General features: G+C 36.2%; 6 protein-coding genes, 1 long non-coding RNA gene and 1 other non-coding gene across 12 annotated transcripts; 4 read left to right on the top strand and 4 right to left on the bottom strand.

Annotated features, from left to right (window-relative positions):
- The first annotated feature begins 3,675 nt into the window (after positions 1-3,675).
- LOC120258053 lies at positions 3,676-5,279 on the top strand. The gene is made up of 3 exons (XR_005535945.1): positions 3,676-3,752; positions 4,508-4,560; positions 5,035-5,279. It is a non-coding gene; the product is annotated as an uncharacterized LOC120258053 (long non-coding RNA).
- Positions 5,280-5,716: 437 nt separating this feature from the next.
- LOC120258503 (O-fucosyltransferase 15-like) lies at positions 5,717-15,193 on the bottom strand. Of its 4 annotated transcripts, XM_039265937.1 has the most exons (10): positions 14,595-15,193; positions 13,064-13,153; positions 12,868-12,967; positions 12,701-12,762; positions 10,974-11,062; positions 9,461-9,581; positions 9,202-9,345; positions 7,946-8,283; positions 7,527-7,767; positions 5,717-6,280 (listed from the first exon to the last, which is right to left on the bottom strand). In XM_039265937.1, the coding sequence occupies exons 1-10, from the start codon at positions 15,093-15,095 to the stop codon at positions 5,972-5,974; spliced, it is 1,995 nt and encodes a 664-aa protein (XP_039121871.1). In that variant the 5' UTR covers positions 15,096-15,193; the 3' UTR covers positions 5,717-5,971. The 4 variants fall into 4 exon arrangements, with proteins under 4 accessions (XP_039121871.1, XP_039121872.1, XP_039121873.1 ...); XM_039265938.1 differs by lacking the exon at positions 10,974-11,062 and having other exon boundaries at positions 9,461-9,577; XM_039265939.1 differs by lacking the exon at positions 10,974-11,062 and having other exon boundaries at positions 9,461-9,559.
- An 827-nt stretch (positions 15,194-16,020) lies between these two features.
- Positions 16,021-19,658, bottom strand: LOC120257983. The gene is made up of 4 exons (XM_039265306.1): positions 19,450-19,658; positions 19,277-19,380; positions 17,029-17,126; positions 16,021-16,451 (listed from the first exon to the last, which is right to left on the bottom strand). Exons 1-4 carry the CDS (start codon positions 19,622-19,624, stop codon positions 16,313-16,315), a joined length of 516 nt encoding a protein of 171 aa, XP_039121240.1. The 5' UTR covers positions 19,625-19,658; the 3' UTR covers positions 16,021-16,312.
- Positions 19,659-22,131: 2,473 nt separating this feature from the next.
- Positions 22,132-23,962, top strand: LOC120259171. The gene is made up of 3 exons (XM_039266719.1): positions 22,132-22,274; positions 23,614-23,743; positions 23,823-23,962. The coding sequence occupies exons 1-3, from the start codon at positions 22,164-22,166 to the stop codon at positions 23,840-23,842; spliced, it is 261 nt and encodes an 86-aa protein (XP_039122653.1). The 5' UTR covers positions 22,132-22,163; the 3' UTR covers positions 23,843-23,962.
- LOC120259170 (probable inactive UDP-arabinopyranose mutase 2) lies at positions 23,892-25,179 on the top strand. Its single transcript, XM_039266718.1, has one exon. The coding sequence runs from the start codon at positions 23,921-23,923 to the stop codon at positions 24,980-24,982; it is 1,062 nt and encodes a 353-aa protein (XP_039122652.1). The 5' UTR covers positions 23,892-23,920; the 3' UTR covers positions 24,983-25,179.
- Positions 25,180-25,716: 537 nt separating this feature from the next.
- LOC120258957 (pentatricopeptide repeat-containing protein At5g66500, mitochondrial-like) lies at positions 25,717-42,034 on the top strand. Its single transcript, XM_039266446.1, has 2 exons — positions 25,717-27,422; positions 41,894-42,034. Exons 1-2 carry the CDS (start codon positions 25,887-25,889, stop codon positions 41,909-41,911), a joined length of 1,554 nt encoding a protein of 517 aa, XP_039122380.1. The 5' UTR covers positions 25,717-25,886; the 3' UTR covers positions 41,912-42,034.
- On the bottom strand, positions 28,063-60,982 carry LOC120258956 (phosphatidylinositol 4-kinase alpha 1). 2 transcript variants are annotated; one of them, XM_039266445.1, is made up of 26 exons: positions 59,935-60,981; positions 59,498-59,839; positions 56,649-56,810; positions 54,876-55,046; positions 54,565-54,723; positions 54,348-54,475; positions 53,700-54,006; positions 52,922-53,090; positions 52,516-52,724; positions 51,193-51,351; positions 50,926-51,108; positions 50,056-50,577; positions 49,560-49,919; positions 48,483-48,697; positions 47,024-47,207; positions 46,796-46,932; positions 46,530-46,683; positions 44,290-44,556; positions 44,006-44,083; positions 43,774-43,815; positions 43,301-43,473; positions 43,037-43,232; positions 31,062-31,202; positions 30,253-30,461; positions 29,987-30,148; positions 28,063-28,491 (listed from the first exon to the last, which is right to left on the bottom strand). In XM_039266445.1, the coding sequence occupies exons 1-26, from the start codon at positions 60,832-60,834 to the stop codon at positions 28,233-28,235; spliced, it is 5,988 nt and encodes a 1,995-aa protein (XP_039122379.1). In that variant the 5' UTR covers positions 60,835-60,981; the 3' UTR covers positions 28,063-28,232. The 2 variants fall into 2 exon arrangements, with proteins under 2 accessions (XP_039122379.1, XP_039122378.1); XM_039266444.1 differs by having other exon boundaries at positions 50,926-51,351; positions 59,935-60,982.
- On the bottom strand, positions 33,848-33,957 carry LOC120259602. Its single transcript, XR_005536160.1, has one exon. It is a non-coding gene; the product is annotated as a small nucleolar RNA R71 (small nucleolar RNA).
- Positions 60,983-62,499: the final 1,517 nt, after the last annotated feature.

Raw genomic sequence — 62,499 nt, 5'->3', positions numbered from 1 at the left:
CCTTGTTTCTCAAAACCTCACTTCAATTTTAAATCACACGCTTGGCATTGGAATGATCCTAGGTTTTAATTCTAGACTTGCTAATAACTTCAATTACTTGATATATGCGGACAATTTAATCCTCATCATTAAGGCTTCTAGATCGACCTGTTGCTAGGAATATTAAATTATGTCTATTGGTGTACTCCACGTTGACATGTCAGAATCCTAACTCCTCTAAATCCATTGTCTACTTTCCCAATTGGCTCAATAGGAGGCTTGCATGTCAGAATCCTAACTCCTCTAAATCCATTGTCTACTTTCCCAATTGGCTCAATAGGAGGCTTGTTAGGGGGATTAGCAATGTCTTGAGCTTCAATGTTGGTTCTTTCCCATTTACTTATTTAGGCATTACTATATATCTCTCTTCACAAGTTGTCCATTCAAAATTTTCTATCTATGGTTTCCAAAGTTCAAAACATCATTTTTGTTCGGAAACACTTCCATATCTCACATGTTGGTAGGGTGGTTCTCATAAACAGTGTGCTTATGTCTATTTCTTTTTATATACCTTAGTTGTTTATGCGATCCCTGTATATCTTTAAATCAAATAGCTAAATCAGCCAGAATTTTTTTTTTTGGTTTAAGAACAACAATCGAAATGGCTTTCCTAGCCTCTTATTTCTTGGAACAGAGTTACTTTTGAAAAATATGTAGTGAGTATTGACTATAAGAAACTTGAGATCGATCCCTTTGCAGAAATATTGATTATGTCAAATATATATATATATATATATTTGGCTGAATTGATCAGTGAACCCTGCTAGTATTTCCTCAGTCTTCAATGATCCATGAGTTTTTGATGTGCCTATCAATTACAAACCTAATTTTTCTCAACATGTATCTTATCCATGATAATTTACAATTTGTTGACTTGATTAATGATAATTTCAGTTGGGATTTCAATGCTATTAATTAAATATCTTTTGAGTAACCAAGTTAATCCTGGATCTCATTCAGAACCTAGCTAGCTAGGACATATCAACCCGGCCAGAAGTAGATAATTAATTTTTGGGTTTGGTTGCCTAGATCTAATAATAATACTTTAATCTATATATGATGTTTACTCCACATGCATGGTAGAGTTAAAACACACACTTACCGCCAACGACCAGATGGTCTATTGATATACGGGTGGTCGATAGAGTTTTTCATTGAGTGGTGAGAGTTCGATTCTCGGCTGAGAGCACTGGGAGATGTGAGCGGTGGTTGTGTGCGAGTGGTCCCAACACCCATATGTGCGTGGGCCCGCCTCCACTTACTCTATCGAGATTTGTACACACCCGTGATGATTTAGCAGAACCTTCGAACTGTCTGTTCTTGTATAAAAACACACACACGTACTTTTCTTTATCATTCCAAATAGAATGTATGGTTCCAAATCCTTGCTGTAAGTGATTTATGGGGCTGTCAATGGGAGGACATCAATCATTTCTTTAACATATATATGTTCCAAGGCTCAAATAATTTGGAAAACCAATTATTGAAGAGATTAAGCATGTGCATTTTAATTAATTAATTTAGGCCAAAGCATTTTGGATGGAATGTGGCTGGAGAAAGACAAGCACTACTAAATATATATTTGGATGGCTTCAATCATTTATCTGGCCATGGCTTAATTGGAACATATATATATATATATATATATATGAAAAGCTAGATGTCTCTATATATATTTTCCAAGGTCTTTAATTAGATGGATCCAGTTTGGATAGCCACCACCTCAATAGATTATGTAAAAGATTTTTCCAAGGATCCTAACCTTTGAAGGTAGAGTTTTTTCCTTAATTATTTCAATTCAGATTCATCTAAAATATTATTATATATATATCTATATATATATATATATATGCTTTCTGATGCATCAATTGACAGTAACTAGGGTGGTGTTGGTTTTGTCATAGTTCATTCTTATAAATTAAGAAACCAGTTGAACTGTAATTGAATAACTTATGTTTTGTTTTCTCACACTTTTTCAATTAATAAATAATAAACAAATTGGATTGAAGCAGCCTTTATAATTTTTCTAATTAAGAAATAGAATAAAAAAACTAAATATTGAACAATTCTTATTTAGTTTTTAAAATTTATTCGAATAACTTACAAACTAAATACCAATATTGTTTATTATTTTTCCTGGTAAGATTTTACATAAAATTTTTTAAAATAATATTATCTTTGTGACACAAGCTCTTTTTATTATGGATTATCCTATGCACAAAATTTTAATTATTACATGAGTAGCATTAGAAAACTACTGCCTCCGTTGTTATTAAACAATTCATATTTGTTTTTGTAAGCTCATTTAAATAATAAACAAATTAAATTAAAACATTATTAATTCAAAAATAGAATTTAAACACCATTATTATTTTTCATGAAAATTGAAAAATACAGTTTAGATCAATAAATAAGTAGTATTGAAAAACCGGCCGCTGAGCTTTCATTGAATAATTTATGCTTTAATGATTTAAGAATTATTTGCATAATAAACTCATTTAGTTTAAATATAAAAATGGATAGAATTCGGTTAGAAGGTTAGAAAGATATAAATGAAAATAGTTTCCTATTATTATTATTATTGTTATTATTATATAATAATGTCTATAAATCACCACACACATTGTTTTTTAACTATGTATTGAGAGAAAGTCGAATTCTTAACTTTCTGCATAAGAATTAAATATCTTATTGTACAGTTATTGCTATAAATATCTTAATATTTGGTTATTGTTATAAATGTTTACTATTTGGTTATTAGTATAGTAACTTGTTAAATTGTTATTAAGTATAAATTTATGGTAAGTGTTTGGTTTTTTTGTATTTATTATAAATTTTTTTATTCAATTCAATAACAAAATTTTTTTTTCCTCAAGAATTTTTATGCTAAAACACTTACTACAAAATTAATAATTAACAAACTAATTTGAATTAATAGATAAAAACATAATTATTAAATGATTTAAAAAATTAAATCATGGGAAATAAAGTTGATGCTGATGATCATGGATTAAATAAATAAATAAATTGTTTTGAAATTTCAATTTCAAATTATGAGATTAAGCAGGGCTCTCGTTGTAAAAACATCGAGAATAAATAATGCCCTCTACCTAATTTCCTAAATCTCAGAGGGGTTTTCTGAAAAGATCCCGTTTTTAGGGTTTTATTAGGGTTTCCCCAAATGGAGATTTGGGAAGAGAGCTCTCGATCATCCCTTTCGCTGCAGCTCCAATGGTGACGAGGTGGTCCGAGAAGAGCCCCGGCCTGAAGATCTTGTGGATTTGGACGCTGGGAACGGCCGCAGGTACTCTCTTTCCTTCCAGTTCCGTCTGTATCTCATGCCCTAATCTTCTCTCTTTGCTGTAGTTCTTATTACTAATGTCGTGACCACTAGAATGAGAGATATGGAGAAGCTACTCAATGAAGAAGACGCTACTATGCGATCTCAATCAATTGCTGTTACTGCGGTTGAAGATGGTTCTAATGGCGCCATTGATGAGATCAAATGATGTCAATTTGTTTTCTGGTATGAATATCCTTCCATTTAATCTGCCAAATAAAAGGAAAAAAAAAATTCTTTGTGTTGCACTTTGGAAGAAATCTTGTAAAGTTTGAATTTTTATTCTTTTTTTGTAGGTTTGTTTCTTTGAGTATTTCTTGCCTGGTGGGGGTTGTGTTTTAGGTTACTTTTTGAAGGCTTAGGGCTTTGAAAGGTTTGGTTATCACTCTTGATGGCATGCTAGAATCATATAGCTCATGTTTCTCAGTAAATGGAGTATTTCCACTTGTTTGGAGTTGTCTTCATTTCATGGCGATCAGAGAGTTTTGATTATTGCGAGTGTAATTTTCTTAGCATTTATGAATTAACTTTATTTTAGGTTTCAATTCTGGGAGTTTGAGCTTAAAACACTTTGAATTGTGATGTGGATAAGGTTGAATATTTATTAGTATTGCTTCAAAAGAAAAATTGGTTTTTAAGGATTTGTTAAAAATTGTTATAGTGCATTTGAGAAGTAAATGCCATTCTGTAAATCCTTTATATGTTTTGTGCTTGTTAAAGAAGTAGAAAGTCTGATGCTTGAGTGATCTCCTGAGCTTCTAAGAAATTGGTTTTGAGATATGACACTTGTTTTGTTTTGAGAATTTTAAAGAGTGAATTTTATAGTTTATAGGTATTACACAATTAATGGATTGTATATTTGCTAGTGTTTTAAGATTCATGATAATTGGGAAAACAACAAGCACTAAAATCTCACAAATTGTTGTGTGCAAAGAGCTATGTATGTGAATAATTTGTGATGTGAAAAGGACAGATGTGTTTAAAGAAGGGTTAAGTCCAACATTGTTCCATGACTTATGCCTTTTGTTCATTTGGTCCAAGAACTATGTGTAGCGTTTAGATATAATCTCTGACATTGAACCAATAAAAAGTTGCTCATTTTGATCTGGATTTTACATTCTTTTCTAGGTTTAGGGACGAAATTGATCGGCTTTTGAGTTCAACAACCAAAATGACCAAAGGTGCTTAATTTAGGGACGAACATCGCACTTGATCCTTTAAATCATGACTAGAAAAGAAAGTTGATTTAGTTGCATGTTTTAATATCTGTCTTAGAAAAGAATGGAAATATACTATGGTTATAAATTTTATTTGAGAGATGTCCCTTGAATTACCTGGCAGAATTGTGGTAAATTTCTCAAATAAAATTAGAAGTTTGGCTAGATCGTCATGGGAAATGTGTAGCTCATTATTGTACTTTCCTTATATTGATAGATGCTGAGTCAATCACTTTAGATTCTTTTTTAATGAAAAGATGAGCAGAGTAATAGATGTTATTCTCTTCGAAGTATCATTTCAGTTTTATTGGGGGATGATATGAGAGAAATTCTATAATCACAACCTAATTATGCTAGATAAAAAGTATCAGTTAAACTCTTCTTATTTTTTCTTTAAATATGATGGTTTTGATGAAGCTGAACATTTATGCCTTGCAGGTGTTTGCTTATCCTTTGACCTCCTTGCAGAGTACTGAGAGGCATGTTAATCCTTGCATGATTAAATGAACTTAGAAATTCAATAACTCAAAACCATGTACTCATACAATTACAAAACTATTTACAATTATAAATTGTCAAGAGCTCGGTGCTCTGTAAATTTTTGTTCCAAATGCTTGTACTCTTTTTTGGTTTTCAGCAAGGGTAACATTCAAGAAAAAGGCTGCTCCCAATTATTTCCTTTATTTATTTATTATTATTTTTTAATTTTGCTTGGAATGGTTGTGGTAAATGTAAGATGAACTCTAAACTCTTCATGCTGTGCTTCCCAGATGTATTAAATTTTAGCTCTTTGGTTTGTTCAACTTGGGTTGAATGATCAGCATTTCACACCCAAATTGAGGAGCTCATATTGCCTAGTTGGAGAATCTGGGTATTTTCTGGTTCTAGTCTATCACAGTCTAACATGTGTCCTCAGAAAAGAATTAATGACACATGAGACTATATAAATTTTAAATTGAGCTTAGGAGTACAATTTTTGGCTTAAACCACCAAGCATTCCCAAATGAATAGATTTTGGATTCCAAAACTGGTGAACTTTGGGATGAACTTGATGTTCAATTATAAACAACCATTTTGGTTAAAATTAAATAGTAAAAGCCTTTTTTTTTTCTTTTTTGTGCCTCTCAACAATAACACCATTTCCATTATGAAAAAGATCAACAATTTAATGGAATACACAAGTGTATCATTTACATAGTGAATCAACATAGGTTAAACGCTCTCCTGACAACTAGAAATCCTTCCCCTGCCCATGCAATACCTAAAATTCAGGTTAATCTGCAAATTACAATCATTTGGTCAACGCTCTGTAACTTACTGCAATGGAGAAAAATCGGTTTAGTATCAGCCCCGGAAAGAAAATGTTTAGACAGTTTTACTCAGTCCTGCACATGCACGCTGGAGTTCTCGGGTGTCGATAAACACTCCTCGCAACTGGCCTTTCGTCAACCTGCTTAGTCTGCCTCACAGTCTTCCGCACTCTCTGCTCAAATGTCTTCCACTCAATAGTATTATTCTTCAAGAAAATATTAGCCAGCCGGCGTTTGTTAGGTCGTATGGTGGGTAATTTTCCACCACCATAGTACATTCGATAACCTGATACAAGAGATGAAAACTGGCTCCCTGAGTCTGTCATAGCAAATGCGTCTGCAGCCGCGCATACAATGAAGTCAAGGGCAGCTAACTGCGAATCAAAATTCAGATTGATCACTTCATGTGTCTGGTGGAAGTAACCGAATTGCCTAATAAACCTTTGAATGAAATCCCAATTCTCGTATAATTCGGCATGCTTTCCAATTACAAAGTAAGATTATTTGAGAGCATAATTTATCTTTAGAATTTGATATCATATTCAAAATTCACTTTCAAGATGCCTTGATGGTGAAATGGTAGACACACAAGACTTACAATCTCACACTAATATTGAGAATAATAACAGACAGGACACTAAACCTAGCTTCAATTAGCAATTTCTATAAATTGAACTGAAATGGGATGGATGTTGCTGATCATTATGCGATGGTAGGTTCATAGTGACAGTATAAGTTAAAAAATCCATGGCTGAAAAAGTAATATGTTGGTCAGGGGTTCTTGCTTATCCTGCCTTGTATCATTATTCCAATGGAAAGTAAATAGCCAAGAGAATTTATAATAGAGGTTCTCAAGGACAAAAGCAGTTTGCGCCAGCCTAGGCACCACAATCATAGTCACAAGATGTGGGTGGTGCTTAAATGCCTAGCGTTCTAACATTGTGTATGTATATTCTCATGTATCTTACATGCAATACGGAGGCAAAACCTTGAACTCAATATTATGCTTGAAGAAAACAAAGAGACAAGAATCAATCAAGTATAGATAGTATAAGCAGTAGCTTGAAACCTTGGATGTTAGGAACCAGACAAAGTGATGATATCACAAAGGCTACAACATTCTAACGTATCAACCGTAGGACCTCTCTGTCCTTAGAACGTGTCAATCACAAGGTTTAGGTTAAACAAGGAACACTCTAACAATTGTGTTTGCTACTATGAGTTTTAATCCACAAGAATGTCTTCCTAACAAATCTAGTAGTGTTTTTATCTAATAAAAACATATCTTTTGCATTATTATTATCATACCACTTTATTTTTCTTATATTTCTTTGTCGTACCATATTTATCCTTAGAGGAAGACAGTACAACCGCCATTTGTTATTAAACACAGCACTATGTCATCACAATCGAATCATAATGTATTCAGAAACAAAACACAATTTATGGGTTGCTTGATGTATATAGGAAGATTTTTAAGGGGAACATATATACAGAGAACTTTAACTTATGTTCCTTTGATGACCAAGAAAGGATTGCTTCAATATATCTCCTAAATAGCTTTCAACAGAACAAAAATTATAACAATATGTTATGTGCAGCAAGAAATAATATGACTACCTGGGATGAGAAGTTAAGAAATGGTGAAATTTCAGATGACGAAAGAAGGCTTTCCTTGGTCACCAAATGAGGATATAGGCTAGTCAATGCGGCCATTCTGGACTTCCCTCCATAAATATTTGCACCTGCAAGATATACCCTTGTTTTACGCTTGAAACCAAGGGCTACAAGCATGAGAACTGATTCTTCAGGTGTTAGAGGACACTGTCCTTCAGATCGTAAGAATGCAGCCGATGGTACCCTGGTACATGAATCAAGAAGTTCAGAAGCATATAGGGAGGATACTAGTTGGAAATAAATACACAAAACGATATGTAAATCAGCGGAATGGTATAAAGTTGTTAATAAGATAAAAAGGTTAGCAATAGTTTTTTAAGATGCAAAGAGCAATAACCAAATACAACCAACAAAAAGCATACTTTGTGGTGTTTCTGATAAGTGTTAATGCAGGAAAATGAATTGCTCGGTATGCTTCTAGCTCCTCTTCCTCATCTTTTCCACCACCAAAATAGCACATTGAATATGCAGCCATATCAATTTCAAACCTGAGATGCACAGCTAAGTATCTTGAGGCAGTTTTAGAAGAGGACTTCTTCTCATTTATGCTTGTTTTTGCTGCAAACTGACCAAACAGATTTTGTTCAATTGGTTTCCAGTGTGATCTATGATTACGCATCCTCTGGACAAGCAAAGCACCAGTTTCTTGTATTTTTTGTACAAATTGTAGGGCATGGAAGTTGCATCTGCATCGAAGCCTCTGTTAAAAAGATATCACTGTAAACAGCAGCACCAGTTGGACGTAACACAATACTATGTTACTAAACAGTCAACAGTCATAAAATTAAATTTTGCAAGTCCATCATCCTATTAAAAAGGCCTTTTGGCTTAGAAATTAGAGATGATGGAATTCTCTCTCTCAATGATTGGAAAAAATGAGTAATGAATTTTAGCTACATAAAAAACTCAAGCCATCAGAAAGCCATTAGTCTAGAAGTTCAATTGACTACACTGTGGCATGACCGTAAAATTTCACAATATTGAGAAGAATACTAAATAACTAGTACATATTACATGTAGCATGTAACCACACACCCAACATTTTATCATTGATTTTCTTTATTATAATCCACATACTTCAGAAACTCATAAACCTTGGAAAGTTTTTTTTTTTAATTTTTGGCTTGTCAATTTCACTCATAAAAATCCCAATATTCACACTATCTTTCCCGAATCCAGACCTGCCCACATTGCTAAGTTATGTGCACCTGCAAAGTTGCAACTACATTTTCAATTCTCAAGAACTTTAGGTAAGATACTCGGTGGAAATCAAGAAGCCAAATCATTGTCATGAATAACTGATGTCTGCAAAACCGTAACTAACATAAAGGATTTGTTGGAAGACGTATGAAGGTAAACAACTTAAGCAATATAATTATTCTTGACAAATGAAATATTTCAACCATTGAAATTGAAAATAATAAAGCTGGCACACTTCAAAAATATCAAAATAATCACATTAATTAAAATTTGATTTAATGCTCCCGTTTCATGTTAATCTAACTAATGTATAGGTAAAGAACATATATTCTTCACTTGTTATTGTACTGTGGAAGTGTGATTTTAAGAGCTGGTGCAGTTCGACATATATCAGCCACATTATATGAATTAAAGTTACCTGCAGTTCAAATGGTATTGGGTCAAATGCTAATCGATTTCCAAATCCAATAATGTGGACAACAGAATTTTTAAGAAGAATCGGAAGAATCTTTTTCAAGTAAATACTTGGCTTTGCCTCTTTCATCACTTCTGCATCAGTCACCTATCAAACATGTCAAAAAAACTCAGTTAATGCTATGAAACCTAGATGCAAATATGTTTAATTTTCAGACTTCCCATAATATTCCATAAAGTATATATGGAAATTCAGCACTTACAACACTACCAATTGCTTCCAAGTCTAATGACTGCAGTTCCATTGGCAGTTCCTTCACAATTCGAATATCATCTTTCAGATAATTTATAAAATGCTCCTCCTGATATATATTGCCGAACTGACTAAGATATAAAATATTATGTCATTTCTGCGTCAAACTATAACAATATTGTAGTTCTGAATTTTCTGATAGCTGAGCCAAGCATATCACCAGCATGTATCAAACTCTATTAACAGTAAAAATACCACAAAAATACTGAAGCACAGCAGCTAAAAAAGGAGAATAATAAGATTCTCAGAAAAATATTCAGTGTCTATCTGCTTGTCAATATTGGAATCTGCAAGAATCTCTGCCTATTGCAACAATCAACTTGACATTGGGATAATCAGTTTGTGATACAAGAAGTATACATATCTATCCTATTCCAAAGTACAAGTATGTAAACTTATTTAAAAAAAAAAAAAAACTGAAGTGATCTATCACTCAAATAAAATACTATGTGCAGAGCACACTGGAGCACAACAAAGGGAGAGAAGAAGGATGTTTAACAGCACCGCGGACAATGCTCGAGCCTAAAGATGTTTGGGAAGGGGATAAAAGTTTAAACCAGGTCGCTTGGCTTTCATTTCAAAATCATAAATTTTGTTATGCAGTTGCAAAACTTTGCCTACATTCATTCCCATGCAAAAATTATTCAATCTTACATGAAACCATTATTTAATGCAGTCCCTCATTATACCGCTAAAAATGAGTAATTTTGATCCAGATAATTCGTTAAGGATCGCATACCCCTGCATCACTGTATTTCAATTTTATAATTGATGAACATAGTTAAGTAAGGTGGAGAAGTTAAGTATGGCGGGCATTAATAATCTGTTAGCCAAATATTCTATAGGAAGATGCCAAGAGGAATTGCATGAAATTTGCACATCATATTGCAACCGTATTACAGGAGATCTACGTGCTTGATTGCAGCCTAATAACAGGGGATTGGCATCCAAGTCAATTGCCATAAAAGAAGTGCAGCCCTGTGTGTTTATCCAGAAGTTATGTGAGCAATCTTATTGTTAGTGCAGTTTCAAACTTTTCTTAGTAATAAAGTAGTTATCTCGTGGCTTTGTCAAGCAATATCATACAGACCCAATTCTAACAGCCAGAAAACCAGTAGTAAAAGTATGATAATAAAGAACAACAATATAATCCTGCCACAAAAAGATGAGCGTGCGGCATCCATAAGTGTAAAAATGAGCATATCCACACGCAAAGGGTATTGTGTTCATAGACGAGTATTTACGGATGAATTTAGATATGGGTGCAAATTGAAGTTTCCTATCAGTCACAAAATAGAGTTGTTATTATTATCCATTTTGTTGGTTTCAAAATAAATTATTGTCAAATTCTGATCTAGTTAAAGACTTAGAAATCAACATTGCCACAAAAAAATTATTTGTTTGCGATACAGATCATTTGCATTTAAAGGACTGAACAAAATGAAATAATGAAAGAAAATTACCTTCTATCTCTCCAAACGCTATTGTACAAAAATTTTGGAACAATAAGAGTTGCATTGAGTAATCGAGAAATAGCAACAGCATTGCAGATCTGGCAAAAGCAGTGAACATTTCAAATACCAAAGACAGTAAATTAACGATAGAAGGACGTCCTTTAAAAAAGAAAACCGCAATGACCTGTTCAGACCAATTCTAGCATTATTTCAAAATTGTGGGTCATATTGTATCTTCTCAAAAACCCAGATGCCTAAATTACTCCAACAAGTAAAAGTAGGTCTAATCAAATTGCTTGTTTAGTATTTTTACGATCTTTAATAAAAAGTAGCTTGATATCCATGATAAGCACCAAAGAGGAGTCCAGCCAAAGTTGAAGACCACCAGGCACCCATGGTATAAAAGTTTCCTACTATAACTTCAATTTTTATCTTGTAACTTTGTTGTGTTGGTTTAGCAGCAGAAGAATAAATTCCACTCATAACCCAAAAAAAATGGAAACATCCCCTATAGAGCAGTTTATACTTCTACTTAGAGATAACTATTACAACTTGTTAGCTCTATATTAACAATGAGAAATCACTTTCTCGAAGATATACATAATGTATCTTATTTGATGGATGAAGTATGCAAACAATTCATGAGATTAAGAAAGGATGTATGGCGGAGATGAGAAAAATGTCTTCTAGTCAACTGAAGGAGAGAATGTATTAGCTAAAGGAGGGAGGAGAAAAATAAGAGATGGGTGTTTTACACGCAAAACCTGAGTAGCACCCCCTAGTAGGTTGAGTTAATCCAATTGCGCCAATATAGACAACAAGAGACTAACAAAAATCAATCTTGGCTTATCCTAAATAGTGTTGTAATACATCAATAGTTATTAAGCCTAGAGAATCGAATCCATGGCAAGATGACCAATGCATACACTTATAAACTTGCCATGTAGCTCATGTCCAATTGCATCATGAGTGGAATTTGGGTTCAGCACATGAAGTAGGTATCTATGAAGGATTCTTTGAGTGCTAATGAAGGGGGTAACTAAAGGATTGTCTAAGCACAGAAATAGAAATCATAAGTTTTGGCAAATTTTCACCATTTTTCCTGTTGCAGGTAAGTGAAATTTTGTCATGCTACAAAGAAGTTGATTCTCATGGTAGTTACCGTAGTTTATCATCCTTTACAGAGTGTGCCTCATGTTCATGCTCTCTTGGGCTAGTTTAACCGTGGAACTTGAGTAAAAACCTATTATGGTCTTCAAGTTTTACTCCCTATGTTTCAAAAAGTATTTGAAGCAAAGAAATTTGAGAATTTTAAATTGGAGTAGCCATTGTTATACGTGCCATTTTCGCATAGTTGTGTAAAATATTAATATCTATATTCCAAAGTTGAAAACAACTGTCTCAATGGTTGTAAATTTTTCTAGTGCTTTTGATTGATCGTTGATGTCTACAAAATTAAAACCACTAAAATTTTCACAACGAAGTCAATATCACCATTATGGTAGATTCATAATTCAAATTCCTTAGAGCAAATCAATGCATTCAAAAGTAAATCAATGCATTCGGAAATAACTAAGAATAATTGTTGTCTAACAATTTACAGTCTCCAAGGGCAGAAACTGAAATTTAATAATTTGTGAATTATGAAGGCACTGACAATAATAGAGCATAATAACCAAAAGTGATCCGGATCATATCAAAGAAAATAATGATGTTTCTTAGGGAGGAAAACTTACAGCCACACGTTGTTGGTTTATACCTCCATTTGCACTAATAAGAAGGTATCCATTGCTACCCTCTGCATCAAAAGAAAAAAATAGAAGAAAAAATGCTCAGGAGAAAGCTCTTATGGCTCAAGATAAATTATGCATAGAAAGAGCATGTAGAAGGATAAGGATGTTACCAGAAGTTCTCCAGTTACGCTGATTAGCACAAGGAGTCCATAAAGAGGATGAAATAAGGGTCTCCTTCCATAAATCTGGAGGCTCCGGTCTTTTCTCTCTCTGATATGAAAATGCACCATAATGATGTTATAGTTAATTTCCAATCACCATCTATACCACATTTCCAAGATATTGGACTACGAGATTCAATAATACCTCTGCCAAGGCATGAGCTGCCACAGCCAGCAGCCTGGTAAACATGACTTTCCCAGGTTTTTTGGCGTTATCATTATTACTCCAATTATTCTGCAAGTGATATAAAAAATGGAACTATGCAATAACGCCATAAAAGTATATAAAGTAACACTAATTAAGTTTGGCATACACAAGCAAGGTTACAAAAATTCTCCCCACAACCATTCGAATTGAAACCCAGAACACTTGAAATATAGAACAATTTTTAAATATTTGGCAAGTGTTGCAGAGTAAACATGCAAAAAGGAGCCCAATCAAGGAGAAAAATTTTAGGATAACCAAGATTGGATTGGTAAGAGGGGAATTTAGAAAAAACTTGCATATGAAAAGCTTAAGCAAGAAAAAATTGTCTGACCTGATAGTTGGGGCACAGATTCTGGTTGTGTCAAGTGTGTTTAGAGAAAGAGAAACAAGAAAATCTCTTTGAATAATTGATTAAACTCACAGACTAGTTTCAGAGATGATAAATATGTAGCATTACTTGGTGAATAACCAATTAAAATCATAACGCAAAGGTCAGGAATAAGCCATCATTTCTATGAAAACACCAGTTAACATGACTTAGCTGAGCATGCGCTCCTGTAAGATCATGGCTTGAAATGCCAATGTAAAATGTGGTTAAGATTACTTGCATAAGCTATAATGTGAATATTTATCATATGTGCATCCTCAGTCCTACTCATACAAATTGGATAGTTTATTCACAGAAAAAGATAAACATCAAAACCACTTAAATTCAATCAGATTATGCACATGAAATGCATTTTTTCAGTTGAGCTCTAGAAAGGTGGGAGACACAGTTATGCCAATCTGTTCACATATGACAGAACTAATTGGATGCATGGTTAAACATGCAATTGGATCATTGTCATAGAGACCGTGATGTTCGCCAAGAAGGGGAGAAAGGGGAATGCTGGGAAATGGCACACAGATGAATTTTTAGTATTACTAAGCTAAAGTCTCCAGACAATTAAACTTAGAAAATGATGTGGAGGTGGTTGAAGCAATCATAAGCTATTTTGAAAACCATATATATTGGTGGCCTGCTGAACTTCGAAAATGAGTAGGCAGAGATATCAATCTCATTACTTCTCAACAGACTGACAAACTTTCACTATTTTTCAAATGAAAGTTGTTTTTAAGGAAAACTAAGATTTTGTAAACTGCTAAGAAGTTCCATAAATCTCAATTTTATCTATCAAACAACAAATAAGTTGAAGCAACTCTACTACTACCAGATGTGTAGATCTTCCAACTATCTCAGAAACCCAAGAAGTCTACATTATCATGAAATTCAAAAAATTCTTCAAAATTCAAATATAACGTAACTATATTGCCATCAGAATTCAAATGTAACAAATATAGTAACCAACAAACTAAACGATGAAAACATAATTGAATCACAACTCCACACAAAGAAATCATGGAAATGTTCCATTAAAGCTAGAGAAACGAAGCTAGTAAAGCAAAAATTTCCATTTAGAGTTCATACCACGATACGAGAACTACTACTATTCGAGAATCCCAAGAGATCCTCGCTGACATCCGAGCTCTCCTGAAGCCGAGAAAACATCCGCCAGTTCATGAGAAAGAAGAAACCCACAACCGCTATCCAAGCCGCAACTCCTCTCGCTCTCCTCCGTTGCCACCCCTTCCTCCTGTTGAGCCATAGCCTCTGCTTCTCCCGTGGTTCCTTCATCTGGCTCCACCATCGGAGAACCAAACTCCTCCAGCTACTCTCCGATCCCAAGTGAGGATGAGAGAACCTGCTGCTACCTAACAAAGGGAAAGGAGAGGAGTCTCCAGATCCAAAGGATCTCGGGGAGCCATGAAGCTGGTGGCGGGGAGTAGTGGAGTGGGATCTCGGGAGAAAGCTGCTCGCCCCGGCCGATGGCGCTGATGACGATGGTGATAATTCTTCTTCTTGGATCTCTTCTTGTGGAGTTGGTAAAGGGTGGAGGTGGAGTTCCAACGGAGTGATGCCGGACGCCATGGATAGATGAGTCACTGAGTTCGAAGCTCGAAGCTCGAAGCTCGAAGCTCGATCTTTCTTTCTTTCTTTGGAACGAGAAACCCGGAGACGAGAAGGGGTTGGCCTGTAAGAAAAGCAAAGAAAATGAATAATTATATATATATATATATATAATGAGAAAGATAATTTATTTCTGTTTTATAAATACGGTTGATCACAGCAACGTTGGATGATGATCCAACGATTATTTATTTATATATATATACTATACATTCTATACTATTTATAAATATTATGTGACACTGTATAACATATTTTAATATTATTCAAATTCATAAAGATATAGTCGTTTATCGATTATTGTAGACATTTCTAAATTACTCATCCTTTATATATATTTATATTCGGGTTCATTACCACCATCACAAATGATGTGAGTCAAATTTCGGGTGAAGTCGTATTTTTAAGAGTATGAGTAGTGATTATGTGCTAATAATCCTAATAGTTACGTATGCATGGAATACTCTTTTTCTTCGGAACTTAGCTGCTTATCTTGATAATATATATAGAGAAAAAATTTATATTTTCATGATTTTAAATTTTTAATATAATTTTTTTTACCTTTATTTTCCGCCCCTTTAGAGTGATTAATCTGAATTGTATATTTTTTTAAAAAAAATTTAAATTAGAATTTTTTTTAGATTTTTTAAAGCAACTTATATGTGCAATAGTGAGAAAATTGGAATAAAAAATCACAAATAATAAAATAACAAAAATAGGAAAACTGTAAATTCACCCTTGTGAAAATACCACATGGACCAAAATAGTTTTATCCCATCAAACTTGGTGACATTAAACTTGGTGAGAGATGCTTATACATCAAGTAATAAATATTACAATTATTATCACTAAACCGAAATAACCAATTCACCAAATTTATAAATTATATCAACAAAACCCAAAGCTTTTATTAGCAATCATGCAGTTTCAGTTGCCTTTCTGAACATATATGCTGATAAGTAAAGCCTCATCAGTGAATGAAAAAAAAAAAAGTAAAAACTTTATCCCAGAGACGGCCTCTCAGAATCGAATCGCATCGATGTTAGGCCTGTTCAAGTCTCCATTTCGAGAAATTTGAAGGTTCAAGAACTGCCGCGAAAACACAAATCTTCAGTATGCCGAATAATGTCGGAGAAATAATGTGGAAAAACATCCTCCATCTCAAAGAGGCTTTATAGTCATTGTGTTAAAAGTGATGAACCACTTGGATTCTTTGATTCGATCATCTCCACTTCGATGCCTGATTTTTTAGCTGATATATTATCTTCTGAGCTAATCTTCTTGATCTTCGCTTTTTGTAGCGCACGTATCTCGTACCTAACAAGGAAATTGAGAATCAAACCTGATGTAAAATTCATGAATAGTAAGAGAAGAACAACTGAAAGCATGATTTCCATTCATTAGGTTGATGAGTAATGTGTTTGTCTATCAATGAGTAGTGCAATGATCTAAATTTAGAGTCAAAGATTTTTTTTTTTTTCTTGCAAAAAGTATGATCCATCCATTTCTACTGAAATCCACCTATTCAGTTCTTCGCTCCAAATTAAAAGTTAGGAAGCATCTACCTTTTAATGATGAAGAGATCTACTGTAAGTTAACAATTTGATTTCCAACACTCAATCTAATAAACTTACCTTAAGAATAATTTAGATATTTTTTTCTTTACAAAAATAGTAATAAACAACATGAAACATGCTAGGGGTAAGTTGCACCCTCCATACTTTGCTTGTAATTGTTCCTCACCATGGAAATGACACAAATAAACACAAATTCTCTTAAACTCATGAAATCAAAAACCACGATGCATGCTCTAAACATACCTAAATACTTGATTATTGCAATATTCTGTTGTGAAATCATTGTTAAAAATATAGTGAAATTGTAAGGAACTTACGGAGTCACGTAAGTCTTAACTAGAAGAAAATATATTCTCCAAAATTGTTGCTCCTTTAAAAGGCGAGGGCACAAAGTATATCGAAGTTGTGAGATTTCCTGGAAGAAGGAAGCAAACATCCTGTAAAATTCAATGTCAATTATTGCTAAAAGAAGCGAGTTGAAGAGCACTAGAAAACCTTAAATCAGTAAATATAATTATTATTGTTCATCAGAAAATAGATGGCATTTCCTTTAGAAAGCAAAGTCATCGCTTCCAGAAGGTACATGCACACAAATAAAAACCGGTTTGTGATTAGAAAATAATAATCATGAAGGCCTTAAAGATATGGGATCCAAACTGGTGAGAATTAATGCAAACCTAATGGGAGTTTGCTGAATGTGTAGCCATTGCTGCATGAGATTGTTGACCATAGATATGAACCATGTTCATCAAGCTGACCATGGGAAAAGAAAAATGGGTCGTGTGAAAGAATACATCTGTCATCCAAAGGATTTCACAAATGTCTGATGTTCTACAATGTTGTCAAAGGGGAACAAGGCAACTTTGAAGTGTTAAGGACTTTTACCAAGATGTCTTTCTTAAAGTGTTCATGGAAATAAAAATGAGATTTTGAATGGTTGGAGAGAGAATTAAAGGTGGCAAATAAGAAGTATTCTGTTATTGTTGTATAAAAATAGACAAGCATGTGAAAAGACTAGTATGAAAGCAATTGTGGAAGCAGAATAGGAGCATTCCAGAAAAATTATGACATCAAAGATGGGTAAAGAAACAGTCACACAAAATAAGCATACATGTAAGTGTGCAATGTAAAGTAAAAATGGTCTACTGAAGTTACAGCATAGTATGAGAAGTGGAAACTTACACATACTAAACAAGCACGTACAAGAAAGGATGAACAGCAGCAAAGTTATAATTCTAAAGTAAGTGTGCTATGTAAAGTAAAAATGACTTACCCTATAAGAAAGCAAAGAGGATACATGCAGTAAAAATAAAAAATATATATACATCAATTCAAATTTCAAACTCCTAAGTGAAATATCAATGTATTAGCAAATTCATTTTGCATTCACCAATCCAAAGGACAAATGACAATATATTCAAGTGACAGTAGGCCCAAATCTGGGGTATTCCATAGTTATAATAAATCCATACACAATCTGTATAAGAGGCAATTGCTTCTTAATCGTAAAATAATTGCGCACCCAGCGTTCTCTACAATAACGTACCAATCCTGTGGTTCCTAATCTAAATTTCCTACGTCTTGATTTAATTACAAACTAGCAAAGGATTGTCTTAATTTAGCTGCAGATGAATTTGTGAAGGATTTCATAACTCCAAACCACTAATGGGAAGGTTGTCAAGGTGCACTTGCAAGAAATACAGCTACCTTTCTACTTAAAGTTGTATTCCTGAATCAATTTGAGTGGGTTGGAACATCCACTAGGTTCTTGCTTCTTAATTCGATCAATTCCTAAAATAATGTTCTTTTCAATCTTTTTCAAAGAAATAAAGATCAAGTCCTTGCCTACATAAACATGCAATGCTTCAGCTAACTGTGGTTATTTGCAAAAGTGAAGAAAAAAGAGGGCTTTATGGAAACTAATACACACACAAACAGCATGATCTCTAGCATGCATGTAGAAGGCCTATCGCTAATAGGAAAGGGCTCTTCCAAAGCCAAGGTTAAACCTTTGGTAAAAAAAACCATTACAGTGCCCCAACAATCCCAAAAAATTATCAGAGATACAAAGCTGGCAAATTTAAGACTAAAAGCATTTGAAAAAAGAAGTAGAAAGCAAAAAATATTAGGTGATAAGTATAAAACATGGGGAAGAGAAAAAGGTTATTCACAGTGAATCAAGATAAGCAATGGTTGATAACTCTAATTCTTTACTCCCACCAGAAAAAAAAAAGTAGAGGAAAAAAAACAAAGATTAGGCAATGGGACATAGTCCACCAGCTCAAAAATTTATTGGTAAAACAAAGCTAGCAAATTTAACGCTTGAAACATTGACAAACAGAAGCAGTCATCCATTATGTACTTATGAATTTGCTTTCATCCTCTAAATCATTTACATCCCCACTAGCCATCAGGTGATCCACAAAACATATAAAGCATAAAAAAAAAAGAGGTTTTTCACAGTGAATCAAGATGAGCAATGAGAGATAGTGGTTGCTCTTCACTTAAATAGAATAAAAATCAAGATAAAACAAACATTAAGAGAAATAACTGACCCAGAACTACCTTGACTTTGGAAAGGACAAGGCTTGCATGCCTCTCCTGCCACTCAGTGAGATCCTTTCTCACAGTAGACGTCACCGTAGCCGAGATCGGCTCTTCCGAACGATCTACAAACGAAATCCATAAACCCAAGAACAAAAACATGAATCAAATGAGAAAAATCAATTGAAAACAACCTTGGAGGGGAAAATCCTTGAAAGTGCTGACATTGAAGCCACTGACGAACTCACAGAGCTGCTCAGTGACACCAAATTCCTCCATGATCCACTCGTCATCGGAGCTTCCTTTCTTCTCCTCCGATGAGGCGCTTCCTCGTCTCCGGAAAGACCATCGCCAAGAGAGAGCACTCATCTCTTCGATGAGAGCACCATCACTGCGTTTTCTCTTCTCCTTCTTCTCTAAAATTACTAAATTTGCATTCACCCCCTCGTTAGCTCTTATTTTCGTTTAGACCCTTAGTTTTTTTTTTTTGGGTTTATTTTGCGTATGCACCCTCTAAAAGACAAAAACCTTCTAACTTCATGGATATACCCCTGCAATTGCAAAGTTATAATCACTTTTATACCCTTCTACACAAAGAAACCCGTTACAAAATGATGAATGGGCAGACCGAAGATAATAGACGGTGCATATACTATAAAATATTATATAAATATAATATTATTCATTTACTATTTACGTATCGTTTTTAGGGATATCTTTTTCCTTTATTCCAAGACGGGGGATTTATAGAAAAGTGCTACCAAACGCCTGCAATACTCACGAGCTCAAAAAATAAAGAGAAAAAATAATTTGGTTCTCACTTTTTTTTTATTTAAATTACTATGAAATCATATGATTTTATAGTAATTTTATACGGTAAAAATAATGTCCAAACAACCTTTATTATAATTTCCTACATTAAATTCCATACGAATTACTATCATTCTTATAAAATTTAGTGGTATCCAAACATGTCTTAATTCTGTTTTGTTTTTGAAATATCTTTTGAACATGCACATAATAGGCACAACAAAAAAGTGTCACATCTGAATTAATAAATTTTTTAGAGGTCATTAAACTACCATAACTAATGCACCACCATGCATGGTTGCCTCTTGGAATTTAGTGGTATTCAAACATACCTTAATTTTGTTTTGTTTTTGAAAAATCTTTTGAACATGCATATAATGGCACAATAAAAAAGTGCCACATTTGATCGAATTAATAAATTTTTTAGAGGCCATTAAACTATCATAACTAATACACCACCATGCATGGTTGCCTCTTGGTATCTTATGGCGGTGTTTGCTAGTTTAAAAAAAAAAATCATCGTAATGGAGATTTACGTGTATAACCCCTATGTGTTAGTATTTTGAAATTATCAATGTTTTACTGTCTTTTTTTTTTCTATACCCTTAAAATTACTAGTTTAAACCAAATTATTTATTGGTTATGTATATAGACTCAAAACTTTTGATCTTATTAAAGACATTTTTGTCATTTCATCGTTTATGATTATATCGTAATAATTGTTGAATTAAAAAAAATAGATATATGGTCAATAATGTAAGGACAACTGAGTTGTGGGATATAATTATAAATTTATACTTGTGCAAGTGATATAAATAATTTATTAGGAGCATATAACCAAAAGCACCATGTTTTTATATGTTTATTATGATTTTGAATATACTTTATTAATATTTAAAGCAAATTTATTATCAATATTCTTGGTAGTAATGAGATAGATGGAGTAGTTTACAACAAAAGTCTAAGGGGATTTTTACTAAATATCAGTAAAATAATTATGAAAGTAGGTGTCACTAGATTACAATAAAGCTAATTGCCTCTTAATCTATTTGTACCAAATTTTTTGTGTAAAAATATCATATTTTTACCGAAATTAAACCTTAACTCATACAAAGTAAAAACATAAATATGTTGAGATAATAATGCTTGTGCACGTCATAAATGTAGTTTACCCACTTTATTAAAAATTAATTAAAATTATGATAAATTTAAATATCGTTTTTTAGTGATTAAAAAAGATACAAAGATTTATTGGTGCTTCTTTTTAAACCTCTTAAAAAAAATTCTGAAATTTACCCAAACAAGCACTTTCTTTGGTAAAATTTATATGTCCACTTGAACTAATTCAAACACATTAAAAAAATCATTTAAAATCAGTTAATAATCTAAAATTTATAATATATATATATATATATATCTCACTTTTCTAAAATTATTCTTATTTAAAAATTTATAAAAAAAAATTATTAATTTCTCCCCCTATTTTAATTATATCTTTTATTTCTCTCTAACTAGCATTTTATCTCTTTTAAAAAAATATTAAAAAGTAAAAATATATAAAAAATAAAAAAAATTTAGAAGAAAAAAATGTAATACTTCATAAATTTTTTTTAAAAAAATATATAAAAAATTAAAAAGAAATTCTCAAACGATAGTAGTATAAATAAGATCAGAAAAAATAAATAATTAAATAATTTTTTTTGTTTGATAAAGTCGACAAATAACAAAACAAATGATAAACGGGTATAGAACAAGAGAAAATAATTTATAATTTAAAAAGTTCAAACTCAGTGATTAGTCCATCGTAAAACAAGAAAAATTAAATTGTAATATGAGAAATTCAAACTCAAAGCTAGTCCACCGTATATTAAATAGAATAATTTAAATAAATAAATAATAGGAAAAGGAAAACGAAGACTAGGGAGTGGATGTTCCTTTTGTTGGAGTTGAAGGAGTTGGAGGATGGCAATGGCGGATGATACGATAATGGTGGTTCTGTGAGACGACCTTGCCGTGCTAACAGCTCAGCACCACCACCAGCCATAGAAAAATTCTACCTTTATTTGCTTGCCTTCTTCGATCCGTCTCGGTTTGGTCTATGTTACCGCCATCGTTGCTTTCTCTCACCATTGACTCAGCCCTTCTCCACATCTCCCACTTCACCGACCTCTCCGCCATCCCTGACCCCATCCTCACTCTCCTTTTCAAGGTAATCCATCCCTTTTTTTTTTTTTAAATTTTTTTTTCTCCCCAAATCAATCCCTTGTTTTCTATCAACAAAACTCTGTTGCTGATGCTGATGCTGATGCTGATGCTGATGCTGATGCTGATGATTTCCTTTGCTTGTGGTATTACAAATTTATGTTTTTTTTTTTAATCTGAATTCTGGAATGTTTTGTTTCAATTCTTCATCTATAAATCTATGTTTTGTTGTTCTCTTTGTGTGATTTTATTTTGATTCTTTTGCTTGTGGTATTACGAATTTATGTTTTTTTTTGTTGATATTGTTGTTATTGTTGTTGTTTGAATCTGAATTCTGGAATGTTTTGTTTCGATTCTTCATCTATAAATCTATGTTTTGTTGTTCTCTTTGTGTGATTTTATTTTGATTCTTTTGAATGGATCCCTTTTTTTTTTTGTTCATCTTGAATTTTAGGAGTTTTGATGCTCTTATTCTTCATGATCTGTGTGTCTCTTTGTCTTACAAAGCTTTTATTCAAGAAAAAAGATCAAAATTATCTAGTGGATTTATTCTGTGTATGTGATTCTAGTTGGATTCTGAACCTTTGTGGTGAAGAGATGATGGGTTTTGGCTTTAGGGCTTTCTGTAACATCTATATCCATTTATTTATTTATTTATTTATTTTTGTGTAGAATTTTCAGTCGTCATCAAGGAGTTTGAGATTTCTATTTTCCTACTCTTCATGATCTAAGTGGTTTCTTGTTTTATAAGCCTTTTGTTAGCGCGATCCCGAATCATATAGGTGTTTCTTTTGTATGGTGGATTGGTAAGATAATATATATATATAGATGAAGTCATATGTGATGTTTATTATGTATAACTAATACATAATCAGCTCCACTTAAGTTATTCTTTCATTGAGTTCTTAGGAAATCATGCAGATAAATGCTGTGACTTTCAGAACTTCAGATCTTTCTGAGACGAAAATGGTCATAGGGAATGCTTTGCCTGCCATAAGCTTGCTTGGTTTCACATAGCTACATGTTATCATTTTCACTGATTACTGGAGATATATTGTGAAATGGCAACTGTACCTTGAAGAAATGTCAAGATTTTGACTTAGTAAGCTTTGCACCTTGTGGAATTGCCATTTAGCTAGTTCAGTACATCTTAACTGCCATTTAACTAGTTTGGTGCTTCTTGACATGTATTTCTTTTTGGGCCATCCTCCTAGGCAAAAATGTGTTAACAAGGTGATTGAGTTCAATGTTGACATCTTATATAATATTGGGAAAGTTATACATCTGCCACCTCCTGCAAAGCTTCAGCTAGACATCTAACAACCTTATATTTGCTTAATGGACAGGAAACCCTGCATGCAGGGAAATTGACAGAAAAGGTTCTGAAGTTATTTATGGCAACTGGTAACGAAGAAATACTTTACTTTGTTGAGTCCCTTAACATCAAACAGATCCTCTCACCTGTTCTTCCTACCAGTAAGTTATCAATTGTTTAACAGTGATAAGATCATAATCTGATGATACTATGTGCCTAACACTCTGATTTATTACACAGGGTGCTCTGAGAAATTCTAGAACCACACTTGGAATTGGTTTCTTCATATTCCTGAGCAGTACCGTTTCAGCATTAACTTTTGATCTCTAGCTGGAAAAATGTCTCTGGAACTAGATGCTAGTCAGGTTGATGTTGTGATTGCAGCACTTCACCCGAATCTCACCACTTTTTTGGAGGAATGGCGACCAATCTTGTCCAGGTACCACCTCATAATCATCAAAGATCCTGACACGGAAGAGGAGCTTCAGATTCCCTCTGGCTTTGACCTCCAAGTATACACCAAATCCGACATTGAGAAAGTGATAGGGCAAACTTCCATCAAATTTTCCGGTCATTCAAGCCGATACTTCGGGTATCTCATATCTCGCAAGAAGTACATTATCTCTATTGACGATGACTGCCTACCAGCAAGAGATAGCCAGGGTTTCTTAATAGATGCAGTCGCGCAGCACATCACCAATCTCAGTACACCTGCTACACCTTTCTTCTTCAATACCCTTTATGATCCCTATCGTGAGGGTGCAGATTTTGTTCGTGGGTACCCCTTCAGTCTACGAACCGGAGTTGAATGTGTGATGTCATGTGGCCTGTGGCTCAACATAGCAGACTACGATGCCCCAACTCAGGCTGTGAAGCCAGAAGAGCGAAACTTGCGCTATGTGGATGCTGTGCTCACAGTGCCAGTGAGGTCAATGATGCCTGTTAGCGGGATCAATCTCGCATTCAGGAGGGACATAGTGGGGCCTGCATTGTTCCCCGTGTTGCGGCTGGCAGGAGAAGGTAAGCGGAGGTGGGAGACAATGGAGGACATCTGGAGCGGGATGTGCGCGAAGGTAGTGTGTGATCACTTGGGTCTCGGAGTGAAAAGCGGACTACCGTACGTATGGAGAGGTGAAGGCGCCGATGGAGGTGATGCATTGGAAAGCTTGAAAAAGGAATGGGAAGGAGTGAAATTAATGGAACAGGTTGTGCCCTTTTTCCAGTCAGTGAGGTTGCCGAGGACAGCGGTGACAGCGGAGGACTGTGTGATCAAGATGGCAGGTTTGGTAAGGGAACAGTTGGGACCTCTTGATCTTGTGTTTAAAAATGCTGCTGATGGTATGGAAGAGTGGGTAAAGTTGTGGAAGGTTTCAACATCTCAATCCATAACTGATTCTTAGATTGGTTTTTCAGTAACATTGCCTGCTTTTTTTACATAAGAATAAAAAGACCTAATTGTGTCTTAGTTGGACTTGCTATAGGTGTTTGTCTGCATTTTACTGTATTTCTCCATTGAACTGAGTATTTCTGTTATTGAATTTGATATAGTGATTATTATTGGTGAACATCAGCTATTGATGCCTAGTTACTTTACCCATTATTTTCTCCTGCTTGAGTTAAGGCATTTGTGTGTGTGGCCAGCATACCCCTGAAAATTGAATAATTGGTAATATACTTTTTTTCTTTGAACTCTAATTTAATATACATATAATATGATTTTTTTGGTTTATTTATCATGTTAAGATAAAAGCATATGCATATTCAGTTATTAATTACATGTTTGTTCAAATCATTAATATGTGACTTGCCCCTATTTTATTTATGTATATTTATATTTACTTTTTTGAACATTAATAGGAAAAAATTTTATAACAAAAAAAATTATATAAATATAAATATAACTAAAATGTTTTGTTAAAGTGTTCATGATATTGGTTTTACTTTAAAAGGTGCTGTAAAATATTAAAGAAAAAAATCCTTAGTGTAATGATAGTAACAAATCTCCGATTATGGGTATAGGTTTATAATCTGCACAACATGTCAATAGATGAGGACCCACGGTCAGGACATTCAATTTCCGATCCATATGCACATCCCTGAGTTTTTCTTTAAAATAACTAGTAAGAATTTAAAGTCGTAGTTATATACAAAACCCACTTGTTTTTTTTAATAAATTAGTATCTATTCAGAATTTAAAGTTTTACAAGGGACTGAACTAAAATTACAACGCAACCCGTCTTCCCGCCATCTCTCTCTCTCTCTCGAGCTTCTTGAGCTCCAGCACAGCACACAATCACAACCCCAATGCGCGCATTCTCCACTCTCTCTCGTCGCTCACCCATCACCAATCCCTTCAAACACCCCCTTGCCCAACACCTGCTCGACGAAATGCCTCACAGAGATGCACATGCACCGCGTCTCAACGCCCTCCTCTCCGCCCACGTCCGCAACAACAACCAAACCTCTGCGCTCCTGCTTTTCCTCCACATGCATCGTCACAACATCCCCCTCGATGGTTTCACCTTCAATCCAATCCTCTCTGCCTGCCCCGCTCTCCCCGCCGCCGGTTCCCGTCTCGGCTTCCAACTCCATTCCTTGATGTTCAAGCTTGGCTGCTTATCCGAACCAATCCCTGCCACCTCCCTCCTCAACATGTACTCAAAATGCGGCTTCTTTGAAGATGCAGTCAATGTGTTTGATGAAATGCCTGAGAGAGATGTTGTCTCATGGAATGCCCTTCTTTCATGCTTCATCCATCATGGCCATTCTCAGCTCACCATCAACGCCTTCTTCTCCATGGTACAAACCCGGATTGAGTTCACCGGCTTCACTCTCAGTACCGTGCTCACGGCCTGTGCTTCCTCGCGCTCTCTCGCGCAAGGTCTGCAGTTACATGCTCTCACTTTCATTTGTGGTTATCATAATTCTCTCGTCATTGCTACTTCCCTTATAGACTTGTATTCAAGCTGTGGAATGATCACACAAGCTATGCAAGTCTTCACTGGATTGAATTCCCCGAAAGACACGGCAATGCGCAATGCACTGATCACCGGGCTTGTGCAGAGCCAGAAATATGATGATGCTTTCGCATTGTTTGCACAGACAACACCGAACGCAGTGGCATTCACTTCGGTGCTCACTGCTTGTTCCGACTCGTTGAGCTTAAAGCACGGAAAACAGATACACTGCACGGCCCTTCGCCGGGACTTCACTTCCGATACCATCTTGTGCAATGTGCTTGTGAGGATTTACGCAAAGTGCGGCGACATACATTCTGCGCATTCGACCTTTGTTATGACCGATAACAAAGATGTCATCTCATGGACTAGCATTATCGACGCGTACGGGAGCCAAGGGTGTGGTTTGGAAGCTCTGAACTTGTTTACAGAGATGGAAAATGAAGGCAGTGTTTTGCCAAATGCAGTGACATTTATATCGGTTTTATCGGCGTGTGGGCATTCAGGGCTTATCAACGAAGGCATAAAGTATTTTAATGTTATGAAGAACAAGTATGGGATTGATCCTGGAGCTGAACATTATGCATGTTTGATTGATATGTTGGGAAAGGGAGGGAGGATTGAAGAAGCATGGGAAGTGTATGGTGGAGTGGTTAAGGAAGGTAAGTTGAGTAGTGGAGTTTGTGTAGCAATGTTGAATGGTTGTAAGGTTTGCATGGATTTGGGAAGAGGTGAGATTGTGGGAAAGCATATGATGGAGTTGGGGGAGGAGGATAAGGCTGGTGTTTATGTATTGTTGTCAAATTTTTATGCTGGAATTGGGAGATGGAAAGGGGCTGAGGAAGTGAGGAAGGTTATGGAGGATAAAGGGCTTAGGAAGGAGGTTGGTAGCTCAGTAATTGCCATTTGTTGTTAGTTTTGGTTTTTATTTATTTATTTATTTGGATTCAATAGGATTCCTATTCAATTTGGTGATGAAGGTTTAGTGTACTATGTTTTGGTTATTTATTGTTTTTAATTTTTTGCATAAATCTATGTGTATAGTGTTTATCATGTATGTATATATATATAATCAATACAATGAACTATTTATTATTATTTGATAATGGACGGAAAATCATGAAACATCTTTTATTATTATTTTTTTTTTTTACCAAATGCAACAGACACGTGCCATATATATATATATATATATATAAACATTAAGTAAACTCAACAAACATTTATGCCTTCACTTTATGGGAAATTTAGAAATTTGATGATTTTGCTCCTACAAAAATAGACTACCCTTCAATGAATCAATATGAATGACACTAGCAGTACAATATGAAAATTTTAATTATATTCATAACCCTACACGATGTACAGAATAACATACCATTTAGTTTTAGCAGCATACACTAATGGCATTGACATTCAACCAGTGGGCCAGTCAGTGTTTTTACTGATCTTTAGATTGCCCAACAATCAACAGAAATTTGAAAATATATATAAATACGACGGGGATGTGCGAGAACGCTACATCAGGCATAACTCAACTAGTAAATTTCAGGCTATTATCCGAGATTCACATATCCCTTCAATCTTCTAACGTCTACAGATAAATAAACACAAATTGGCATTAGAACATCGACATGAAATTAGACCACCTCCTCGGAGAATTTATAATACAACATACCAAGTTATACAAGATCTACTTCTCAATCCCCTGCTGTAGATATTGAATCAAGTCATAGCCGGCGGTCGTCCACTTATTGTAGGCATCCATGCAAGTACGAATCATGAAATTAGCTGCCTCGCGGTCGTTCATCTCGGGATGGAATCGCTTCCGGAGATTACCTATTGGGTCACCCCTGCTAAAGCATGGCAGGCCACTGTCAACCATCAGAAGCACTGTAGTTATGATCCCGTGCATGTGTCGCCGCGCTGCAAGATAACCTTTCACGCACAGGCTGCACCGGTGAAAATATGTCTACGATCAAGATCTTGAAGAGTGCAGCTAAAAAAGAAAATTCACATAGACAATGATGGAAGAAAACAAACAAACATGAGACTAGCACGATTTACTTCAACATGAAAAATTCATGAAAATTGATACGATGATTGACATGGGTCGACATTAAGCTGACCAATCTTCAAACAATGTACATACTAAAAGGGTGAATCATATATATCCACAGGCTTGAACTTGGAAGTGGTTTTTCAGAAAAAGGAAATGAATTAACCGGTTCTATGATTTAACTTGTAGTATATATAGATCAAGAAGCTGACACAAAAATGAGGATCCTATCTAAAGTTGATGTGTCGGAAATATGATAAATTGGAGAACAAATTATGGTAGGCTGTAGCATACAGGTGGTAAATGTATAATGAAAAGACAGAAATAATAACATGCCAGGAATATTATTATGGATAAACTTCAAGTCCAAATGAAGAAACATTCCAAGGATTAGCTTCAGAAAGTCACAAATCAAGACTCACTACTAATAAAAACAGAAAACGGAAATTAATTGAGATAGCATTGAATGTATGCAAAGCTCACAAAGAAGTTCCCGAAAGTGAAGTTAAACCATGCAGTCAAATTATAGATTACTTCCCAATAATGATTCTACCACACTGCAGAGAATTGCCTCTCTGATACAACATTGTATTGATCATGGATTTTAACAAAAACCAATGCAATCCTCACTGGCACACTTTAAATGATCAAATAAAATCATAAGTAAAATGTTCAAATGGAAGCGCCAGATAGAGGAAGACAGTTGGTTTCCAGATATTGGCACTAAATAATTCATCAGACATCATGTGCTCACCACAAATGACTACTTGAATAAAAGTATGACAAAATAAGGTCCCAGATGAACAGTAGCTAATAAGGGGTATGAGGTCAGCCTAAACACTAATCAAGCAAACTTTACTGAGTTTTTTCACTAAGCACAAATTAAATTTCAGCCCGAATTCAGACTATATTCTCCTTTTCAATTTCTGTTTGATGAGAATCCATTTGTTTTCAATCAAATTTAATATATAACTTCATGATGGAATTATCACAAAATATTTGTTCGGAAGACTACATGTAAAGCAGGTACCGCACTCAATCTCTGCACTGAGTGATTAACCCTTTTTCAGGGAATCCAGAAAGTTCAAGCCGGTTTTAGCTCCTGTGCCAACATGCTCAAGTGCCTGACATTTAGATTTCAACTAAGCTTGAGCCAGCCAGACATTAATTCAAGTTGTGATCAAGCCACACTTGGCTCACTTGAGCTCAAATAATATACAGCGTTAAACATGGGATAAACTAAATAGGACAACCAAAATTATAATAACATCTTCACATCATCCAACTTCCATTATCATGTTAAAATGCTAGAAGACGCCAACAAACAAAAGTACTCGTATCCGTGAAAAGTAACTATATCAGAGCATTTAAAGTATAGAATCACATGCCTGACAAATTGAGTCCATGTCTCGCTTTTCATTGTACCAGGAGGGTCAAGTAATTGGGTCATTTCATGACTCAACTTGAATTGTGCGCTTTCAAACCGCATGTTGCCTCCAGGTGACGTTTCCAATATAAAGCCAAAATCAATGTGGACAAGCCTTCCCTGACTGTGAGACAGTGATTATTCGCTTAAGAAGACACTGATTGTTCACTAATTAAAGCTTCTAACAGTAAATTCAAGTGATCTTTTGAGATAAATATAAATAGATACCTATCAAACAGTAGATTTCCATTGTGTCGATCCTTAGGTTGAAGAAGAAGGCTGGCAACAGCATAACCAGCACTACTGACAATAAACATTTCACGGGCAGTTTCAAAAGCGGAAGAACCCACAGGTCCAAAATCTTGCTGAAAAATCTCGTACAAGCCACCATCAGTAATTTCTCCCATTTGACTTCTGCTCCGGGTATTAGGAACAACCTGAATAGATACTGAACTTAGAAAAATGGACATGGAAGAATGATAAACTATCAGGATTACACATATCTTTCGTGAAAAATTAGGCAAGGGGGATTGTTGTTGAGTTATATATTGTTCATGTACACATCTATCCATATATTTTACACATTCAAGGGCAAGCCGGAGCTAAATTTTCCTGATTGATATAGATGCTTTTAAAAGCAAACAGTGAACAGGATAATTGCAATATTTAGGAGCAAACCTAAAAGAATTCAAATGAACATCACCATTAAACTGATCAGATTAGAAAAGATCATGCATCATAAGAGCACCAATAGTCACACCAAACATGAGTGGCCTATGGAATGAGGTTTAAGCCAATATGGGCACCCAAAGTTATAAATATCAGATATGACCAATGACAAACTGTAAATGCTCCACTGTTAAGCACATTCATCAACATAAAAAGCTCACAGTTATTGCACTTAAAAAAATGCTCCAGATAAAAAAATTTCTGTCATCTTCTTAGGATCCTACAATTCACTAAGATGAAAGGAATGGTAATCATCATCACAATATGAAAAAGCATACTATAGAACATAAAAAATCCAAGGTATCCACCTCGATTATCCCTCTACCAGGTCCAGTTGGCAGAACACCATATGGAAATAAGTAAAGATTTAGCCCAACTGCTTCAAATATATCCCTGAGAAGAGCAATCACTTGAAGGGCAAGAACATCTTGTCGACAATCATCTCCAACCTGAGAAAAAGCGAAGATGAATAACTAGAATCAATATGAATGGAAGATGGTAATAATTATTTTGAGAATACATTAGCACAATTTATTTTCTAACTGCCTTAGACAACCAAAAAATAACCAGATCACAGCAGTTCTATCAATCAGTGACTTCAGGCAGCAATTCTCTCAACTGATATTTTGGTAAATATTTTTCAGGGATACCAACTTCACTGGTTTCATCAGAGAAGTATAATATCACAAAAGGTATGCAAAGGAGTAGATACGATGAAAAGTAGGAGGATGAAGAAAATCAGTTACTACTGCAAACACTGCAATTAGAGTGCAAGAACAATAGAACAGCTCCCTGGAAGTTGAAATTCTAGAACAGATCATTAGTACATATTTGAACATAGGATTTTTCATTTTTTTTAAGGCATAACCTATAAGTATTACAGGTCCTTATAACTTCAGCCATTACAAGTACACAGATCACCCAGAATATGATGATCTCAAAAGTTTTCAGAAGCTCATTGATGAACTGCTAATAGATTCAAATTCAAGATAATCAGGATAGTCTAACACTCAGAGCTTACCCAAGATTCCGACTTTTGGTTTTAGCAGTTCTGTTCGCAAATACACCCCCGAACTTGCATTCAGGGATTAGCATCTAATGATTTGTGCCAATAGTAAGAGGCTAAATAGTCATTCAGTAGGGACAGGCCACAACTTTGAGAGATTCTATTAATATTCTTTGATTACTATCGACCATCAATTAAGAACTATATATTATGTGACCTAATAATACTAGTGTAATATTCTGTACAAATATCTTTGGCCACACAAAATTGTACGTTGTTGCACATATAAATTGCATTATAAACATCATGCATTTAGCTAGTATTCATGCATTTTTCCTAGTTTTTATGGTCATTTCCCTTTCTCCTTGTACAATCTACTTCTTCTAGTTGTTTTTCATTGTAGGAAGCTGGAATTGGCTGAGAAACCCCGAGATCGGGAAGAAACACGACCCTACCCGTGGTCTCGATGAAGTACCGTGGTCCATAAAATGACTGGGGCCCAGCCTTTATCTTTTGGCTATAAAGAGGACCATAAAAGGGGCTCTAAAGAAGGGGAAAGATCGTGAAAAAGGGGTCAAGGGTCGGAGAGGGAAGAAGGAAGATCCGAAGACCTGGAGAGGGTTGAAGAAGGAAGGAGAGCTCGAAATTGAAGATCAAATCTTGTAGACATCATAGGGAGTTCTCTCAGCTTGTTGTGTTGCTTTCTGCAGACTTTCTTCTCTTTCTATCTTTTTCTTTGTAACTAAGATGATGTGTGAGTAGAACTTTTCTTAGGTTTGGGATTAACCCAAGGTGTTTTGTGTATGATGTGTTGACACTTTTGTATGGATCTTTTATGCTTAATGGTAGATTTCTTGAGTTGATTTCTGATTTGTGTCAAAGCTTGTGATTGTGAAAGCATTGCTTGCTATCTTAGAGATCTAGGTTAGCGAAAGGATAACCTAGGGTCTTGGAACCTCATTAATCATCCCCGAACTTGTCGAAAGGCGCTCTTGAGGGCTCATTGCTTAATCACTGCTTTTTATTCAGGGTTTTGAGAAGGGTTTATCTACCACGAAAAGTAGGAGGTAACCTTTGATCAAGCTCTAACTTGTTATCTCTTGAAAGAGAGTGACAAGTAGCTTAGGATTAATGCCCTTCAAGAGATCCGCCTCAAATCTAGTTTAGATCCGAAAGACATCATTCATGTTATACCTTGTGGTAAGTTCCCAACCTAAGTCTATTTTTAATCGAAGAAAGATCCACGACCTCGTGTCCCTTCAAAATTTCGATTGTGTTTCATTCCTTGTTTCTTGTTGTTCTTAATTCTCACCTTTTTAATTGTCTAGATAATCTCTTGTTGCAATAGGTTGGTAATTACACTTGGTCCTCGTGGGATCGATACTTATTTACTACTTGGCAAAACCGTGCGCTTGCGGTTGTGCAACAAGTTCTTGGCGCCGTTGCCGGGGACTATAGTGTGATATTAATTGAATTGCAACCTCGGTTAGACTAGGCATTTTATTCTCTGCTTTTTCCCAATTAGTCCAATTCACTTAACTTGTTTTTGTTTCTTTGCAGGGTTAATTCTCATTCTATGCAAAAGAAATAGAAGTCTTGGAAGTCCATAGAACCGGATCAAGAATTTGAGAGGGATTTTCGACTTCAATATCAAAGGAAAGCTAAGCTTAAAGAGTCCTCACAAGCGTCAAACATGGAGGATAATAGTAAAACTTTGAAGGAATTTGCAGCCCCGAGTGCTCAAGGATTGCATTCCCAAAGCATTGCAATGCCACCCGGTTGAAGCAAACAATTTTTCAAAGCTGCAGCCCAAAGACTCATGTCATTAATTCATGAGAATCGGTTTGGAGGTTCACCAAGAGAAGATCCACACCTCCATCTCTGCTGTTTTTCTCGAATCATGCGACATCGTTAGCTCAATGGAGTCCCACGTAATGCGGTTAGACTCGGACTTTTTCCATTCTCTTTACGGGACAAGGCTCGAGCTTGGTTACATTCACTACTCGAAGGCTCTATCAAAAACATGGGATCAATTGCTCCAAGTTTTTTTCTTTCTAAGTATTTCCCCGCCAAGCAAAAACAAATTTCGGGTTCATGGAACCAAATCACTCGGTTTTTATCAAAAAGGATGGTGAATCACCGTATGAAGCTTGGGATAGATTCAAGGAACTTATGAGACTATGCCCACACCATGGCTTGGAGAAATGGTCGGTTGTGCAAAACATTCTACGATGGGATTAAACTATAACTCTCGCATTTTCGAGTTGATGTCGCATCGGAGGAGCTTTGATGAACAAAAAAAAGTGGATGATGCCTATAATTTAATTGAAGACATGGCTCTCAACCATTGCCAATGGGCAAGTGAAAAGAAGCACCACTCCAAAACCTCGAGGAAGACATGAGGGTGGAGACCTTAAACTTAATTGCGACCAAGGTGGATGCTTTAACTCAAAAAAATTTGACAAACCGAATGCTCCAAGTGCCGCTAATGCTACATGTGAAATCTGTGGTTCCACAGACATCTAGTCAGAAATCGTCAATCGATCGCATCCCCTCTTCGTAACCATCGATGGAGCAAAATGAACTATCTCAATTTCGACCAAAGACCCGTCAATGATCCATTCTCCAACACCCTACAACCCTGGTTGGCGAAATCATCCTAATCTTTCCTACAAGAGCAATCAACCTCACTTTGATCAAAACCACAGCTCTAATGTCCCTAGACGTACCACCGAGATTCCAAAGAGAGAATTTCCAATCCACAACCCTGCAGAAATCAAATTTGGAGGCTTTTGCTAGAGAATTTTGTTGTAACACAAGCCAAGCAAAATGAAGAGTTTAAGCAACAAGGTCAAGTCATGAATGAAGCAATTCGGGCACTTACTTCTAAGGTTGATTCCTTGGCTACCCACAACAAAATGCTGGAAAATCAGATTGCTCAACAAGCTAGTTCTTCATCCAGACCCCCAGGGATGTTTCCGGAAAAACCAGAATTAATCCAAGTGAGCATTGCAAAGCTATAACTCTAAGGAGTGGAAAACAATTGGAAGATCCCAAGTCAAAAACAAGTCGAAAAATGAAAACATTGGGGTGAATCCAAATCGAAAGAAATGATACACAGCAAAGAAACAGTGAACACAACGAGTGGAGATGCGTAAAAAGTTGATGAAACACCGAGGTATATACCTCCAAAACCTTACGTGCCACCAGTGCCATTTCCACAAAGGTTAGCCAAGGCCAAGTTGGACAAGCAATTTGGAAAGTTTTTAGAAGTTCTTAAGAAGTTATACATCAACGTTCCTTTCACAGAAGCTTTGCAACAAATGCCATCATATGCGAAGTTTTTGAAGGATATTTTGTCTAAGAAAAGAAGATTAGAGGAGTATGAAACAGTGGCATTAACGGAGGAGTGCAGTGCATTAATCCAAAACAAATTGCCTCCAAAACTGAAGGACCCAGGCAGCTTCTCGATTCCATGTGAAATTGGGGCAGCAAGCTTTGAGAAAGCTCTATGTGATCTAGGTGCAAGTGTAAGCTTGATGCCTTTGTCAGTGTGCAAGAAACTAGACATGGGAGAGTTAAAGCCGACAACAATTTCCTTGCAACTCGCGGATCGATCCGTCAAACATCCAATAGGTATTCTTGAAGACATCCCAATCAAGGTCGGTAAGTTCTTTTGTACCCACCGACTTTGTGGTGTTAGAAAATGGAGGAAGACACTCAAATTCCAATCATTCTGGGGAGACCCTTCTTGGCAACTGCAGGGGCACTTATTGATGTTAAAAATGGCAAGCTTTCTTTAACTCATGGTGAAGAAAAAAAGTAGAATTTGATTTGGCTAACTCTGTTAAACACTCTTTTGTTGAAAGTTCATGTTGTAGGGTTGATCTACTTGAACAAGCTATCAAAGAAGAGTTGCCAAAACACATTTCCAAAGACCCTGTCCAGCTTGTGTTTGGTACAAGATGAGCGTAAAAGATAATGAAGATGGTGAGAATGAGAAATATGCATGACCATCTGCAGTCTAAGAAATTTCGCAACACCAGCAATTTCATAATCGAAATTTTGGAACCAGCTTTCACACAGACACAACCCTAAGACGTAGAAGCTCCAAAGGTAGAACTAAAACCTCTCCCATCCACCTCGTGTATGAATTTCTTGGACCTAATTCCACATATCCTCGTGATTATTAATGTCGACTCTAAGCAGGGTGAATCGAAAAAAACTTCTCAATGAGCTTAAATTGCACCCAAAAAGCCATAGGATACACAATAGATGACTTAAAAGGAATACAACCATCAATTTGCATGCACGAATTCTACTTGAACCTCGATTTTTAAACCTTCTATCGAGCACCAAAGAAGACTAAACCCCAATATGAAGGAAGTTGTTAGGAAAGAGGTGCTTAAATTGCTTGATGCCGGTGTGATTTACCCAATTTCCGATAGTGAGTGGGTCAGCCCTGTGCAAGTAGTTCCCAAAAAAGGAGGCATGACTGCTTTTTGAAAAAAATGAAAATGATGAATTAATCCCAACTAGAACTGCTCACGGGTTGGAGGATGTGCATAGATTATAGGAAATTGAACAAAGCAACAAGGAAAGACCACTACCCACTCCCCTTTTATAGATCAAATGCTAGAAAGGTTAGCTAAACACTCTCATTTTTTTGTTACTTAGATGGATTTTTCCGGGTTTTTACCAAATTCCTATCCATCCTAGTGACCAACACAAGACCACATTCACTTGCCCTCACGGCACTTTTGCCTATAGGAGGATGCCATTTGGTCTTTGTAATGCTCCCCGCCACCTTTCAACGCTGCATGACATGACAATTTTTCAGATTTTATTGAAAAACATCATGGAGATTTTTTTATGGATGACTTTTTCGGTGTATGGCACAACCTTTGATGAATGTTTAGCTAACTTGTCTAAGGTGCTATACATGTGCCAAGAGATGAACCTCATCCTTAATCGGGAGAAGTGCCATTTCATGGTACAGATTTCGTATCGTGGTCGGGACATGTGGTGTCCGAACGTGGCATTGAAGTAGACAAAGCGAAGGTGGAAGTCATAGAGAGGATGCAAACCACCTCATACAGCTTAAAGCAATCCGTAGTTTCCTAGGACATGCGAGGATTCTATCGGGCGCTTTATAAAGGATTTCTCCAAAATTGCAAAAACCCTTAACTAATTTGTTAGCTAATGATGTTCCTTTTGATTTTAATCATGATCTGCTTGAATGCGCTTCGCAGGTTGAAAAAGGCATTAACCACCGCGACTCAATAATTCACCCACCGACTGGGAGTTGCCCTTTGAAATCATGTGCGACGCGAGCGACTACGTCGTAGGAGCCCGTGGCTTGGCCGGAAGGAAAAAGAGATTGAATGCAATCTACTATGCAAGCAAAGCGTTAGATGAAGCCCAAGTCAACTATGCCACAACAGAAAAAGAACTCCTGGCGGTTGTGTTTGCTTTTGACAAATTCAGGTCCTACCTCGTTGGCTCCAAAGTGATAGTATACATGCATCATGCTCGCGATCAAATATCTCCTAAGCAAAAAGGATGCAAAGCCAAGGCTAATTAGGTGGATTCTCCTCCTTCAAGAATTCGATCTTGAGATTCGTGATAAGAAAGGTGCAGAAAATGTGGTAGCCGACCACCTCTCAAGATTGCATCAAGTTGTGGAAAAGAATGGAGAGAATGAGCAGGCTATTAACGATGCATTTCCTGATGAACAGTTGCTGAGGATCTCCACAATTGACACTCCATGGTATGCAGATTTTGTGAACTACCTAGTTTGTGGAATTCTGCCACCAGACTTGAAATTCCAGCAGAAGAAAAAGTTCTTTTCAGACTTGAGATACTATTTTTGGGATGAACCATTTCTTTTATAAACGATGTGTCGATGGAATACTTGATAGGTGTATCCTCAAGATGAAGCGAAAAAGTCTTGTTCCATTGTCACTCTTCATCTTATGGTGGTCATCGTAGCTCTTTCAAAAACCTGCACCAAAATACTTCAAGTCGGGTTTTTTATTGGCCTACACTTTTCAAAGACACGAGGAGATTTGTGCTTGCTTGTGATCGTTGTCAAAGAACAGAAACATTTCAAGAAGGCATGAAATGCCTCTTAATTACATCCTTGAAGTGGAAATCTTTGACGCTTTGGGGAATAGATTACATGGGGGCCGTTTCCATCTTCATGCAACAATGTATATATTCTCGTGGTACGTGGATTACGTTTTCCAAATGGGTCAAGCTGCTCCATCCCCAACAAACGATGCCCGGATCGTAATTAAGCTCTTCAAACGGGTAATTTTTCCAAGATTCGAGTTCCTAGAGTCAGTCATAAGTGATGGAGGATCACACTTCATAGAAAGACAATTTGAAAGCCTCCTTAGAAAATATGGGGTAACACATAAGATCGCCACGCCGTACCACCCTCAAACAAGTGGGCAGGCTGAAATTTCAAATAGGGAGATCAAAAACATACTTGAGAAAACGGTTTCAACAACAAGAAAGGATTGGTCACTGAAACTTGATGATGCCTTATGGGCATATAGAACAGCTTACAAGACCCCAATTGGCATGACACCATTTCGTTTAATTTATGGCAAGGCTTGTCATTTGCCGGTTGAATTGGAACACAAGGCATTTTGGGCAGTTAAAGCTCTTAATTTTGATATGAAGACAGCCGGAGATAAGAGGAAGCTTCAATTACAAGAACTGGAAGAATTGAGATTGGATGCCTATGAAAATTCAAAGATGTATAAGGAAAGAACCAAACTGTGGCATGACAAGCAGATTTTTCGCAGAGAATTTCGAGAAGGGGATTTGGTCCTGCTTTTTAATTCACGACTCAAGATTTTTCCGGGGAAATTAAGATCAAGATGGTCAGGACCTTTTGTAGTGACCAAGGTCTTCCCGTATGGCGCTATTGAGGTTCACAGTGCAACAACAGGCACTTTCAAGGTTAATGGGCAAAGACTGAAGCATTACATTGTTGGAGAACCTATTGAGAAAGTGGAGAACTTATGTTCTCTCTAACTCCTCCCATCATTGAATAAATGAATAAAAAGGGTCGTGCTCGTGACCTTAAAACAAGCTCCTCGCTTTTTCCTTTTGATTGTCAGTCTTTGTTTTAATTTTTTTGGTTATGTTACAAATTTTCAATTATATTAGCTGATTTAAGTTCAACTGTTTTCTGCAGGTTCGTGAGTTGTCCCGTAGCTCTTTTCACTTCATTTGATGTTCAATTATACGCATCTAGATCACCAGCAAGCCCAATGCGACTGTCTCGGGTCACCTTGTATGAAACACAACCGGGGTGCGTCGGGGAACACTGTGTGGATCGTGACGCGGACCCGGGAGAATCCGAAAATAGCTTTTTCCCTCCAAATTTCCCGCCTTCCGCCCCAATCCCAATGTCCACTCCCACTTTCCACCCACCCCCATCACTTTTTCGCCGCCCCCAAGACCCGACCCTAAACACTACCTATGCCTTCCCCAATGATCTTCTTGTCCTTGGCTTTTACTCCACATTGCCTTTTTCCTACTACCAAGACACTCTCATAACTCTCCCCATCCCATCAACTATCCATCATCCCATCTCATCATCCCATCTCCAAAGATTCACATATTTTAACACAACCCTCCCCCACTTTTTCTCTCAAAGATCAAACCATCAACCTAAAAACTCCATTACTAACTCCATAACCAACCCCCATTCTCACCGCTAACAATCTCACCCCGAGTTCACGGCAGAGACTTTCATCATGCGTACTGTGAGAACTCAGACGCACAGTGCCAGCAACCGACCTTTTGAGGACCAAACCCTCAGAACCCTCCTCCCATGAGCCACCCCAACATTGAACAAATCGCTAATCGCTTCCACTCAACACATCATATTCAAGGATGCTTTCCAAAGGAATAGGTACCGAAGTTCTTTCTAAACGGAAAAATCATCCCAAACCTGTGTATGTTGATGACAATCTTCTCCGCACCTGGGTATCCTTGATGATGTATATTGATGGTAGGGCAACCTAGGGTGGACCGCGATTTGTCAACATGAGATTCCCCACTTATGAACGCCTCACCCTAGAGTTCTTAAGCTCAGTTGATGTCCATGTCCTGTACGGTCCAGGTAGTGACGAAGGTGAAATCACATTTAGACTCCTCAACCCGTGATTTTAAGCTTAATTTGGCTCAATTTAACCACATTTTCGGTCTTCCAACTGGTGGTGACCGCAGGACACCTAAAGACTTTGATGCCACTGACTTTTGGCACACCCTCACCAATGAACCCAAATATGAACCCTCAACCGCTAGTGGCAACCAGGGCCTTAGGAATCCATGTTTCCGCTTACATTCATCGTGACTATGGCCCTCACTTTGTTTGGTCGTGGTGAGTGCGAGGCCATTGTTAGGCGACCCGAGCTCATGTTTCTCGGGCAATGCTCCACAACACCCCTTTTAGACACTCGGGTTCCCACTTGGCTCGTCAATTTGCTAAAGTAGGCAAGGCTTCCTCGGGAGACATTGTCCTTGGTGGTCTTATTACTCCTATCGCCTTTTGCTTTTCATCGTGACTGTCTCCGCTTTCGTAGTATTCGTGCAATATTCGGTTGGACATGGAAGCTTGTATCTGCTATGAAGATGATCGTCAAAGAAGTCGATGTCCACTACCTCATTCTCAAAGGGACACCACGTTATCCTCTTCCCGACCTCGAGCGGACTCACCGTCCCACCGCGCGATAACCGGGATTTCTGGCTCGAACCCTCCTCGCACCACAACATGCTAGAAATCCCTCGCAGAACAAGCTCCACAACCCCCGCGCGATTCCACAGCATGCGGACTATCTCCCACGCATCATGATCGCCTCGACCCATTCGTCTGCGAACAACAAGCACGTAGCCAATCTTAAACCCGGCTTCGAGACGAAACTAATTCAATCTACGAATGGCTAGTCGAGCAAGGCCACTTTCCTCCTCCACAGTGATCTGGTCAGTTCTCTACTCCCCATTTGCTTACTTTTAATTAATTTCTTAACATTGAGGACAATGCTTGAAGTAGGCTTGGGGGAGTTAGTTTAGTAGTTGCATTGCATCTTTTCATGCATCCCTTCATGCACTTGCATTTGCATATTTATCTTGAGTTGATTTCAAAAACTTGTCATCGAAATCCTATGATGAATTGTGTAGCGTGACACAAAAAAAGGCCATGGAATAGATTTTTCTTATCTAATAGTGATTGGATCATGCACTTGCATTTGCATGAGTCTAACTTTGCTAATCTTATTGCTTATGATCTTGCATTTTTAATTTAGTATATACATTTGCAATGGATTCTTCTTGAGATTTTGTGATCCCATAGCATTCTCTTTGCCTAAGTTAAGTTCTCAAATAAGAGGGAAATGATATAGGTGATGTTTTGAATTCTGAACTGAAAACTGAAAAAAAAAAAGAGGTCTATGGCAGCACTCCTCTGTTTTCATGGGCTATTTGCTATCGAGACATGAGTGCGTCTATGTAGGATTGTAACATGTAGAAGGGTGGCTCTTGTGCCTAACCCGCATGTGCACCCTTCGGAATTGAAAAAAAAAAAAATCAATCGCATCCTATGTTAGTCGGACAAAGAATTGAAAAAAAAAAAAGGATCAATGAATGGTTAAAGAAATCCTATTGATCCCTCTAATAAGCAACTTGGCATGGATTGTGTAAGGGAGTTCTATGAAGTCTCTAAGACTCATTGCATCTATATATCCTATCTTAAATTTCGGGACCATTTGCATGTGAGGTGAATCAAGTTCTTTTGTGATGCTCGGGTATGCGTCTATCCTATGGGACAAGCTGAATTACTCCATGACCTTTATGAACTCTATTCATAAGTTATGCTTGTGTCCCTGTGCTAGATAATGTCATCATTTGAATTACGTTAACTTCCCTTGTCATGTTGTCTAAATTGTAACATTGCTTGAGGGCAAGCAAAATTCAGGCTTGGGGGAATTTGTTGCACATATAAATTGCATTATAAACATCATGCATTTAGCTAGTATTCATGCATTTTTCCTAGTTTTTATGGTCATTTCCCTTTCTCCTTGTACAATCTACTTCTTCTAGTTGTTTTCATTGTAGGAAGCTGGAATTGGCTGAGAAACCTGGAGACTGGGAAGAAACACAGCCTACCTGTGGTCTGCGAGAAGTACCTGTGGTCCATAAAGTAACTGGGGCCCAGCCTTTATCTTTTGGCTATAAAGAGGACCATAAAGGGGCTCTAAAGAAGGGGAAAGATCGAGGAAAAAGGGGTCATGCTGGAGAGGGAAGAAGGAAGATCCCGAAGACTCGGAGAGGGTTGAAGAAGGAAGGAGAGCTCGAAAATTGAAGATCAAATCTTGTAGACATCATAGGGAGTTCTCTCGACTTTGTTGTGTTGCTTTCTGCAGACTTTCTTCTCTTTCTATCTTTTTCTTTGTAACTAAGATGATGTGTGAGTAGAACTTTTCTTAGGTTTGGGATTAACCCAAGGTGTTTTGTGTATGATGTGTTGACACTTTTGTATGGATCTTTTATGCTTAATGGTAGATTTCTTGAGTTGATTTCTGATTTGTGTCAAAGCTTGTGATTGTGAAAGCATTGCTTGCTATCTTAGAGATCTAGGTTAACTGAAAGGATAACCTAGGTCTTGGAACCTCATTAATCATCCTGAACTTGCTGAAAGGCAGTTCTTGAGGGCTCATTGCTTAATCACTGTTTTTATTCAGGTTTTGAGAAGGGTTTATCTACCACGAAAGTAGGAGGTAACCTTGATCAAGCCTAACTTGTTATCTCTTGAAAGAGAGTGACAAGTAGCTTAGGATTAATGCCCTTCAAGAGATCTGCCCAAATCTAGTTTAGATCCAGCACATCATTCATGTTATACCTTGTGGTAAGTTCCCAACCTAAGTCTATTTTAATCTGAAGAAAGATCCACAGCCCTGTGTCCCTTCAGCCCTGATTGTGTTTCATTCCTTGTTTCTTGTTGTTCTTAATTCTCACCTTTTTAATTGTCTAGATAATCTCTTGTTGCAATAGGTTGGTAATTACACTTGGTCCTCGTGGGATCGATACTTATTTACTACTTGGCAAAACCGTGCGCTTGCGGTTGTGCAACATACGTCTTATGAATTAAAAGCACAATGAAATGAAACCAAGAGACCTACACACTCAAGGCAAGGTGCATTATTCAAGAATAAAAACTTGCACAGTGACAATCTTCATAAAAGTTGCAGAAAAACATACCTTGAAGATGCAACCTTGTGACTGTAGAACATTAGGATCTCCATCCCGATCTACCACATTGAATGTGACCATTATCGGAACTTTGGCAGCTGACTGAAGGGGAATTCCACTGTCCAATTGGATACCACGAACAAGTTTATTTGTGGCAGTAGGTAGATAGAGATCCTCACCTTCCATAGTAATTTTTTCCAGCTCCCTGAATATAATATGCAATAATTGATTGGCCGATTTAGAAAAGACAAGTATTCAGCTTTAAAGGATTACCTCCTTATACCCGCACGACGCTCTTCCTTGGGTAGTGGAAGAAGAACACCGGAGATAGATGTAACTTTGTCAAAAAAGTCAAACTCTCTTTCAAACAAGTCACGTGCCTCAGGAGTAAATGCATCAATTATTCTCTGTCTTACAATTGGGAGGATTGATTGGAAGGAATTATTCTGAAACAAAAGACAGCATGATTATGTATAAGATGTGGTGATAGTAAGACCATATTCCACTGTCTATCGAAAACTCAAATTAATAAATGCCATAACAGATGCATTACTTCAAAGACGTTTTCAGTTTTTTAGCATTTTGATTCTTTAGCAGATTATAACAAGAAAAATGCAGGTCTCTAATTGGAAGATTTACCGATACAATAGATTTTATTTTAACAAATCAGTCAGATAGCAGGTATGTCTAAATCAAGATACAAATTAAAAGGCCTCAGCTAGAGAAAAAGACTATGAATGGGATACCTTGCCAACACCATCCTTTTCAAATTCTGGAAGGGATTCACCCTGTCATTTGTGAAAAGAATGAATTTAGCAAACTCATAAAAAAAAAAAACCAATGCAAACTTCAATGCATCAAATTTATTTGCAAAAACATACGCCACCATGAAAGAAGTCGATATGCTGAATGAGACATAACATCACAATAAAATTTTAAAGATAAGCATTCTGACAATGGTCAATAGAGAAGATAAACCTGAAGATTCCATATCAATATGTGGGCAAAGATGTTGCTCCTTTGAGCGGCTCCAAGCAAATACCCCTCAACTAATTTCTGCCAAAAAAGAAGAAAAAAAAAGCCCGCTAATACAATCGAGAAAAGAAAAAACAAGAGGAATTGCTCAAAAATTAAGAACAGATTTTTCAAAAACCACTTCCGTATGAGTAACTGATTAAAGAATAAAACACATACAAGACTCAGATCAAATTAACGCAAATATATATATATATGTACATATATTTTTAAGTAAGAAAACTTACTCCTTCATCGTACCGAAGTGCCTGTACTAGCTGTGGCATAAAAAACGTCACCCGCTCAGGCGGATAGGATTCCAGAACTCGAAGAACATAAGCCATTACACGAGGATGACCCTTAAATGGTGGGGTTAGGAACTCAAGTGCCTGAGTAATGGAACAAGAAGCCCAGTGTGGTAATTGCTGCAAAAGAACAGAATTTTCTTCAACAGCCTTTGGTGTCATGAAAAATGGCAAGGCTTCAGGTATAGTGCGGATCTCTAGTATGTGCATCTGCAAAAACCAAAAGAGAAAGCAGCTTTCAGTCAGAACTCATGGTTTTAACTTTCAATGATGTATCCATCGAGAAAGCAATCTTCTACATCACAGTCTCCAACTAGGAGTAGCAAAATATAATAATTTAAAGACTAAGGTGACAAAAAAATTATCTATCAACAGGAATACACATAACAACTAGAGGGTTTTCTTTCAAATAGATGTTAAAAATACGTGACTAAAAATTGTAATTATTTTGGACTCTCGAAAACATTAAACAATTTTTCACTTCATCTTTGCATGTGTTTATGTGCGAATAAAAAAATTTCAATGTGGAATTATAGGGGTCATTTCACTCATGGCCACAAATGTTTGCACTTTATAACATTGTGGCTACAGAATTTTTTTTTTTTTAACACAAAGACCATTTAACTTTTCTCCAGTTGCACGTGAGGCCATCATGGCCTGTTTTAATACTGTTTCTGGCGAGTGTGTTGATATGGCACCGGAAACCACCTTAAAACAGGTGGTTAAGGCCTCACGTGCAACCAGAGAAAAGTTAAGTGACTCCTCAGTGCTATAAAGTGCAAACATTTGTGGCCATGAGTGAAATGAACCCGTGGAAACACTAGTCAATGTACTTTCACATTACACAAGACCATAATGTGCAATCAATGATGAAGCTGCTAGGTATTAGTCAAAGATTTGGCAAAGCATATAGTCATAGTTCACGTGTGTGTGCGCACAGTCTCACGCGCATGCATGCAATTCCACTTTCACATTGCACAAAATCATAAGGTGCAATCAAATACAAAGCTGATAAGTATTAGTCAAAGATTTAGGCTTGAAAATTTCGTTTCTCAAGAAGCCTATAAATTTAAACTTCATTCATGCTGGCCTATAATATTTGAGGAACTTAAAGACCCAACCTCATATCTTTAACTTTTGACCTAGTGGTTAAGTAGTTAAGATGTGAGGCAATTAATTAATACCAATGCCAGAACTTGGAGAAAAGCATCTTCCAAATAATCAAACTCAGCACCCAAATCATGATCTTGATCATGGTTCAAAAATATAAGAAAATTAGAGTTCATATAGTACAAGATATATAATTTAAAAGTTTTTTGATATATTATTAATATATCATTCATTTTATCAATACAAATGATGTAAGTTATAAATCAACAAAATATTTGACTGGAGGTTTTTAAGAATTTGAAATGATAGAACTAATTAAGGAATGTGAATTTTACATTTGGAGAGGATACACCTAATATAACTCAATATGGTTAAAGCCTGAGCAATAAGAATAGCATATATATATATATATATATACATCATTAGTTGCTAAAAGTTGGAATTCAACAATGAAAATGTAAACCTTTCAAGTTGTTTCATATAGTTGGTTCTTAAAAGTTGGAATTCAACAATGAAAATGTCAAACTTTCAAGATGATTACATCACTAAATTATATACAAATAGAAATTCATATGTAATGATGTCATCATGCATGTAGACATGCTGCTATAAGATGAATTCACTTTTGACTCATCAATATATATACATGTAATTAAAAAAAAAAAGCTATATGGTAGAGCATTTAACTTCTTAATGTACATCATTGATTAATGTATTCCCAGATTGAGTAATCAATGGTCCAAAAAATGGTAAAGAAACTTCAAAACTTCAACCAAAAAATATAAAACAACAATACAAAAAACATCAATGGCTGTATGCAATGACATAAACATGCATATGAGCTACTAATTGAAGTTGCGCATGATTTTCATATCCTCTTTTCTTCATTTTAGCTTTAACTTAGACTCTTTCTAATGGCTGAATAAGGTGTAGAAACTTTATTAAAAAAACCGTATTAATGAACTTTTCAATCACTTGCAAATATTTGCAAAAGCGAGGCAATCAATGAAACTGAAACTTTCGTGAGAACATGAAACTCAGGCACATCAATGGATCAGAGGAGAGAAACATACTTGAACTAATTGTGTTACTTCAGCTATTATAGATGAGTTGGTGGGAAATCGTGATGTTAGGGAAATAGCAATTCGAGGATCCACAGTAAATGCAGTCCGGGCATGTTCAACCCATTTGTCTGAGCTAATTTTAGAACGTGAAGATGTGTTCTCTCTGAAAAGTAACAAATAAAGGCATTATATGGTGATAATCCAAGTAAGATTCAGCAATAAACAGAAATACAAAAGATAAACAAACAAAAATATAAGCATGGCAAAAACCATACTTCATATTCAAAGGCTGTGACCAGACTTCAAGCCTGTCAGCCTCATGTTGGCATAGCATTATAAGCAATTGTTTTCGCTTTTCTCTCCCTAAAGAATAGTTATCCATACGACCCCAAACTGGATGGCAAAGTTCAGTCTGCACAAAAATCAATAAGCTGAAAAACATTTGTTGAACATTCCAAATATAACTTGACCTGAAGGCTTAAATTAGTTTTAAATCTACCAACCATGGTATTTGATTCAGCTTCAAATCCTCTTCCTTTAGAAGATAAATCTGTTGACACAATGTCCACTCGTTCATTAACCAGATGATGGACAAAAAGTGAAACAGAATGGGCCTCACTTTGGGCAAAAGATTTATTATTTGCCTCATACCACTCTGGTTCATAAGCAAACCATCCCAAAGCAGCCCTGAAACAAAAACAAGAAGGAAAAAAAAATTAAAATTCTTAGTACTTTCATTATAGTATAATTGAAGTGCAACATTAGCCAGATATGAAAAAATGCATTTGATATTTATATAATCATTTAAAACTTAAAACAGCAGTAGCAATATTGTCATACAGCAAACTGCATAGCTGGCATAGAAGATTTAGAGTTTAGTCTGAAATCATATAGTACTGCAACGGATGAGGAACAAATATGCAACAACCATGAGATTTGGTGTAAGCATTCACAATTTAAGAAAACAGGAAATTTTAAGGGCTTAGTAATCGACTTTTACTTTTAAAAAATCCATAATACAGTTGAAGCATTTGATTTTTTTTTTTTTAAATATATACATATAATTCTAAAGCTAAGAAGTCCAGACAGGTTGGCTCACCCAAGTTAAATTTGATAGCAACATACATAGATCATCAGCATGCAACAGCTAGATGAACTGCATGCCTTAAATTCACCAGTATATCGTCATAACTGAATAGTTCACATATTTAATAAATGGTTAAATTTTCTCCAAATTATGGAGACCTGGTCTACAGTACATCTATCCGTGGGTAGGGTAGAACTTAGCCATCAATTTTACTGGCATATAAATCTCTTACCTGTACCTGCCTGCAGGAATGCTGATCACTCGTGGGTATTTGTGATTATGATCTTCTTTGCTTTTTGTAAGCTAATTTTTATGGGCTTATTTATAAATAAGCTTATCTCAAAATTGTAATGTTTAAGTCTTGTAATGGTATACATGAAAAACTTCTTTTGAAATTTGAATTAGGTATTAATGAATATATAACATGCAAATCTCTTTCTAATCACCACTGAATATGTTTTCTTTTACTCAAGTATGTAATTATTTACGTATCCATGTAAAAAATATGTAATTAGTAACTAATTAAGTTTTGCAGTTTTTTTCTGAGTAACCCATTATTACAAGGGAGTGCATGCAAAAAAAAAACCCTCCCTAATCATTAACTTATCAAATTTTAAAATGGAACTAAATTTTGTCTTTTATGTGTAATATATATATATATATATATAACTATAATAACCCGCAGGTACCCACCCGTTTTACCCCCAAAAACCATACCCACCCAGCCACCACCCTCCGCAAATTTTTTTTCTTAGAAAAGCACATAATGACAATTCACCCCCACGCTAAACAATTGATGTATACTAGTTTTCCATAAATATTATACATATAAATAATCTTAGCACAAGCACAATTAAAGAAAGGGGATAAATTACCGATAAACTCGATCCTCTAATAACTGAAGTCCCATTTTACAATTCTGCAGATTAATCTGGGAGTGACATGAGCAGAACTTCAGACCAAGGAGCATCACCGTGAAGAAAGTACCAGTAGCAGCAGGATGATGAGAAAAATGAGAAGGAGATTTCATGGTTCCTTGCAACATTCGACCAAGAAGTAATAGTTGCTCCACACTATCATGTCGAACAACCTAATCAACAATTATCAGTAGGAGCATCACAAGGAAAAAAGAAAGAAAGAACAACCAAAGGAGACAAAATGATTCCAGATTATCAAGTTTCAAATTCATGCATCAATTTTCTTTGACAAAGGATAATAGTAACAGAAAGTATCAACTCATATTGGCACACTGTAATTGGCAATGCAAGGGAAAAACTTTTGAATGATGAAATTGATATTTAAATTCTCATATGCAATCATGGAAAAGGTCCCATTTAGAGAGAAATGCATTACTCCATGCAGTTTCTAAAACTAAATTTCAGTAAAGGCATCCAGTGATCAAGAAATTGCTAAATACTTCAGATATATAATCAGATACAACAGAAATCTATTTCTAGTGTTGCTGCTGTTAAATACAAGAATAATATTTGCTTAATAAACCTACATATAGCCTTGCAACAACTCACAATAACCTCAGATTTGTTTTGCTGCTACATCCATGTTGCAACAGAGAGATATATAATCTATGTATGCTTTACATTGCAAATGAGAATATATAATGCTTTATCTGATGTGAATTATCAATATTAAATCACAAATCGATGATGGCATTTACTAGCTAATTATTTTCTCTTCAATTTTCATCAAAATTTCCTCATCAGATAAATTCCATATTTTGAATCCAAAGAGAAATTGTGATAGCAACCTAACCTATGAATTATCATCACATGTTACAAAATCAAGACAGAAGGTAACCCAGGATAATATGATGACAGAAATAGTACGACTCATGCTACATATTTATTATTAATAGAATATTTATGCTAGAAAGGAGTGCGTTGAAAAATTTAGTTAAAAGAAGATAAGGCTGAAAAGTGGTAGGAATTCCTAACCTCAAACCGGTCAAAGAAAAAACCCAGCCAAAGTCTGTGAGCAATAAGTCCTTCAACTGGATCCTTTTCAGGCGGTGCATCTGGCTCTCCAGGAATAAGGTGGGGCCTCAATTTAGCTGCTGGCCCAGAAAATCTCATTTCTGATGTAAAAAGACCCCTCTTTGTATCTATGGTCCATAACCACGCATCCACAAGCTCAGCAAGTACAAGAGGACCAAGTGAAGGTGCTGCAGAGACTAGCCATGTCCAAATAAAAATTCCAGTCTCCATTGCATCCGGGGTCGAAATATAAGCAGGAGACCAACAAAGTAGCCGAAGTAGCTGTGAGAATCCATCCAGATTCACTTTGGATGCAGAGCCCTAAATACAATTATCAGAAATGAAACCAGTATCAAGTTGCAAAATTGACAATTGATATTTTATCAGAAATATAGTAACCCAATGCTGATCATCCAAACAGGAAAGACAAAATCAGACAGAAAATTAAAAAATATACCATGTGAGACAGAAGCAAAGCAGTGGCCTGGGAACATGACTCACGAAATTGAGATTTTTCCACAGATCCACCTTTCTCTGCTGTGGCAACAAAATGTTGAAGAAGCTGAACAAATCTGTTAAGAAGAATTTCATTGAAAGAATCTGTCTGCACTTGTGCAGAGGGCACTCCTGCTTTCAAAGATTGAGGGCCACCACCAAGTCCAAAATTTATCGGCGAAGCATTTAACCCTCCGATGGTATCATACAGCCTTCGCATACCAGCAATCTCCCCAGCATGATTGCATTTCACTGTGGCACTCACTATAGCAGTTGATAGCACTTCCAAGATGAAACCTTCTGATACGTCTTTTTTGGCTCCTGAAGCGGCTGAAGCAGCATCTAAAACAGCTGGAATATTCGCAGTTCTTATTCCCGTCCAACACACATTTTTCCCAGTACCAAGGCGTATTTCAGATAAAAGAGAAACCATATCAGTTGCATGTTGTGTTCTCTGCCATGCATTTAGCTCACAAAGATTTTCCTGCATCAATAATAAAAATATGGGAAAGCCTGGAGTTCACGAAAACTAAATGCCAAACATAAACACACACAGAAAATGAAAGTGATACTAGCTTCAGGTGAACAGAAAAAGAAAAAGAAGCTATCAAAATACAACTGTAAACATAAAAAACAGAAAGTTAAATACAACATTCAAAAAAATAAAAAAAGAATAAGACAAAAGGTACATCTGAACACAGTTCTGCACAGAAAGTTGCATGTTAAACATCATAAAGCACATGAGTTGTCGAACTTAAAATTGGTCCTTTTAATATTTAAGTATAATGATTATATATTTCATATAGAAATAAATATAGTTGGTTCATCAAACCTGCAGAAGTCCTTGTGTAGTACATGGAGCATATGAAAGTGCGGCAGTGATCCACTCCCTAACAATCCTTTGATACAAAGAGCGGACAGTAGCAACCCAAGCAGGATCATTGACAAGAGCAGAAGGCAGTTCATTATAAACCGAAACAAGAAGTGAATCCAAGCAAGAAGAATTCCACAAAACCTGTATAAGTCTCCGACTTTTATCCATATTATTCATAAAGATCAAAGGTTTAAGTAAAGGAGTTGTGTGCAGATATGAGCTAACCTGTGGAAATCTGTCTTTCAGCTGAGTGAATAAACTAACAGAGATGTCACGAACATGGTCATTCCTTTGTGAGAGATTTTTTATAAGAAAGCATGTGTGAGATGAAAGAACTAATTCCCTCTTGTCAGCTTCTTTCCCAGTTTCAGAAATTCTTTCATCCTAAAAATGCATTTTACACAATCAGTCCAATGAAATAGAAAGAAGTTAATCAACTGCATTAATTATGAACAATTCCAGAAGCCGTTTAATATTAAATGCAGTGAACTCAAATAAAACCTTTTACGAAGGAATTTAGGTTTAAGTTGTCACTAAACATTAAAAAATGGTGAATTTATTAATTTCTAATACTTTTTAATCTCTTTTTTGAGGAATTTACAATGTAAGGCAAAATGAAAGAGGAAAAAGACTTGTTCAATCGATCCCCAACAATTGCAGAAAAATAATCTACCAGTGTTAGATAGAATATTATCAAATCAAGAATACAGCACATCTGTTAAACTATTTGCAGATTTACTCCGTCTTTGGTAAGTTATGCAATTAATCAACCTTAGATCATCCCTTTATTGTCAAGAATCAAGGCCAAAATAATCCAGCCAATCTCGTCACACAAAGTTACATTTAGGCATTTTCAAATATAGCCAAACTTGAAGCCTTCTCTCAGTTCAAAAAGAGACGCACACAGGAGATGAACAAATAGTATGCAAGATCTGTCTATATCTTATGGTTATTGGTAGAATGAAGTCGGCAGTGATGATAAAATAGCCATCTCATACAAAATGTTCTCAAGAGACAAAAGATAACATAACTACATAAGCAGTCAGTAAGAAGGGTTATGGGACCTCCTTATTTTTTCAATTCATGTTATCTTAAAGGCACTCACCCCTCTAGAAATTTACCCAACCAAATCTAGTTTAGTACATATTAGTTGTTAATTTAAAGAATATAATTCGCTTCTTAACTTCATCCAGAAACTCCAGATAACTCAAACATTCAGATTTCATAACAAAACAAAAGGGATCCACATATAATCTCAAAGATGTATCATATCCATATTCACACTCACTGAAATAGCTGGTTCAAAGTCCCATAAAGATTTAGGATATATGCACCATAAGAAATAGACTTTACAGGGAAGAAGTTTGTTATAATTTGATGCATGAAAAAAATTGTACAACTGTACTGACTACTCCTCAGTAAAATCCACATGCAATGCAGATCATATTTATGCAAAACATAAGACATATATTTCATGAGTTTTGAAAAGAAAAAGTAAACTTGATGTTGGCAATAAAAAAAGCAGCCTTCAAGAAGTTTGGAGAATACCAGCCATGCCACTGCGGTTTCAAAAGCCCTGTGAACAATTGCTGTCAAACACTGAAAGACAGCTGGCATTAAGTTTGGGGTGAGTAAATATTCAAACACGCAGCTGAAAGCACTTCCTGAGGTATTGGAAGAAGACAGCAAGCCACCACCACAACTAAAACGAATTATCTCCAAAAATGAAACCGCAAGAAGGTATGTTGCTTTGACACCTGATAACAGAGGAATACAGCACACTAGATGAATTAATTTAAATGTTTAATTCCACTCAAAGAGTCAAAATTAATGGTTTTGAGATGGTTCGATATAATATATGAACTGAGAAGAGAATGAAAGAAAAAAAAATGCTCCGAATATGGTAAACTTATAGCATTGAAAATATAAAATATAAGCATTACATCACATGAACCTGAAATTGATCCCATTGCTGCTACATCAACTCTGCCTCCTAAAGCAGCAGAAAGAGCAGCTCTCTGAACTACAGCAGCTTTCTCGTTGCCACTTCCTCGACGGCTCCCAGGGTTGTGGAGAGCATTGAGCTCTAATTCGTCTTCAAGCCATTTCACAGAGCTAACAACCTAGAGAAAACAACCCAGACTAAAATTACTGTTCATAGATCTGTTTACCAACAATTTGCTAATAGTAGAAAGCTTTCAGGGCATAATAGTGCAGCTAAATAAATTCATATGTGGCATGTCTTGATTTTCAAAAGGGCTTGCGAGCGTAACAACTTGCACCAAAACAAGTATGACAAATGAAAATAAATAAATAAATAAATAAATTGAGCAAAAGATCCATAACCTTACATGTATACCATTTCAAAGTCATCTGAAGTTTCATCTACAGGGTAAAGAGAAAATGCTTATCAAGTCATATACAAGGTGAAATGCATGGATGTCAATGACTATATTTTGTGCACATACTGCAAAAGTAAACATATTACAACAACAATGGTAGTTTAAGAAATGAAAATCTAAAGAATGACTTATGCCTAAACAATTGAGAACAGAATTGCATATGATAATAAATACACAAAGCCCATACAACTTATGCGCACTCAAATGAACCTACCAATAGACACAGTTGCCATATTTCAAGAAGAATAGTACTTATAGATGTCAAAATTTGAACATTGCACAAAATGCATACGGCCAATCTGACTTATGTGCACACTAAAATAAGCTTACAAGTGGAGGAGTTCCTTGCGCAATGCGTTGAACTGCTAAAGACCATTGATTGTTCCACATGTATGGTCCAGCCACAGACTGAAGAGCAATCGCACTCATGCTACCCAGACTATTCAATGAGGTAGAAACAGATTTTGTTGGAAGCTGATTTTGCTGAATAGGAGGTGCTAGCCCAAACAAGGCAATATAAAACCACAAGTTGCGAAACAATTTTAACAGAGAAGGTTCAACGCTTGAGGCTGGATCAAAATCTGAACATATTTCAGCTACAGCGGGGAGTAAAGGGCCCAGAAAATCAGCACCACTTCTGCAGAAACCAAATTATTAGTTAAGCAAGTTTTAGAAAACTCGAGAAAGAATAAAATCTCATAGAACTTTTGGTGATAATAGGAAACCATCCTAAATCCTAATTACTATGCCGTGAGAAACACCAATGTTCGGTAGAGGACAAATACCGCATGTTTTAGTCTAGAATCTAGATATCAAAAGACAATCAATACACAAAGCTACTCAAAAGACACCTAAACTTATGGAGGTTTATCAGTACTCTAAATTTGAGTCGGTTACAAGCACATAAAATCTAGATCAAGCAACAATCAGAGAAAAGTATCAAAATCCACACTTGAGTTACATTTCCAGGGTTTGCACCTTCCGCTCTTGGACTCAGCAGCCAGACCCACATCAGAGCACAATGACAAAAGCCGATGACGGAAGTCTGATCTCAATTTTGGCCTGATGAGTCGAGAAGCAACAAGAAGAAACCCAGCAGGAAGAGTCTAGGACATTGTTGAAGTGGTTAACATTTTATAAAAAAAAGGACACAACGGAGAAAACCAAACACAAAATAATGGCAATTAATTTATACCTCTACCCGCTCAGTAGTAGCCTCAGGAGCCATTGTATTGCTTTCAGCGGAGCCTACGCTTTTAAGCTTGTCTAAGTAGCTTCGTGTCATAAGAACAACAGTCTCACGATAGGATTTCTCAAAACCCAAGGAAGCCATGTAAGATACAGCCTCAAGTAACTGAAATATTTAAATAATTAGTTAAGGAAGCAAAACATACGACAATCAAACAGTCAACATCATGTGGTGCCTTATAACATGAAACCAGCAAGAAAAAAGGGAGAAGAAAATATGCAGGAGCATATACATGCTCAGGAGGCAAGGTTGCATACACGGAGACGCAACAGACTCGGAGAAGATGCATCACCCTCTTCCAAGCTTTCAATAAACAATGGTAATATCATGTCTACCACTTCCCACTTGTTAACAGAAACACTCAAATCAGCAAGCAATCGAATAAGATTTAGCTGCAAAACAGGAACTGCTGGTTTGTCTCTCCCTTCCTGAAAAAGGAAAACAAGACTTGTAGAAAGGCATTGAAAAGCAATCACTAAGAACAAAGCTCTTGATCAAAATAGATGTATACATCAGCTCATCATTTTTTTGCTAATAGGAGAATTAATGACAGCAGTTACCAAGCGCTAACGTACAAAATAAATAAGATGCACATTAGTTAAAGGTCATGAATATTTTAACCAATGCAAGACATGAACCTGCAAACATGGATATCAAACAATTTTCTAGCATAAGCATAAACTACAGTGCAATGTACATATGTCACTATCTAGTGAAATTTTGAAGCTGAGTGCAATAAATGATCATGCCAATGTCATATAAGGAATGCTTTGGCTCGTAGAAGGATTCCAAGGTGCATACATGTTGCACTTACAAATTGCATTATTAACCTCATGCATTTAGCTAATAATCATGCATTTTTCCTAGCCTTCATAATAATTTTCCCTCTCTTTTTGTACAAACTACTCTCTTTAGTTGTTTTAATTGTAGAAAGCTGGAATTGGCTGAGAAACCCTAGAGACTGTGAAGATACACAACTTGTCTGTGGTCAGCGAGAAGTACATGTGGTCTGTAAAGTTGTCTGGGCCCAGCTTTTATCTCTGATTATAAAAAAGGACCAAGAGAAGGGTTTTAGGGCAAGAAAGGCAGGAGGAAAGTGGTTGGCGGCTGAAAAAGAAGAAAGGAAGTTCTGAAGTTTTGAAAGAGGCTGAAGAAGGAGAGAAGAGCTAGGAGATTGAAGATCAGATCCTTGCAGTCACTATAGGGAGTCTTCTAAGATCTGTTGTGCTGTGTCTGGCATACTCTGGCATACTCCTATTCTTCCTATTTTTTCCTTTGTAACTAAGACAATGTGTGTGTAGAACTTTTCTTAGGTTTGGGATTAGCCCAATGTGATGATTATTTGATGTGTTGATACATTTTGTATGGATCTTTTATGCTTAATGGTAGATTTCTTGAGTTGATTTCTTAACTAAATTACACAGCTTGTAATTGTGAAAGCGTTACTTGCTTATCTTAAAGATCTAGGTAACTGAAAGGATAACCTGGGCCTTGGAACCCCTTAAATCACCCTGAATTTACTGTAAGTAATTCTTGAGGGTTTATCTCTTAATCATTGTTCTTATTAGAGTCTTGAGGAGGGTTTATCTACCACAAAAGTAGGAGATAACCTTAATCAAGACCAACTTGTTATCTCTTGAAAGAGAGTGACAAGTAGCTTAGGATTAATACCCTTCAAGAGATCTGCCCAAAACCAGTCTAGATCCAAGCACATCATTCAGTTACACTTTGTGCTGAGTTCCCAAACCTAAGTACATCTAAACTTGAAGTATAATCCACAGCCCTACATTCCTGTAGCCTTGATTGTGTTTTATTTCTTGCTACCTGTTGTTCCTATTTTCCATCTTTTTAACTGTCTAGATAAACCATTGTTGCAATAGATTGGTAATCATACTTGGTCCTCGTGGGATCGATACTTTATTACTACTTGGCAAAACCGTGCGCTTGCGGTTGTGCAACAATACAGTCAACAGAAAAGCATAACATGTAAAATAAACAATAATGAACAGTAACACAACCTAGAGACAGACCTGCTCCTCATAGTCATTCCTTTCGCGAATGCATGCAGCTAATCCCATGATGAAAGTATCAACAAGGGCCCTATCTTTGCTCCATCCAAATTCAATTATTTCACAACTTAGTTTTGTAACAGTCACAAACATCAACCCCTGATTGCTGCCCAACATATCAGCCTGCATCACGAACAATTTAATAAACAAGCCACAAACTAAACAGATTCAGGTACAGCAAGATTTCAAAAAGAAATGAAGTAAAGGAGACAAGACAGGGTAAAGAACAGAGGTTGCAAAAATAAATATTGCAGAAATAAGTACTACAAATTCCTTAAATGATCTTTAAAATGGTTCTACTAAGCACCAATTACACTACATGCTTCTTAATCTAATAGATGAGGCTGTCAGATGCTATAATGTGTGGGTAATTCTCCAAATCACAAAGAGAAAGGACTGATAGCAAGTGAACCGCATCAGGTACTAACTATGAAATTGAGAAGCCAGGAGTCTACCACCAAAGAATTGATATGGATGACTCTAGGCTATCTTTTCCAATCCTACCACGTTACCTACCCGAGTAAACATGCATGAATGGAGGGTCCCACAGCTTTGAATATTTCACTTTTTTCACTCAAGTCAAGGTTGAATTCTGTTGGGTATTTGAAATAAAATGATTAACAAACAAAAAGATAATGTAGAATATTTCAGTGGTTTAACCAGGACAAAAATAAAAAATAAAAAATAAAAAAAATTCTGCCATCAGGCATGAACTGCATATACGTATAGCTATGTAGAGACGTGTCATATACACTTCATGGGTGAGGCTAAAACCACAAGGAAGCAGCTATTATATATTATTATTTAAAACTTCAGCTAATAAGCCCCATGATCATCAGAGAAAAAAAATGCATGTTAACTTCCCGTAGTTACATTTGCTTAGTAGCTTATGTGTAGCACAACCAGTAAGTGTACAAGATCCATGAGAAACATGACCGAACAAGAGCATATAAATTTAAACAAATGGTACATAAAGAAACAGGTTGGCTTAAGATATAAACTTCTTTCATAATCAACAGACCAAACCCCTGTTGGATCTTCAACGCACATCAAGAGCTAATACAAATCAAACATATTATCCAAGACTACACACTAAATACTACAACAAATTATTAGATAAAAACCAAATATATTATCTGACACTTATTCAACCAAAAGGCTTAAGCTAATAAGATGAGAAACCCTAGCTTATTTTTTCAAACTAATATTTACCAAATTAACTAATGTGGTATTATTAGCTACTCTAATGTGCCCCTTTCATGTGCACTAGTCCATTTTAACAAATCACATTGCAAGCAAACCAAACAAAGCTATTAACCAAGTCATGATACTGTGTTAGATGCAACCCAAACATACTAGTTGGGCCAATGCATCATCCTATATATTACAATAATTAATAGAATCACATTGGTTAATTTGGTAAATATAGATCTGAACATGTCCGGATCTCTCATCCTCTTAGCTTGAATTCTTGGTCATGCCACTCTTATGCATTAAATATTTTGAAAAACATAACTTGTGCATCTTGTCATAATATATTTCTATCAAATACTCTTAAGCTCTAACATTCTTATAGATCCATGACTTATTACTAAACTTCTTTAGACAACATTTAAAAAGGTACTGAGGATATGAAAAGCACCATAATTGATATTGCAAACCCAACATTAGTTTAACAATATGCCTAGTCACAATTCACATAAATAGATCAAATCAAATGTTCAATACTTTATGCATATCAAACATCATTTAGATGACAGCTACAGTAGTGCCGAGACAAGGAAATAAATAGAAATACATGCACCTTGAATCGGGGTGTTAGTATGATGGTTGTAGGAATACATGCCCTTGAAAAAGTTAAAAAGCCTAGATACCAGAAGTGGATGGCTGCAGCAAACTAGTTCTTGCTTCCCACACCATAAACTATAGCAGCATTTTCTCATTCATTAATTTTACCTTATTCTTATAAGTCTAAGTAATAGTTTCTTATAATATCATCGCTCCGGTCTTCTGCTAGTGCTCTTAATCCAGTTCATTGCATCCAAATTCATAAAATCACAATTAAGTAACAATAACTTAAATACATCGATCACTAAAGGTCTGTGTTTAGGATCCAACATGAATAACTAATATAATCCACAATTTCCCATCATCAGGATCATGAAGGTTCAACTTTACCAAGTGAACTTCATTACATGAAAAAGGTAAGGTGATATTATTTGCCTAATGCCTTCTATTAACTAGTCAAATGCTTACATATCGTCTAATAAATTACCAAAGATGTTATCAAAAAATTAAGTTAATAATATAACTATCAGTAGTAATTTATCAAACTAACGGTTATAATTTACAGGAATGGCGAGTCGGGTTCTTTAAGCTCTCTTTATCATACTGAAAATTGTGCTTCTAACCCAGATTTCAAGCACCCCATAAATGGAATGATAGAGCAAATTCAAACTGAAAATTAGTGCTCCTAGCTCAGATTTGGACACTCATCTTTAGCATCAGTCCACTGTAGAAGTTATCAGCAATTATATAATTCTTTTTTGGAGTTCAGATAGCAATGACAAATTACCAAACCTATACATTCCACTGCACAACAGCGACTCGTTGATTTATTCTAGTTCAATTTACCCTCAAGTCACTTTGAGCTAAAATTATTTCAATTATCAATTGTTTTCTGAAGCTTCACAATTAGATACCTTATGCATAACTCTAGCTGAGGCTGACAGTCAAATATAATCATAAAGTAACCCTATCTCTATCATAAAAAGTTTCTATCAAGAAATCAGAATGATGCAGGAGTGTACCCGAGCGCATGTGGTTAGAACAAGTGGCTTCAGCGGAATAAGCAAAACCCGCAGCAGTTGTCCCCCACGTGTGACTGTTATCTGGCTAATTCCACTTACAAGGGTGTTAAACAACTCTTCACAGATCTTCAGCTTCCGCCACGAACAAAGAATGCATGCCTCTGCAGCATCCAAAAGCAATGCTAGTGTTCTTCGCAGCAGATCCTTTGTCGTCTTCCCATCAGAATCAAGAGATAAAACGCTCTTAATCTGGACCAAGGCTGCTGCTTGGCAAGCAGACAGCTTTGCATTGATCCTCGCCTTCAGCTGTGCCCCTTGATCCCCCCAATCCCGCTTTCGAATCTAGAAGCAGCATATAACAGCAATATCCTCAAGACATTCATGCACCGCATTGTATTCAAACAAACAAACAAACAAACAAAAGCAGAAAGCCGAACCTTCAGAAAACCCGGCAAAGATTTGAGCTGCTTCGTCGCTACCTTCCTGACCTGCTCCAAATGGCCGGCCTTAACAGAACCCGACTGACCAAGCATTTGACCAAACAACCGGAAAGCAATCTCCTGCTTCTCCAAAGCTTCCACAGACTCCTCCTCAAGCGCCGAGACATCCTGCCTCACCGCTCCTCCACTGTCACTCTGGTCCACGCTACTCCTCGCATTACTCGTGTCATTAGGCTTCGATGAAACCGAGGCCTCGCTGATCCCATCGTCTGCAACATCCCTATCCTCCTCCTTACCCTTGCCTTTGGACGGCGTGCTTTGAGCCGACGAGCCCCAAGAGGACGAGATCTCCGAAAGGGAAGACATCGAAACCGACACCGACACAGACTCATCGGCCAAAACATTGGAGCCGAACAGCTCGAGAAGGGAAACGACAACCCGATCAGAGTCAGAAGGGGGGATCGGGGGGCAATGCAAGGCGACGGCGGAGAGGAAGGCGCGAGGAATGGAGGGATCGGTGACGGCGGAGACGAGAAGAGGGCCAAGAAGGGGGGACAATTCGGAAGCGAAGTCAGGGGAAAGCGCGGCAGCAAGGGAGAGGTAGGAGAAGAAGTCAGAAAAGAAAACCACAGGGTCCTGCGGCTGAGGGAGGAAAGAGGGGCGGGAGAGGGAGGCAGGGAGAGATCGGACGAAGTCGAGGATGGGGATGCGAGCGGAGGGCGGGGCGGAGGGGGTCTTGGAGAGGAGGCGGGTGATGGTGAGCAAGGCGTGGACGTGGGAGCGGGTGAGGCGCGGCGTGGTGGGCGGAGGGCAGCGGGTGCAGATCCAGGCGAGCTTGTCGGCCAAGAGGGAGGGGTTCTGGGCGATGAGGTCGCAGAGCTCGGTGAGAGCCTCCATTGAAGAGGAGGAGGAGGAGGAGGAGAAGGAGAAGGGATGGCAAGTGTTTGATGAAATGCTTTGAGGGAGAGATGAGAAGAGATGGGCGGGTGGCCGAGTTCTCTGGTTATTTTTGGGGCATTTTGCCGGCCCTGAAGTTAAGACTTGTTCTGCAGGGATGCATGGTTATTATGGATATTAATTGAAGGCCATTTATTGTTTTTTATTATTATTGTTTTAAATTTATTGATGGATGATTTATTTATTTATTTTATTTTGGAAATTAACTTTAAGAGGAATTTGTGTGTTTATTATTATTTATTTGTATTTTTTTAAAAAAAAAAAAAAGTCTATGGTATATGCATTTTTTTTGGAAAAAAAAAATTTCTTATGGATGTAAGTGATGACTTTAGAGGATAAATATTTATTAAAATGAATAAATTACTGTGTGATGATTTTTATAAAAAAATGCTATTGAAATTTGATTTCCCTTGAGAATGTATTTTATGTGTTAAATACTTTTGGTTGGGTAATTTGAGTGATTGAGTATTTTTTTTTTCTTCTAATTATCATAATTTATTTGTCTTTTCATTATGTTTTTAGTTTTTGTTGATGGTTTTTTTATTTTGTTGTATATATATGAAATATCAATGAAAATAAATTCAAAAATAAATTTGCCACAAGCATGCCCAAAAAAAAAAAATATTTGTTGAAAAGAATTTAGCTAGCCTCAAAAAAAAACTCTCAATGGAAAAAAATATATATATAATAGACTCTCAACAGTGACGTGCATTTTATGCCACACAGACAGTAAATCAATAGATTATTAATTCATGAACTAGCCTTTCGCACTTAGGATTTTGAGCCATTTCAGTCAAATATTTAAACTAGTCAAATTTTTAACTTTAAAATGGGATTTCTAAAAATCCTAGTAACATCGGTTCCAGTTTCTATGAAATAAACTTAGGATCTCATTTCTCGTGCAATAATTTGATGCATATGGTTTTGAGTAAAATGTGTGGGTTTTTAATTCTAAATTGCTTCCATTATGTTTGATATTGAGAAAAAAATGACCATATGCTCCTGAATGATGATACAAAAAAAAAGGCAAAAATAGAAGATTCTATCACATTAGTTAACTAAAGCATGGAGTTCCTCTGATCTCTTGTAGAGTGAGCAAGTCTGGAGATTTGGTAGCCCTCCTAAATTTTGCTTAGTTGTTGAACTTTCCAAGTTCATCATGGGGAATTTTCTTCGTGGTCGTGGTCGTGGTCGTGATGTGATTTGTTGTTTTCTAACATTATTTTGAATCTATATGGTGTTTAATATTCCATTGCCAGTGGAATTTCTTTCTTTTGTATTTTTTTTGTTTCGTCTATATATCATTTGTCAATGTATTTGTTGTTCTTTGTAAATGGAAAGTGATTTTATAACCAACAACCAAATGGTCTATTAGTATCCGAGCCTTTATTAGAGCTATTCACGGGTGGTGAGAGTTCGAATTATGAGTGAAGGCATATTTTTTAGAGTGTGAGTAGTTCCAACGTCCATATATGCATGGACCCCACTCTCAACTGATTCGCAGAGATTTGTGCACATTCCTACCTTTCTTAACAGTCTAACCGCTCATAATGGAAAAAAATGAAAGTGATTTATTTAATTTTTTTTAAAAAAATAGATATGGAA

This window comes from Dioscorea cayenensis, chromosome 4, assembly GCF_009730915.1.
Source record: "Dioscorea cayenensis subsp. rotundata cultivar TDr96_F1 chromosome 4, TDr96_F1_v2_PseudoChromosome.rev07_lg8_w22 25.fasta, whole genome shotgun sequence".
NCBI classification, from domain to species: domain Eukaryota; kingdom Viridiplantae; phylum Streptophyta; class Magnoliopsida; order Dioscoreales; family Dioscoreaceae; genus Dioscorea; species Dioscorea cayenensis.
The sequence above is the reverse complement of the archived record's forward strand: the minus strand, read 5'-3'. Positions and strand labels throughout refer to the sequence as shown.

Bases quoted from the DNA above. Each gene is read 5' to 3' on its own strand.
- LOC120258503 (XM_039265937.1), bottom strand. From the start codon at position 15,095: ATGGCGTCCGGCATCACTCCGTTGGAACTCCACCTCCACCCTTTACCA. The intron at 7,768-7,945 runs GTATGCTTTTTG...TTCATGTACCAG, and splicing joins CTTATCAGAAACACCACAAA to GGTACCATCGGCTGCATTCT. The intron at 6,281-7,526 runs GTAGTCATATTA...TTTGATTCGCAG, and splicing joins TTCTTAACTTCTCATCCCAG to TTAGCTGCCCTTGACTTCAT.
- LOC120257983 (XM_039265306.1), bottom strand. From the start codon at position 19,624: ATGAGTGCTCTCTCTTGGCGATGGTCTTTCCGGAGACGAGGAAGCGCC. The intron at 19,381-19,449 runs GTTGTTTTCAAT...TTTCGTTTGTAG, and splicing joins CAAGGATTTTCCCCTCCAAG to ATCGTTCGGAAGAGCCGATC. The intron at 17,127-19,276 runs GTAGTTCTGGGT...TCCTTCTTCCAG, and splicing joins TTGTCCTTTCCAAAGTCAAG to GAAATCTCACAACTTCGATA.
- LOC120259171 (XM_039266719.1), top strand. From the start codon at position 22,164: ATGTTACCGCCATCGTTGCTTTCTCTCACCATTGACTCAGCCCTTCTC. The intron at 22,275-23,613 runs GTAATCCATCCC...CTTAATGGACAG, and splicing joins TCCTCACTCTCCTTTTCAAG to GAAACCCTGCATGCAGGGAA. The intron at 23,744-23,822 runs GTAAGTTATCAA...TTTATTACACAG, and splicing joins CTCACCTGTTCTTCCTACCA to GGTGCTCTGAGAAATTCTAG.
- LOC120259170 (XM_039266718.1), top strand. From the start codon at position 23,921: ATGTCTCTGGAACTAGATGCTAGTCAGGTTGATGTTGTGATTGCAGCA.
- LOC120258957 (XM_039266446.1), top strand. From the start codon at position 25,887: ATGCGCGCATTCTCCACTCTCTCTCGTCGCTCACCCATCACCAATCCC.
- LOC120258956 (XM_039266444.1), bottom strand. From the start codon at position 60,834: ATGGAGGCTCTCACCGAGCTCTGCGACCTCATCGCCCAGAACCCCTCC. The intron at 51,352-52,515 runs GTATTCTCCAAA...ATGCATTTTTAG, and splicing joins AAACCGCAGTGGCATGGCTG to GATGAAAGAATTTCTGAAAC. The intron at 43,233-43,300 runs GTAATCCTTTAA...TATTATATTCAG, and splicing joins CGTCGTGCGGGTATAAGGAG to GGAGCTGGAAAAAATTACTA.